This window comes from Akebia trifoliata, chromosome 7 (genome assembly GCF_017979445.1).
Source record: "Akebia trifoliata isolate Shusen 1 chromosome 7, ASM1797944v1, whole genome shotgun sequence".
Lineage (NCBI taxonomy): Eukaryota > Viridiplantae > Streptophyta > Magnoliopsida > Ranunculales > Lardizabalaceae > Akebia > Akebia trifoliata.
In genome coordinates this window covers 23,894,200-23,961,402 of record NC_141381.1, presented here as the reverse complement: position 1 = coordinate 23,961,402, position 67,203 = coordinate 23,894,200, and the positions used below count along the sequence as shown (strand labels likewise).

General features: G+C 36.7%; 1 protein-coding gene across 1 annotated transcript; it reads right to left on the bottom strand.

Annotated features, from left to right (window-relative positions):
- Positions 1 to 12,564: 12,564 nt before the first annotated feature.
- Positions 12,565 to 42,102, bottom strand: LOC147398467 (F-box/LRR protein). The gene is made up of 10 exons (XM_086447677.1): positions 41,830 to 42,102; positions 41,643 to 41,750; positions 41,461 to 41,553; positions 41,227 to 41,355; positions 41,011 to 41,115; positions 40,846 to 40,885; positions 39,580 to 39,777; positions 32,648 to 32,838; positions 20,242 to 20,357; positions 12,565 to 13,162 (listed from the first exon to the last, which is right to left on the bottom strand). Exons 1-10 carry the CDS (start codon positions 42,073 to 42,075, stop codon positions 12,703 to 12,705), a joined length of 1,686 nt encoding a protein of 561 aa, XP_086303803.1. The 5' UTR covers positions 42,076 to 42,102; the 3' UTR covers positions 12,565 to 12,702.
- Positions 42,103 to 67,203: the final 25,101 nt, after the last annotated feature.

Below are 67,203 nucleotides of genomic sequence, written 5' to 3'. Positions count from 1 at the left end.
TGCCCCTAAAACTTTCATGGGGATGATGAACAAGGTACTCCGCCCGTTCATCGGTACTTTCATTGTTTATTTTGATGACATACCTGTGTACACTTGAGCCGGGTGTTGGAGACTTTTGGCAAGGAAATACTTTATGCACAACTTAAAAATGTGTTTCTACTACCGACAAAGCACTCTTTTTGGGATGTGTGGTATCCAAAGATGGAATTTTATTAGATCATTCTAAAGTTGAAGTTGAGAAGATTTGGCACTCCATGTTCTATCTATGACATCTGAAACTTTCATGGCTTTGCATCCTTCAATCGGAGATTCATACCACACTTTAGCTCCATTTTAGCTCCCATTATGGAGTGCTTGAAGGGAAATGAAGGTCACATTTGAGAACCTTAAATTGAAATTGATTTCGGCCCCAATTTTAGTGTTTCCAGATTTTTTTATGCCTTTTGAGCTCCAATGTAATGCATCCAAATATGGTATTGGTTTTGTCCTAAATGAATAATCACACCCGGTTGCATATTTTACTGATAAATTTAGTGGTTCTCTCCTCAAATACAACACCTATAATGTGAAATTCTACTCCATCATTCAGGTTTTAAAGCATCGGCGTACCTACCATCTTAATAAAGAGTTTGTGTTATTTTTTTATCATGAGGCACTTAAATATATCAATGGGCAGCACAATCTCTCCCATCATCATGCCAAATTCTACATGACTACACTTATGTTATAAAGCATATTCTAGGTGCTTAGAATAGAGTTGCAAATGCTCTGAGTCTGTGTTCTATGGTTCTTTATAACATGCACAAAGAGGTATTGGGATTTGATGTCTTTAAGGATTTATATGCTACTGATCCCTATTTCATTTTTTTCATGAGTTGATTTCACATTCTTACTTTTGGCCTACTCACAAACGTGAAATGCAAAAAAAAATTGCAGAGATGTCATGATTGTCAAGTTGCTAAGGGTAAGTAAGCCAATGTCGGACACTATACTCCTTTGCCCATTCCATATTAGCATTGGATGGACATTAGCATGGATTTCATTCTTGGTTTATCTCGTACTTTATTGCTTGCAAGAAAGTATCTAATGGTTCTCATGTTGCTGAATTATTTTTTACAGTAGTGTACTGTCTACATAGATTTCCACAGAGCATTGTATCTAACAAAGACACACACTTCCTTGGGCATTTCTAGAGATCTTTATCAAAAATGGTTGGAACCAAATCTGATGGCCAAATGAAAGTAGTAAATTGTACATTGGAAGACAGGCTTCGTTTTCAGATTGGTGCTCATCCCAAGTCTTGTGACTCTTTACTCTTTAAAATTGAGTTTGCCTTCAACCACCTTGTTAATCGCAGCATAGGTTATTGTCCTTTTATGTAGTTTATGATTATGTTCCCAAGGATCCCCTTTTCTTAGCTTATCTGTTGGATATTCAAGAGGCGCATGCTAAAATTGAAGATTTTCTAAATCTTTTAAAGAAATTTATGCTCTTACTCAAGAAAAGATTTTGAAGAGTACTGAGAAATACAAATCCGATGAAGATATTTCAAGATATTTAGTTGACTTTGATGTTGGTGATCTTGTTTGGGTTATCCTAACTAAAGAAAAGTTGTCTTCGGGGGGAAAGCTTTCTTTCAAGAAGATTGAACCTTTAAAAATGTTTTAAAAAAATCAATGTTAATACCTACTAGCTCAAACTACCCACCATTCTACTTATTTTCAATGTTCTAATGTCAAGCACCTATTTCCATACTTTGGTCATTGTCCTTCTGATGATGTTGCTGTGAATTCTAGGGCGAATTCTTTCCCACCTAGGAAGGATGATGTAGATAATCTTGTCGACACTTATCTCAATGCTTTATGATCGAGTTAAAATGCGTCGAAGAAATCAACAACATTGACTTAATCAAAATTGAATCAACTCAATTTGACCAATTGAGTCAACTCAATCCAATCTTTTATTGATCCACAAGACCCAGTCCAACTTATCTCGAGACTCTTTCTTTTTTGGAATTTCGATTTTTAAGTTGCTTGACTAGTCCAAGTTATTTTCTATTTCAACTTTAGGAGTTTTTATTTTGTCTAGTTCCTAATTTTTTTTAGGTTATAATTACAAGTGCTTTTAGGTGTTCAAATTGAGTTTTAATATGATTAGAAGGTTAGTAATATGTTATAGATAGGTTAGAAAAAATTAGTATTTTAAAAGATTTTTAAGTTGTTATGAGTGAGTTATCTATATAAGTACTCCAATAAATAAATTCAATAGTTAGATTTTTTGAAGATTGATTAATAAAAGAAGAAAAGAACATTTCTCCCATTTCTTTGTTTTTTTGAGCATAGGAACCTAATATAAGTTCTTATTAGAGTTTGCGATTGATTTTCAGCAATCTCATACTATATTAAAGTTTTTAGTCTGTTTTGCTCAACATAAAGATTATTCATTACTCCTAGTTCTTAGGATTTCATCCTAGAATTTTATTTTTAACATAAACTATAGGTTTATGTGTTTTACCCTACATTACAAAATCTATAGCAAAGAATGTTCCAAGGGCTTTGACAATGTGTCTCTAATAGGGGTGTAATTTCATTCTTTTATAAATGATAGGAAAATGCCTAGAATTCCTCTTTTAGCAAGGTCTTGTCCATCAAGGTTTCCTATGAAATCTTTAATGAGTATTCTTTTCAATTTCTAACAGTTTAGAGTTTCCCAAATATTTACAACCAAAATATAGAAACCAATTAGATTGAAAACACTAAAGCTATGGATTCCGATTAGGCCACAACCAAACGTGATTTGACATTCTCCTACTTGGCTCACCATGCCAATTGTGCTATAGTGTATTTTATTTAAAAATTTGTGTCTTTTAAAATAACTCATTATTGAATTATATCAAAAACAATTTTACATGTGTACACGATTTTCAAAACATGTCAATAACCATAATTAGTTGGATGACGTAATACTGTAATTCAATTGAATCATAATGTGAGTCATGTCAGTCATATGCATCAGTGACATACTCTCTTCCATACACCACACCACCAACAATCTTTCCTAGTATAATCCAAATGTTGTCAAGACATTTTTTATAAATAAATGCAATTGTATTAAAAGTTATTGAGATGACCAACAATAAGTACAACAATACTTATGACATAAAAGACCCCAAAATAATACCCCAACTTGACTCACAACAATCTACATAACCAATCCCATCTCCCCGTAAATTCATTGAAGAAAACACTTTTAAACTCATCAAAGGCCTTAGCCAATAAAAAAATATATATTTTACAGACACTACGATTTCCCCCATCGTTGACTTTTTCCTTCAAAGACACTAATTTCTCTCTTTTCACAGACCCCAACACATTGCAAATGAAATGAGGGACCATAAAAACCTCTTTCCATAATACAAATGAGGATCCTCTTTCAAAAAGATCCTTAACCATGCTTGGGAAGCAACCCAACACCCTAAAGAGACCTAGAAAAAGTATCCAAATCTCCTTGACCACAACACAATGAAACAACATATGATTAGCATACTACTCATCTCTCATTCACGTGCAACTGAAGTTTGAACTTGTAAACCCCTTCCAAATGAGAACATCTAAAGTGAACATTCTAGGCGGTCTAAATAAAGCACCCAAATCTCCTTAGCTATGACATAATACAACAACAAATGATTAGCGGACTCCTCATATCTTATGCACATGCAATAGAAGTTTGGCCTTACAAACTCCAAATGAGAACATTTAAAGTGAGCATTCTATTCAAGGCGGCAATCCAAATAAAGAAGAAAATCTTCGACAGAATCTTCGGTCCCCAAATGGTTACTATTGTAAAAATTGAATCATCATCTAGTCTAGAGATCTATAGAAAGAGCTAATTAAAAACACCCAATTTTCAGTCCCTTTCCACAACCACTTATCGCTTGAATCTAGAAAGAACAGTGCATCAGCTAGTAGATTCATTAAAGACACCAACTCCTCCCCTTCTCAATCAAAGATCCTCCCAAAAATGTACTCTACTTCAGTTACCAATCTTGAATCATATACCTGGCCGAAATAAAGGCAAAACCTTCAAAATCCTTCACCAAACACCTTAATCATACATGTTCTGTTCTTCCAACCAAACTATTTCTGACCAAATTTCTTGCCACCAATATCCTTCATAACCTATTAGGATCCATACCAAATTTCCACAATCACTTCCTCATAAGGAAATTGTTCGTGTCTCTTAACCTATGAACACCAAGCCCACATTTGATCTTCGTAGAGCAAAGGAGTTTCCAATTGGCTAGGTGGAATTTCCCCTTGTCCTTTTCCTGTCACAAAAAGTTTCGAACAAATTTTCCAATTGCAATTCCACATTTTTGCAAACCAAACAAAGAAAGGAAATACATAGGTATACTTGAAAGTGTGTTATTTAGTAATGTCATCTTACCACCCGTAGACAAGTACTTCGCTTGCCAACAACACAACCTCTTTTTCACCTTCTCCACATTTGAATCCCACACAATCTTGTTATTGAAAAAAGGACCCAAAGGAACCCCAAGGTAAAAAGAGGGAAAGAAACCAAGCAGGCATTTGAGATTCATTGGTACTACCCCATATCTTGAACCTCCCCCACATGAAAAAGCTTGTTTTTTGGGGAGGTAATCGGTAAACCAAAAGTTGCTTCAAAGCAACATATCATCGCACTCAAAAAGCTAAGTTGACTAATAGTGGCGTCTACAAATATCAAAACAACACATGAAAATTTTAGGTACGAGACTAACAAACTTGATTGCACTGTTGAAAACCCCAACAACTCTCTACTCTCTACTCTGTCCATCCTATTTAGAAACTCAGTAACAATGATGGAGAGAAATGGAGACAACAAATCCCTCTATCTTAAACCCCCGTGAGCTTTTAAAAAAACCTTGAGGCCACCCATTCATAAAGATTGAGAAATTGGGCGATGAAATGCATTTCAATATCAATCTATTCCATATCTGATGGAAGCACATCCACCTAAGCAAATACTCCAAACATTTCCGGCTTGCATAATCATAAGATTTTTTTTAAGTCAGTCTTACACACAACCCTAGTCACCTTTGACTTCAATCTTGAATCAATACATTTATTAAGAGTTAGAACCCCATCAAGAGTTTGTCTTCCCTTAATAAAAGTCCCTTGCCCAAACCATTAATGTCGGGAAGGATCATCTCTAATCTAAATGCTAGTAACTTAAAAATGACTTTGTAGGTTGCTCCCACTAAGCTAATTGGTATCAAATCAAAAATCCCCTTCACTCCTGACTTCTTTGAAATTAAAGCAATAAACGAGCAATTCGAGCCATAATCCAAGAAAGCCTAGTTTCTCTATAGAAATCTTAAATGATTGCCATAAGATCACTTTTGATTGTCTTCTAGCATGCCTTTAAAAAAGTTATTAAGAACACGTTGGGCCAAAGAACTTTATCCCCGCTAATACTAGCCACCACCTTACAAACCTCCTCTTCAATGAACGGTCTCGCCAACGACCTACTCTCCTCCTCTAAAATCTTGTCAAACTATAAATTATCCAATTTGGGTCTAATTAGATGCTCTTCCTTGTATAGATTCTTGAAAAAACCCAACAACTTCTTTAGCTAGGTTCTCATCCCCCTATATCCACTTTCCATTAACTCACAACATTAATAATTGACTACTTCTTTTCTAACTATTGGTCTTGCAATGATAGAGTTTTATGTTATTGTCTCCTTATTTGAGTCACTTTACCTTGGATTTCTGATTCCAACATGCTTCTTCTATCACTAAAATCTTATATTCTTCAGTAAGCTTATTTCTCCTTGTTTTCTCCCTCTCTCTCTCTCTCTCTCTCTCTCTCTCTCTCTCTCTCTCTATATATATATATATATATATATATATATATATATATAAGGAGAATGTTAACGTCCAAGACCTTATGGGGACACTAACATTGTCCACCACATTTTTTCTAATAATACTATTAGTATTTTGTCTTTTAGTGAAAATGCCAATGGTATATTAGTTTTTTTACATCATAAATAATTAGCTTTTACATAATAAATGCTAAGGGCGTTTAGTCTTTAGATTTAAATGTCTTGCTTATAAGAAATACTTTACCAATCAAGGAAAATAAGCATTTATTAGGTAAAAGACCAACAACCCCTATCTTTTTCACTAAAAGACAACTGGGGTAAGGAGTATTATTAGGAAAAAAATGTGATGGGAAATGTTAACGTCCAATTAACCCTTTTGAGGTTAACACCATTGATTTTGGCTCAGAACAGATTTCCTAAATTGTCTAGCGTTCTAGACTGTAAGATCTTCCATTCGACTTTGTGGCTACTTGACAAATGATAAGTCATTATCAGGTATGCATTTATATAGGTTCTCTAATTTTTCATGGTTTCTATCACAAAAACTTTCTTCTCTTATGATTAGGAGAAAATGCAATTAGCAACTGGGCTTGATCAAATTGTCTAAAATCATACCATGGGAGAAAGCCATATTGTTCAGTCGAATAAGCCCCTTTCAGAATCTACCTAATCACAACCCTAGAAATCCTTGAGAATGAAACCCAAATATCTTAATGCTAATCACATAGGCTTCCTCACCCATGTCAACCATAATAAAGTTCTTGGTGAGATAATCCTTTGTTTCATGCAACAAACCAAGATCATTACTAGCTATCATCCACATACAAGACTAGCAAAATAAATTTGCCCTTTCAGATATATACAATAGTTAACAGTGTTTTCCTTAAATTAGAAATACATAATAGTATCATTGAAGTTTACATACCACTATCTTGAAGCTTTTTTAAGTCCATAAATAGATTCTTTAAGTCTGCAAGTTGAGTGTTTCTTTCCTTTTTTAGAAACTTTCATTTTGTTCCATGTAGATATATTCATCCACACTTCCAATTGAAATATCGTATAACTTTAAGTTGTAATGAACCACCAATGCAACGATGATCCTAAGTAAGTCATTCTTTAAAATAATATAGAAGAGCTTAGTGTAATGAATGCCTTCTTTATAAGTGATACCCTTGGCTACAAGACCAACTTTAAATCATTTAATATTGCTTTTTTTATCGTGTTTGGTCTTGAAGACCCATTTACAATTAACTTTTTTACATTAGTTGGAAATTTGACAAAATCTCAAACATCATTATATTGATTGATTTCAATTGCTTTTTCATGCCATAAATCCATTTGGTATAATCATCACTTTTCAAGGCTGTGGAAAAAAATTGGGTCCTTATTTATCCCAATATCAAAATCAGATTCCTATAAATACACTAGGTAATCATCTAAAATAATAGGTGATCTTATGCTCAGATATCTTCCTAAAACTAAAGGTCGTGGTGGTTCTACAACTTCATTGATGATGTCTTCTTGGAATTGTGAACCAATTTCATTCAATTGTTGCTCGTTCTCTTCAGGTTGTGGAACAATAATTTCTTGCAAGTTAAGAGGTGGTAAGATTTCCACTCTTATCTCTTCAAGAACTATCTTACATGGTTTTACACTCCCACTAATCTCGTCATTTTCTAAATATCTTGCATTTTTAGTCTCAACTATTCTCATATATTGATTAGGATGGTAATTATTTTTTCTGATAACCAATGAAGTACTCCAAAAAAATTTTAAGGCCCAATGCCTTTTCTTGTGGGTGGTAGATTCTCTTTTTTACTAGACAATATCAAATATAAAGATTTTTTAAACTTGGTTTCTACCAATCCAAACTCTAATGAAGTTGTAAGAATTTCCTTATTAGGAACTCTATTTAAAATGTATATGGCGATTTTTAACACCTCACCCTTCGATGAGTTAAGTACAATTGAATAGTTTATCATATTCTTGACCATGTCTATAAGTATACGACTGCACTTTTTAGCAACACCATTCTATTGAGACGTACCAAGCATTGTATATTGCGCACAGATGCCTAGCCTTTCTAAGAATTTGGTAAATGAGTCATGATCATAGTCTGACTCACCTACTCACCACATTTATCTGACCTTATTATTTTATCTTTTTAGTCAATATCTTTTCACCTTCGAATAAATATCTCAAGGATATCTATAGACTAAGACTTTTCATGAATAAGATAAACATAACCATACTAAGAAAATTCATCTATAAATGTAATGAAATATTTTTCTGCAATAAAGCATACATTAGGAAAAGGTCTAAAAATGTTAGTATGGACTATCTCAAGACGTTTTTCTTACTTCTTGTGATTTTTTTTCTTTGTGTGTTTGGTTTGTTTCTCTTTAATGAAATCAGTGCCCACAAAGAAATGTGTGAAATCCTACTTATCCAAAACTTTATCTTTTATTAATCTCTATATCTTTTTTCTGAAAATATGACCTAGGTGTTTATACCACAAAATGAAGGAATTTTCATTTTAACATACTACATTTTAAACCAACATTCAATTGCATGGTAACTAAAGATTTGGATATATTCATAATTTAAATTTATTTTATATAAACCATCATATAAAATTCTAAATCCAATAAAAACTAAATTTAAAAATAACCATAATTTTCCAAATTCAAATGGAAACAAATAACCAATACTATCTAGTTTAGATAATGAAAGTAAATTCTTAGACATGGAAGGAACATAGAAAGTATTTTCAAAGCCCATCTGATGACCAATCTCCAAAATCAAAGGATAGGTTTCCACGACTACCAGTTGCAACCAAGGTGCTTCCCCATGAAGACAGACTTCTCACTTTCCCTCGGCTTCCTACTTGAAAGGAATAATTGACAAAACTACAATAACCAGGTAACCATAAATTCACTATTTTCAATTCCAATAATTTATGGCTAATACTACAACAATCAAGCAACCATAATTTCAATATTAAGAACCCACTATAATTTATAAACTAATCAAAACTAAAATGGATGGGAATATCATAACACGTGCATAGTTGTTGGCCACAAGCACTATAACGAAAAAAACCAAAACAATTTTGGGTTTGAGAAACTCTTATCGATTTAAATTTTAAAACTGAAACTGATTTGGTTTAAAAAATCCCAAATCGAAAAAATCCAACTCGATTGCATTTAAAACCCTGAACCAATTGGAAACTTGAATCGAAAACCTAGACTTAAATTGGGTTTGGAAAACCCAAAATGAACTATTTAATTGAAAGCCAAAACCGGTATATTTTGGAAACCCAATGAATTTGTTCTTGGACTCTAGAATTTAAAACGATTTGATCTAAAACTTTAATCTAAACCAAAACCCCAAATCGATAGCCTTTGGAAAAAAAACTCCAAATTTAATTGAGATAATAAAAACTAAACCCATTGATTGCAATTGAAACCGAAATCAATTGGGCTTTGGGAAAACCAGATCGATCAATTCTTTAGAATAAGTTCAAAAAAAAAAAAAAAAAAAACACGATTGGGTTGGAAAACCCCAATCAATCTAACCCTTGAATCAAAACGATTTGAATTAAAACTATGATTGATCAAGATTAAAATCAATTAGTACGGCAAACCCAAATCGATCTGAACTTAATGGCTGGGTTTGTATAATCCAAACCGATTGTTTCTTTAGAAAAGGATCTAAAAGCTAATTGGATTTGTAAAACACCCAAATCAGACTGTTCTCTAAACCTTACATTCAAGACAAGTTGAATCTTTTTATCTTTAATAAACATTACAAGATTTAATCAAGAAAGGCTAATGAACTGAACTGATTTGGAAATATTGAAAAATCCAAACCAATTTGGTAACCTTAAAAAAATAATTTAATTTATTGATTAGTCATACAAGGAAACCTTGATCAAAAAACTTAAGCTTAATGATAATAACAAATAACCATTGATTTCCAAGATATACAGATTCTTTAACCTATGCTCTGATATTAGAAATTTTCCTATTTACAAATTCATTCAACACAAACATTTAATCCATCCAATGTTTTTCCATCGATTAGAATCAACGTATATCTCAAGAAATCTACAATAACCTATAGAATAAACCGCGTATTAAAAGTAAATTTAAGATTATTTGAAGGCACATCGAGATCAATAAACCGAACAAGAAAAAACCTATAGAATAATAAACTCCCCTTGTGCGAATCAGAATATTCTTCTTTCTTGAATACTAGACTCACCTTCTTTTCTCTCTATTCTAGGATTGGCTAGGGTTTACTATTCTTGATGGAATAATAGGAATGTCGTTCCATTATTTTATAGATGAGAAGAGATGACCTAGAATTCCACTTTTAAAAAGATTCCTATTTGTCAAGATTCCTATCCAGCATTGAATTATTGAACTCATTAAAAACAAGTTTACTTATAAAAATAAAAAGGTTTCCTATTAAATCTTTGACGAAGATTCTTTCCAAGTTCGAACAGTTTAGGGTTTCCCACTACAGTATAGAATACAATTAGATTTAAAACACAAACCATGGAAACTGATTTGGCAATGTGGTCTAACATTTCAACCTCCCTTAAAACCTTATCTTGTTCTTGAGATATAATGTTGAAGAAAATAAGTTGTTAAAAATGTTACCATATTGAACAATTATTCAAAAAATTGCCCATTAATTTGTCAATTTAATCAGCTAATGCCCCCTTAAACCCCGAGGGGGTTGGCTCAATGGCAATTTTGAACCGATAAGCGGTGAAAGTCTATAGCTTGTGAGTTTGATACCCAGTATGAGCAATAATTCCTTAGGGCCACACGCGAGGGCGCACCCTCACTTACCTGGTGTGTGTGATGTGTGGGCGTTGCACGTGCCCCAGGACTAGTTCTTGGACAAGACCATGGTCTATTGATTGGGCAAAGCCCAGATACAAGCTCGATCTCCTATCTACAGGGATACCCGGTTATCAAAAAAATAAAAACTAATGGCCCCTTAATTGGAGAACTATGTGAATTTTTTGAAAAATTAGGAGAATTCCATTACCATGCTACATATTCTCTGTTTTGGAGCAGTAGAATAGTCGTCACATGAGAGTCGAGACAGCAGGAGCACGAGTACCACCATGAGTTCTATGACATATGATACCCTAGAACTTAATTAATGATTGGGTTTTCATAGTACCAGTGATGCCTCCCATTTGCCACTGCACTGGGCAACTTAGTGAGGAGATGAACCATCATGATGGTCCATGAGGTAGTTATTGTTGAGGTCAAACTTTTGTGAATGGTTAGGTCTGTCCCCGTTGGCACCTAGGCAGACGAGACCTAAGCCAACAAATGCATGACCATACACACCACACCACACAGTAAAGAGACCTATGAACTTGACTTATTAGCTTCTACGACACGAGGGTTGAAGTTTGTTACGAAGGACCACCTTCACATGTAACTTCTTTAAGCCTCAACACAGATGACTCAACTTACTGGCTTGCGGATCTGCCTAATATAAGATGTGCACCTTGAAAACTAAACAAGGCTTATACTAAAATTCAATAAAAATGTATAAGATTTTATTCTCACACTAACCTTTACCTGTAATACACCAATTAATGATATTGAATGTAACATATTACGGTTGTGTTTGATTGCATGAAAAAACAAAATTTATAGATTTCAAAATCCGTGAAAAAATGACTAGGATGAAAAAATTGAATCCATTGTTTGATATTACTTTAAAAAAAAAATGATAAAAAAGATGAAGAAAAAGAAGATAAGACGTGATGGTGGAGGTGAGGGAGGAAGAAGAAGACGAGGAAGAAAAGGAGGGGGAGGGGACGATGTATTGACAACGGCAGAGGTGAGGGGTGATGAAGAAGAGGAAGAAGAGAGAGAAGGTAGCTTGTGACAAAAATGGTGACATCAACGACAAGATTGAGGTTGAGTGTGATGATGGCTATGATGGTGGTGGTGGAGAAGAAAGAGATGAGTTAGAATTTCAATTTAGGGATGGAAAATAGATGTGGATTTCATTTTTCCATCTATATGGTTTGGAAAGTGAAATTCAACTTTTGTTGAACTTTTGAATGTTGGTGGAAAATAATTTTTCATGAAAAAATGTAATCAAACAAATGAAAAATGTCATTTTCCATGAAAAATGATTTTCCACCCTATTTTCATGTGCAATCAAACAGACCCGTAAAGAAATATATATCTTACATCTTTTAATTTTCCATTTTTTGTGAGATTTTCTTTGAAGAAAGCTCAAAGAAATGCAAAGAACAAAAGGGGAAGAGCATAAAGGGAGGGAAGGAGAAAGAGAGCAGTGCAGATGAAGAAACCAGTGGTGTTCGAGCTCGAAGATGACAATCTCTCATCCGTGGTGGTAGCTGGCAATCACACTGAGATCTTCTGCACCTCCTCTCTAAAAATTTTGAGATATATAATTCCTATTCATCCAGATTGCTCATTTCAAGAAACATATAGAGCTAGAAAGAATAATCTAGATTTTTCATGGATCCTAATGCTGGTTTTCACAATCAGCTCGAGAATTGGATATTAAACACGAGAATCATACATGAATCATGGAGACGATTGTGCCCATTTTATGGATGCAAGGGTGGACTCTGTTCCTCCTCCAGACTTTCACAGCCCCTCGTGAAAAGAAAAGTAGATAAAAGGTTTATGCTAAATAAGTTCAATGAAATATCTACAGCCACAATATCCTTACATAATTGTGTTCAAGTGTTACAAGTAAATTTTGGAGTGGCAATAGAATCTTCCAAAACTAATGTTTTCAAAAGTTTGCCAAAGGTTTAGGAGTATACAACATCACAAGATACACAGCACTGTAGACATGCAGACAACAACTGATAGTGCTCTGTCCACCATCATCTCGCCTGATCGGGACCCACGAACTACGGCCAATTTCCCCACCACAGAACATTCCCCCTAATGGAACACCTGGAAAGTTCTCTAAGAATGCTGAACTGTCGACATTTTGTCGTTCAAAAAACGACTCACCACGGCCACAGCAAGAGAAGACAATCCCTCCACATACTTCCCTTTTATCACCATTTTCTGTACCATTGGCAAGATGGAAACATTTGGAATACCCGAACTGCTTCAAAGTTCTGAGATCCTCAAAGACATTGTTGCGTGAGACTAAAGCAGTCTCGGGATTGGGATGGTAGAAGCGGAAGGAGTCGCCAGTTTTCATTCCATCACCTTTGATGTATAGGTACTCTTCATCTCCCCTGTTGAAAACCAGAGAAAGACACTTGAGGGATCTCTGTATATATATCAAAGCAGCAGTATCATTCAGAAAATAAGGATTTCGAGGACTATTACCTTTGTGAGAAATTGGGATGCAACTTGGATTGGTTGTGTCAGGTTGGACACCAGCCCAAGCCGAACTCAAATTTGGAAGCACTCATGCCAGGCCAAACCCTAGATCAAGCCTGAGGTGCTTAAGCCCCGAGAGATCAGTGGAGCTACTCACCACTAAACCAGAGCCTGACTGTGTTGGTTTATCACGTTGCAGGCTTATGATTTGGATGGGTCACTCACCCTATGTTAGCCATATCATATGCTTTAAGAGATTGATTTGCCTCCCCAAATTTTACTTATTACACCCCCAATAAAAAATAAAGAAAATAAGTGAATGGTTGAAAATAAGTAAACATTGAATTAATTTCCTCCTATTTGCTAGAGAACACCAGTTTGGAGAATGAAGGATCCCCTGTCAAGCTCGGACATCTAACACCATTGTAGATCTCGATACTTGATTTTTTCAGATTAGCGGGGTGAGCAAAAGATAAAAGATAGGTTTATGGTTTCAGACAGAGGCGAAGCGTTTTGACTTCAACAGATGCTGGGTGAAGAACCATAAGGGGCTGGAGGTGAAGGAATCAAGCAAAAAATGGGAATCTCATCTCAGAATCTTAGAAGTAGAGAGTACGTGGTTATGTAAGGTTTTGGAGGAAGCAGGATTTCACGGCAAGGTCTTCAGAGATAAGTTTTCTTTGGAAGCGAGCACTCTCTGAGCATCTAAAGATGAAAATAGGGGAGGAAGATTTTTGAAAATCCAGAAATTTTTGGATAAGGCTAAAACCGGTTCGGTGGTCTTCCGGAGGGTAAGGGGGTGATAATGGATGGACGGAGGATCTCACCTTCGCCAGACTTAAGGAAGGCTTTCCACGTTGGAAAGTCCCAAGGCATTTGGATCTTTTCTACAAAGGATTCAAATTTCGAGAAGGGGTGGAAATTGAAGATTTGGATATTGGGGTAGAGGGGAAGACTTCGCTAGTAATTGGGAATCGAAAGGGGTGGGAGAATGTGTTGCTTGATGCCTCTTGCCCCGACGATGCCAAATCCCAAATCTCCATCACAGTCTTTCGGTCCAGTAGTTCAATCGGAGATGAGGACTGTGGGAGTACTCAGTTCTGACCAGGTAAAATCAGAACCATTTGGGGATAACATGCAGCATAAGATAACTTCTACTTCAAAATTCAAATCGCCCGCAGTACCATTTTGGACAGATAGCTGGATAATGATCTGGTTGAGATCGTGACAGGTATCCAAGGATCAAAGTCATTAGATGGTGGTTTCGATTATCGATAAACTCAATGAGTCGAGTCTACTCAATGAGTTAGGGTCCTTTCATTCACCAGGTATTGGGGACCATTCTTACAAGGGCCAAACACACCCAGCCCATAATTTACTGGGCTTTTCTTTTGAGGGCCCAGAAGGGCTTCTGTACAGGCCTGATGGGATGGGCTCATTTCAATCTATTATCGCTTTGGATGGGCTGAATAATCAGTAAGTGAATGGGAATCGTGTTATCCTTAGTGCAGGTTTGGATAATAACAGGGTTGTGTCGTCAGGGGGCCAAACCAAGTTTTCTCATGGGGGTACATCAGAAAGGGGGACTTTGGTACAGATTAGGCACGGGGACAAAAGGGATTGTTTGTGGGAATTACGAGTAGATTCAGAGAAAAGGTGTCCAGGACAGCCTGGAAAGATCTCTGTAAATGGAGTCGATCAGTGGGGAAAGTTGCAAGACCCTAATAGGTCCAGACATCCTATACCTTTGTTGGCAATATGGGATAGGTTACAATCTGATCTGTGAAGTTCTCCTGGTAAGAATCTTGATCCAAGGTCTCCTACCAATCTGAGTTGCAGGTTGTTTGGCCACGGTGAGTCTATGAAAGGAGCATTGCAACACCTCCCCTCGGCATCTCTTTCAGTATTCTCTTTCCCTACCACTGAGAAATCTTTTTTCTTCTTCCATAACAGATCCTCTTTGGCTTCTTTGTGTTCTTCGTGGAAACTCTCCTTGTTTGGCCGATTTTGCGGTGTCTTTGTTCCTGACAGGTCTCAATTTCCTTCAGCCCTGACTGATTCTCCTCAAGTCAGTGAGTTCTCTCAAGACAAGGATGGTATAGGGGAGATAGATAGAGAAGCCATTTTGTTATCTTCTGAATTTTTACTTGAGACACAGACTCCAGGAGCGATGAATGGTCCGAATCAGACAGGGGTAAAAGGAAGGTTATTGAGTTGATAATGACTTGAATGTCCCAAGCAGCAAACAAGTTGCAGAGTGGCAAATCCGGACAGAATTGGAGATAGTCAAGTGGATCATGAATGAGGCCTTGAAAGTAGCGGAATCATTTGGAATACTTCCAGAGACAGAGGAAGAGGAACCCTCCCTTATTCTAAGGGTGGCGATTGGGGACTTGAGAGAGAGAACCGCCCTGGTGGAAGAATTAAATCAGTTCAGCAGATAGTCTGGCTTGTGTGGGGTAGATTTGGACCCTGGAATGCCGAATAGCCAAGATATTACAAGGTTAATCAGACTAACGAGGTAGTTGTGATAGCAGCCTTAGAGACTACTAGAAGGATGGTAAGGTCTGGTATGACTTCGTAGGTGGTTTCCTCGGTTTAGGGTCAAGCTTTTGTTTCCGATGACGTTTAGACTTTTATCTTGGAATGTGAGAGGTTTGGGTGATAGGAATAAGAGGGAGCATGACAGTGAAGGCCATCATTAGATCCAAAAATTCAGTTTTAGTAACCATTCAGGAATCAAAGTTGATAGATTGTAATGATAATATGATCAAGGACCTTTGGGGGGGGGGGGGGGGGGTTATAGGTGGGGTGTTTCTCCCTTCGATAGGCTCTGCTGGGGGTATCATCTTGATGTGAAGAAAGGACTTACTTCAGGTTTCAAACAGTCTTGTGGGGGCATTCTCTGTTTCGGTCTTGTGCAGCTGTGTGAATGTTGATTTTCAATGGGTGTTTTTGGAAGTTTATAGTCCTACGAATAGTGGAGAAAGGGCCCAATTTTGAGAGGAGCTAGAAGATGTTGAGGGATATTGGGATGAGCCTTGGGCCCCTAGGTGGAGATTTTAATATCGTGAGATACAGCTACGAGAAGAATGGAGGGAAGAGAAATTCGAAAGGGATTAAGAACTTCAATGGCTTTGTTAATAGACATTCTTTAATGGAATTCCCTTTAGTGGGAAGAAGGTTTACGTGGTCTAATAATCAAGTGTCTCCTAGGATGTCTAGACTTGATAGATTCCTTGTTGATAGCTTCTGGGAAGAGAATTTTCAAAATGTGTTCCATTCAGGTTCGTCTAGCCCAGTTTCGAATCATATCCCTATTTTGTTGGAGTCAGGTCAACCTAAAACTAGACCTTAGCCTTTCAGATTCGAAAACATGTGGCTCATCTATCCTAATTTTTCGAAGTTGGTCAAAGTTTGGTGGGGAGAGCTCTTCTACCGGTAACCCAGGATGTGTGTTCAAGAATAAGCTTAAATTCTTGAAAGATAAGTTAAAGGTTTGGAATAAAGAGGTATTGGGAAAGGTGGAAGTGAAAAAAAAGGAGATTCTCGATAGAATTGAAATTCTAGATGTTAAAGAGGGGTCATATGAGGATTGAGGACAAAGTGAAGAGAACAGAATTGAAATCAGAATTCCAAAGGGTAGCGTTGATGGAGGAGATTAGTTGAAAACAAAATTCTATGATCAAATGGTTGAAAGAAGGGGATAATAATATGAAATTTTTTCATAAGATGGCTAATCTTCATAGAAGGAGCAACCATCTCCCTAATTTTTCAATCAACGAGACTCGGGTGGAAGGTGAGGAGGAGATTAAGGAAGGAATAGTAAATTACTAGAAGAAGCTTTATAGGGAAAAGGAGAATAGTAGACCCTGTCCTGATAATTTGGAGTTCAATTTGATATCCCAGGACAAAAAGTGATTGGAAAGACCTACTGAGGAAGTAGAGGTGAGATATTTCTTCCTTGAGTGGGGACAAGGCCCCTGGGCCAGATGGACATACCATGGCTTTTTTCAAACATTGCAGGGATACTGTCTCTAAGGATTTTATGGAGGTAATTAAAGAGTTGCAGGAGAGGAATTGCTTATACTACAGTTTGAACAATACTTTTGTAGCTCTGATTCCCAAAAGAGTAGGGGCAGATAATCTTGGGAACTCTAGGCCTATTAGCTTGGTGAGCTCGGTTTATAAGATCATTTCTAAGGTTCTAGCTTCGAGATTGAAGGAAGTTTTGAAAAATATCATTGACCTTGAACAAGGCACTTTTGTTAAGGGGAGACAAATTCTAGATAGAGTTTTGGTTACTAATGTCTTGACTCGAGGATCAAGAAGAATAAGACGAGAGTGGTGAGTAAAATAGATAAGCAAAAATCCTATAACCCCGTGAGTTGGGACTTCCTAGAGTACATGAAGGGTAGGATGGGTTTCAGTAGGAATTGGATTGGGTGAATTATGAAATGTATTACTTCAGTGTCCTTGTCCATCTTAATCAACAGTAGTCTTGCAGGTTTCTTTAGGGGTTCGAGGGACCTGAGACAGAGTTGTCCTTTGTCTCCATACTTTTTTCTTATTATGGCTAAGGCTTTGGGTAAAGTCTTTAAAAGAGATGTAGACATTGGTAAGTTGTCGGGTTTTAGGATGAACAATAAGGCCCTCTGATCTCTCATCTTCAATTTGCATATGATACTCTGGTGTTCTTGGATCATTCCAAAGAGCAAGTGAAAATTTTGCGAGTCCTATTAAGTTGTTTTTAGGCTATCTTCGGGTTACAAATTAATCTACAAAAAAGCAAGCTTCTAGGGGTGGGTGACGTTCCTAACGTACCCAGGTTAGCAGCTATCTTGGGGTGTTCTAGTAGTAGTCTTCCTTCTACGTATTTGGGCCTTCCTTTAGGAGCTCTGTATAATAGCAAAAGTATTAGGGATGGGATGATTGATAGGATGGAGAAGAAGTTATGCTTGTGGAAAGCTAAACATTTATCTAAGGGAAACTAAGTGACTTGGATTAAAAGTACCCTCTCCAACATCTGAATCTACTTTCTCTCCCTTTTTTCTATGCCTAAATCTATGGAAGTCCAAATCGAAAGACTCATGAAGAATTTTGATAAGAACGGACGGAGGAAATACCACCCAATGAATTGGAAATGGATTTGCACCCCTAAGAAAAATGGTGGCTGGGGGATTAAAGGATTAAGATTAACAAATATGACTCTCTTGGGTAAATGATTATGGAGGTTTGGGGAAGAGAGGGATACTTTATAAAGGAGAGTTATTTGCGCAAAATATGAGGAAAAGAGGTTCAGTTGGTACAGTAAGGAGGCTAAAGGCTCCTATGGTTGTAGTGTGTGGAAAGGGATCCTCAAGGTTGCCAAGCATTTCGAAAGTGTTATTAGTTTTAGAGTGGGTTATGGGGATAGGGTGAGGATTTGAGAAGATAGATGGTATGGTGATTCGGCTTTGTCAATTCAATACCCATTCTTGTACGTTCAAGGAACACTTTGATTCTGCAACGTTTGATTTGCAACGGGTTCACCATTTCTTGGGATTTGGGCCTCAGAAGAAACTTCAACGACTGGGAGATAACCCAAGTGCATCCCTTCTAAAGCTCTTAGATGACTTCCAACTCAAAGAAAACAATCAAGATAGAAGGGAGTGGGTCAAAGCTAAGGATAAGAGATCTACAATTCGGTCTTTTTACAATGCTCTTTTTCCCAGGTCAGATTCTTCTTACCCTGTCTCCCTCATTTGGTCAACTTTGGTTCCTCCAAAGGTTTCATTGTTTGTTTAACTTGCATCCTTATGCAGGATTTTTACCTTGGATAACCTGATTGTTCGTGGGTGGATTACTCCCAATTTCTACCCTCTTTGTATGGGAGAAGAGGAATCCATGGATAATTGTTCTTTCTCTAGTGGCATTTAGGCTTCTTGTTTTCACTCGTTTCACATGCATTGGGTTCTTCCTAATACCTTCTCGAGGATGCTTGAGAGGTGGTTTTATAATATCTTATCTCATAGAAAAAGATTTTTGTGAACCATTCTTCCTTCGGGCATTGCTTAGGGACTTTGGAAAAAGAGGAATAACAGGATATTCCATGGTAAGGAAGGTAACGAGCATACAATGTTTATGGAATTCCTTGGGTTATAGTTTATTTGGAAGGAGTTCTTCGATGTCTCCTTCAAGGACTTTGTCTTTAGATGGGATTTTCTGTGCTTTTTGTAACTTTTTTATCTTGTAGCTTTTGCGTTTTTTTGCTTATTTACTCTCTTGTTTGGGGGCCTCCTCAGCCTCCTTTGTATTCCCTTTTAATGAAATTGTATACTTATCACCAAAAAAAAAAATTAAGTAAACGTTGGGGTGCCAATAGAAGCCTTCTCATTTTATTTTTTTTCTAGATTTCTATTTTTGGTTTAGGATTTTATACGAGCCTAATCATAATTGTTAACTACTGAAATTGTTTGAACAAGTGTCATAATGTTTTGCAATGTTGAAATTATAATTTGAGCCAACCTTGGCAATGTCTGAAGAGAGTGTTTTAATCTTTCATTGGGGTGTCATAAATAATTTCAAAAAATTGGGGTGTAATAAATAAAAGTTTGGATGCTAATAGCACCTCTCTAATTTAATCATAGCTAACTTTGATACATTAACCATCCCATCTACTCAGTAACCTAAGCCAGTGAATCAGTCTTCCATGATAATCACAAAAACTTCAGGTACAAATCACCCAATGTATTAACCTTTTCACCTGATAATAACTGCATATGATTTTTCTGCTAATAAAGTTTAGCTCTAGCTTTAGCAGTAAAAATTATTTTGTCGGGACAGATTTTAGGTTATACCAATCTAAAAGGTGGCCCACCGATTGATTGGTCCAATGAGCTAGTGAGCCATGTTTGTGGTAAAGAGTATAAGTTGCAGAATGGACAACGCTCTTCATGAGAACAACATTAGATAATGCAGAAACAGAAGACATTTTTGGTTCACATCTTACCCTAAAACTTCATGAAACGCCAAGGATGAAACAAACTTTCCTTTCTCTGATCCAATTGAGTATTTTCTTCGTTTTGTAACCCCAACGTACAAATCACAGTAAATGTCATTTTCCAACTGCCACACAAAAGAGAATCATGATAACTGTCTAAAACAATACAATTGATCAAATAGTTATAGTTATCTGATTAAGAGGATACTTTAGCTAAATCTAGTATTTGGGGAAACTCAATGATTATCATCAGCTGGTTCCATTCAATGATTTATCTGAACTGGAAACAAAATTCTTGGAGAATTTCATTATGATTTATGACCGGGCAAAGTGAAGTACCTTCGGCAAATTTTACCATTCCAGACCTAAGCTTCCAAAAAAAATAAGAATTGTTTTATCCCTATTTCCCACATTTGCTTGCTTTTGGGAGGTTCGTAGGTAAAAAGACGACAATCTAAATGATTTATCTAACATTTTGAAAAAAAAAATCGGTGAACAATATTTACAATGGGGAAAATTTCTTTTCACCTTATCGTCGCAAGTCAATTATTAATTGTACAAAGTGAGAGTAGGAACACGATGGGAGTTTACTGCAAGCGGGGTGCTAAAAGGTTCCTACAATTACCGAGTCAATTAGGTTATAAAATCAATTACGCTCATTGAATTTTGTCTTTCATTTCAATTTTTAATTATTCAAACACTTGCATCAATATTTATGACCTTCGTAATATTTTGATAGTTGATATCATTCTTACACTCTCATTTTCTAGAATATCAGTCCATTTTTCAACATTTAGCAATGATTCTCCATATTTTTCTAAGGTAGTGATGAAATTTTACAGGACTTCTCCGTGTTGAATAATATTTCCTCAAATTGATTTCAAATTTAACTAAGTGAACTTTGAGGCAAAGTTGAAGTTTAATATCTTGGAATCAATGGAAATCAATCTTATTTGTTGCAGCTTATTTACAAGTAATATGCATTTTGAATTTGTTAGATATAACGGTATTTTATATATGTGCCATAAGGGCATATGTGTAATTTCATTTGTTTTCTAATTTTATATATATATATACCACTGTTCATATTGAGAGAATAAAGTTTGATTCTTCCAACTTTCTCCATTCTTTTCTTTTCTATTGTTGTCCTTGATGGTACTTCTCTACATCAAATCTTATTTATTGATCGTCCTATTTTTCATCTTCCTCCTCATGTTTTTGAGTCTGTCTATTTTATTTATCATTTGAGTCTTGGTCATGACAAGTTCTAATCCCAAGAGTTTGAAATGTATGTTTCTTGGATACTCTCGTACCTAAAAGGGCTACCGTTGTTACAGTCCCACATTACACAAACACTTTGTTTGTGTTGATGTTACATTTTTCAAGTCTATACCATACTTCTCTACTGAGTCATTTGTGATGCTACATTAGAGAGTATTCCTTTACATGTTCTTGTTCCTATTTCTGAACCTAGTCATGTTCCACAACTTTAAGTCTATCACAGGAAGACCACTACTGCACCACCAACACCAACTTCTTTGTCGCCTGAAAATCCATCTCCACCTCCTATATCAATACCTCATTCCACTTAGGTAATGGATGTTGCCTCATCTTCCAGTGAATTACCTATCGCTATTCACAAAGGTACCCATTCTTGTCTTACTAAACATCCTATATCTAATTTTGTTTCTTATGCTTCACTGTCTTCTTCAATGTCTTCTTTTATTTCCACTATCTCTTTTGTTTCTATTCCTAAGAATCTCCAAGATACCTTATCTCACTCAAGATAGAGGACAACTATGACACAAGAAGCTGATGGTAGGGAATAGAGTGGCAGTTCACAAGAAGTTGTTTGAATCCCATTAGAAGACATCGCCAACCAACATTGAGAAGGAAGTGTTCTGTAATGATCGAATTAAAAGTAGAGTGGAAGATCTTTGAGCTCAAGGAAGGATGGGTTCAACGCCAAAGAGGGCTAGAGATTAAGAAAAAGGGAAGAAGATTGGAGTCAACACTTCAGTTGTTGGAGGAGGAAGCGTTATGGGCTTCGAAACAATTCGAATTAGCAAGAACTTCTTCGAAAACCTTCAAGGTGAAGTACTCGAAGGGGGGTAGAATCTTTCTGATTCAAGGCGAACAAAATTGTTATGGCAGATTTCTGAGGTTCCAACAGTTTTCGGATAGAATTCGTTCGTGTGGGATAGTAGTCCCAGAGGGTGCAGGAGGTTATGGCTGGGGGGAGGTCAATAATGCTGTTAAAACTTGGTTTAACACAACCGGGAAGAGGAAGGTACCGTTGCAAGTGGGAGGGCTTGATAAGACGTGGGTGGAGGCCCTGAAAAAAGTCCCAGTTTCTTTGACAGAGACTCCAGCTAAGGCAGGGGAGAAGGTCAGTCATAACACTGTGGCCAAGCAAGCTCACAACAATGGTTCTGTGTTCGGCAAGTGAAGATCAGCTTTTATCTGTAACTCGAGCTCTTTGGAGGCCGATTGGGATGAGTTTTTGTCTACTGTGAAGTTAAGCCTGTCTCAGGCTTCAAAGATAAAGTTGTTAGCTTGGGAACCACATACTCGGATTTTGATGGTAGAGAATAGAGAAGAATTTCTCAGAGTGAATTTAAGGAGGATAGTTCTGGTGGGGAACGTCTCTTTCAACTTACGTCCTTGGTACGCGGATTGCTACATCCTAAAGCATGTATGGAATGAGAAGGGTACTTGGGTGAGCATCAGCAGTATCCCTTTCCATTTATGGATCAATCATGTATTCCATAAGGTTGGCAACCAGTTGGGTGGACTTTTAGAGGTGGACCCAACTACCTTATCGTGCACGAGACTTGATAAGGTGAACCTTAGGGTCGGATGTTCGCCTTGGAAGTTGCCACAAGGTTTGTTCCTCTGTTTCGATGGGTTTCGTTATAAGTTAGGGGTGGAGGTGATAGGCGTGGTTGATGGGGAAAAGGAGCCCTCAGAGGAGTTGAGAAAAGGTAGAGTTGGTGGGGCCTGCAGTGCTACGGAGATAGGCACCCAGATGGTCGATGTACTTGTACAATCAGGAGCAGATGAAGGTTGTTTGGAGAAGAAGATACCTGGTAGAAGTGATACAGTTCGGGCATTATCAAAATTTCGGGGAGGTGGCGTGAGAAATAAACAAAAATTCAAATTTAGTTCCTTTTCAGGATTACGGGTCAAACGAGATGTTACCTTGAAGCCAAGGCGTCGGCGTGAGCAGAATAATCGTACGTTGCAATTACTGAGGAAGGCAGCTACGAATCTAGACTTCACTAGATGGCTACATTTGTATGGGATAGTGGAGCCTAGATAGCCCAAGGTAGATGAGTTGGGGCCCAAGTGTTTAAAAGCCCAAGGGAGCATGACTTGGATTGAAGAGGACAGGGTAAGTTACATGGTAGAGACTGGGCAGGGCAGCGTCGATGGGAGAAAAAAAGGCTTCAAAAGCCCCAGGTCCAAAGATCGTTCCAGGGCCTACTAGGAGTTATAAAGGCCAGTCAGTGAGGGCCAAGAAACGTGTGGGCCCAATTGTTATAAAAAAGACATTCAAAGTGAGAAAAGTCTGTGGTAGATTAAGCCGATCTGATGAGGACGAGAGCAGAACCACCAAGAAGAAGGGGTCGATGAGTTTTCAGCCAGCTAATTCCTACCTTTCGGTCTTAGAAGAGAAGGACGAAGCCAAGACGTCGAAACTCGAAGAGTGGATGGGTTTCGAAGTTGATGACACACCGACGCCTGTGAGTAAGGTGTATGGGTATTCTGGGAAAGAGATTGAAGTAAAGGGGCATAAGCGCAACTGTGAAGGGGTTTTAGGAGTGTAAAAGCAAGTGGAGAGTTGTTGCGAGCCAGTTCATCTGGCAACGGCCAGGGAGCTCTCAGACATACCAGAGTGGTGTGTATGTAACAAGTCTTCATTCTCGAAATCCAAACATCGCGGTGGTATGGGAACACGTGGCAAGAGTTCTAATGGAGTTCTAGGCAGCCGATGGGATGAGACGCAGGTTCGTACAGTCAAGCTCCTGGCAAAAGCAGCGAAAAATCTAGAGAATTTGAAGTGGCTGAGAACGATTGGGGTGGTGGAGGGCAGTGATCCTAAAAGTTTAGAGGTTGGGCTTTTGGCTTCAGGATCCAATGGGAGAGGCTATGGGACAGGGCCGCAATCACAAGTAGACAAGATCCACATTTAAATAAGGATAACAGGCCCATGATAGAAAATGGTTATGTTGGGAATGAGCTAGGTGGGCCCAATAAGAAGTTTGGGCTGAAGTTTAATAAGACTGAGAATCGAGATAAAGAGATCAGAGACAGAGTTAGATCCAGGCCCAAAGAAGGTGAAAAGCAGGTGTTCAACCCTTCGTTATCAGCAGAATAAGATATTAAGGTTGCAGGGGCGTACGCTAAAGGGACAAATAACGTTAAGGTGACGAAGTTTTGCCAAGGACCTTTAGTAGTAGAGAGTCCATGTCTGCTGGGTGTAGTGCAGAGAGGTTTTGGGGAGGAGATCAGGGAGCTCGAGGAGTATCTATCAAAAAGAAGGTGTTTGGAGAGGATATCTTCGCCGGGCTTAGTTTCAGATGCAAGGGTTTCGGTCGTCTATCCTAGGCAGTACTTGGAGAAAACTCGGAAGTTGGAGAGGTATTTATATTTTCTCCACACCTTTTCCTCGCAAAGGATGGTGGTTTCGGGTGAGTGGAATGAGGATGGGGAATTCAAGGTCTGGTTGACAACCGACAAGTGGGATCAGGGTGTGAAGATAAAGGGTTTGCTCAGGTTCTCAGTCTTTCTTGGCGTTGGAGGGTCGTGTGGCTCAAGAATTTCTCTCTCAGGGCCTGGTTTGGGTGGTAACAGGGGGTCAGAGGGGCAGTGCAGTAGGATGGTTAGTAAGAGAGATCAAGTAAGGACTGTTCAAACAATTATGAGGCGAGGAGATCAGATAGGAGGGAAGGGAGTGATCTGTTATGATTCCGAAAATGACAGGGAAGTGTTGGAAGTTATGCAGAATTTAGAGAAGCCTTCGGCAAAATTGACAAAGTCGGGGCCGTTGAATATACAGGGGAAGAAGGGTGTGGATTATTAGAATAACCTGATGGAGCTAACTGAGTAGCTTTTGGCCAACATGTTAGAATCAGGTTTTAAAGTGGGTATGACAATCAGAAACGAAGGTAATGTGAAAAAATTATTGATCAATGTGGCCATAAGGACTAGTAAGGGAGTGGCTTTCTGTATGCAGAAGGTGGTGGGGCAGTGGCCTCTATCAGGGGGGTGTACCCTTGACAAGGAGAAGGTGGAAATGTCGCCAAAGGACCGATTTCAGTTTGAATTTTCAAGGTCAAAGGTTACTTGACTTTTGGTGCCTAACGATACTTTGGTAAGAAAAAGAAATAAAAGACTAAAGGGGATCATCCAACTCAAGAGATCGGTGGAGGAATTTCCACTCACAGCCACAAAAATGAAGAGAGCCGGAAGGCGCTTAGTTGGTCTTAATGTCGCTTAAAATTTTATCCTGGAATGCGAGAAGGCTAAATGCGACCACGAAAAAAGCAGCAATTAAAACGTTCTTACGTCAGCAGAAGCCCCATATGGTGGTATTGCAAGAATCAAAGCTAGATAAGGTGGTTAAGGAGATTTGGGGAATCCATTCTGTAGGGTGGTGTGAGCTTCCTTCTTGGGGGGCATCAGTTGGAATTATTTTGTTGTGGAACAGGAAGCTGATGGTGATGGAAGATAGTTTCATAAGGGCTTTCTCAATTTCAATTTTATGCAGGAGGATTGAAGAAGACGTTACTTGGATTTTTTCAAGGGTTTATGGCCCGACAATAGAGAGGAAACGGAGCTAGTTTTGGGAAGAACTAGATGATATCAGAGGTTGATGGGATAAACCTTGGGTTTTGGGGGGTGATTTCAACGCTATTCATTTTTCATATGAAAGGAGTAGGGGTTCGAGACTCACTCAAAGAATGCGCAAATTCTCGAAGTTCGTGGATCAAAATGAGTTGATTGATTTGCTGCTTGGAGGGGGGAGGTTTACGTGGTCTAATAATCAGGAAAATCCAATTCTCACAAGATTGGATCGCTTTCTTGTTTCGTCGGGTTGGGAAGAGCACTTTGGGAGGATCATCCAGGAAAAATGGCCAAACCCTATATTTGATCACAGCCCCTTCTCGCTGATGGCAGGGGAGTATAGGAATTAGAATACGCCTTTGAGATTCAAGAAAATGTTGTTAGATCATGAAGGCTTTGGGGAGTTGGTTCACACTTGGTGGAATGAACTTCTGTTTGAAGGGAGACCAGGGAAAATGTTGAGACTGAAGTTGAAGGCTATCAAAGAGAAGTTGAAAATATGGAACAAGGAGATTTTTGGCTCTGTGACTGCTTTGAAGAGTGTTGTGTTGCTGGAACTCAAAGAGCTAGAGGATAAGGAAGAGTATGGTTACTTGGGTGAAGGGGATCAGATACATCGAGTGAATCTTAAAGCTAAGTTTCAGAATCTAGGTGCTAGGGAAGAAATCTGCTGGAAACAAAAATAGAGAATTCAATGGTTGAAGGAAGGGGATAGAAATACTTTTTTCCATTGTATCGCGAATTTAAACAATCGGGTAAATTTCATTTCTAAGCTTAAAGTTAATGGATCGTGGAGGGTGGGCGAGGAAGAGGTTTGTGAGGGGGTGGTGCCGTTCTACAGGAATCTCTATTCAGAGGAGCACATGGTGAGGCCTACCTTAGACTCCCTTCGTTTCGACAGCATATCCCTCAATCAGTGTAGATGGCTTGAGAGACCTTTTGAGGTAGAGGAAGTGTGGGAAGTGGTTAATGGTCTGGATAGTGATAAGGCCCCAGGACCGGATGGTTTCTCTTTAGGCTTGGTTAAAGCATGCTGGGGAACAGTGAGAGACGATGTGATGACGACTATAGAGGATTTTTATAGGGAAGGATTCCTAGACTTGGGCTCGAATTGCACCTTCATTGCTTTGATCCCTAAGGTGTCGGGTACAGAAGACATAACGGATCTTAGACCAATTAGTTTGGTGAGTTCAGTTTATAAAATTATGTCGAAGGTTTTGGCATCTAAGCTGAAGGTAGTGCTTAGCAATGTCATTGGCCCAGCTCAAGGTGCGTTTGTGGCAGGGAGACAAATTATGGATGGGGTTCTTATAGCAAATGAATGTATTGACTCGCGTAGAAAAGCTAAAATCCTGGGTTTAGTTTGCAAAGTGGATTTAGAGAAAGCCTATGATCATGTGAACTAGAATCTGGTGCAGTATTTGCTAAGGAGAATGGGGTTTGGTGAAAGGTAGGTTGGATGGGTTATGAAGTGCATTTCTACCCCCACCTTCTCGATCTTGGCCAATGGTTCTCCTGCAAGTTATTTCAGAAGCTCTATGGGTCATTATCAAGGAGACCAGTTGTCCCCCTTTTTGTTTGTGATAGTTATGGAGGCGTTGGGTAGTTGTCCAAGGCGGTGGTAGAGGGAGAGCTTTTTGGTTTCTCTATCAAGGAGACAGGGAATGTTATATCTCACCTCCAGTTTGCGGATGATACCTTAATTTTCTTGGATTACTCACCCAGACAGTTGAGTTTTTTGAGTGGTCTGCTAGGATGCTTCGAGCAATTTCTGGAATTCCGGTCAATCTTCGTAAGAGTAAGCTGTTTGGAGTAGGTGATGAGGTTGGGGTGGAAGCAGCAACAGCTTTGCTTGGTTTTTAGATGGGAGTTTTGCCATCCACGTACTTGGGACTTCCTTTGAGTATGGGTTATAATAGCAAGGAAATTTGGGAGCCGGTTCTTGAAAGGTTGAGAAAAAAATTGAGTTCATGGAAAGCCAAATTTTTATTCAAGGGGGGGAAGATTACTTTCATTAAAAGTGGCTAGTATTCCTATTTATATTTTTTCTCTGTTTTCCTTGCCTAGAAACGTGGAAGCGCAGTTGGTTAGAATTTGCAAGGATTTCTTATGGCATGGTAAAGAGGGAGAAAGAAAACACTATTGGGTGAGTTGGAGGAATTTATGCTTGCCTAAAAGAAATGGGGGCCTAGGGTTCCGTAATTTTGGTCATATTAACTCGACTTTGTTGGGAAAATGGCTTTGGAGATTTGGGGAAGAGGAAGAAAGTCTTTGGAGGAAAGTTATTGTGGATAAATTTGGGGTGAATGATAATGGATGGGAGAGTGGTCCGGCTAAAAGGGAGGCGGGGTGTGTGGTGTGGAAAGGTGAGATTTTGGGAAGATTGGTGGTGTGGTAATAGTCCCCTTAAGGACCTTTACCCAGATCTTTTTGCCTTGTCATTGAAAAGGAACCAGGTCATTTCGTGCTTTAGAAGTTGGGATAATGGGGTGGCTAACTGGTATTTTGGGTTCAGAAGATCTTTTAATGATTGGGAAGGGGATAACCTTGTGAGATGTTAACTTCCATGTTGGAGGATAGTAGTATGGAGGTTTCCTCGGAATATCAAAGAGTGTGGGGAGGTTCGAGGGACGGGAAATTTACGGTGAAGTCTTTGTATGATTGTATTGTTCCTAGTTCAGTTATGTCTTTTCCTTGTATATTTGTTTGGGGTGGTAAGATTCCTCTGAAGATTTGGACTTTTCTTTTGATGGCAGCTTCAGGCAGACTTGCTACTATGGATCAATTGATCAGAAAATGTTTTATTTCGCCAAATCAGTGTTGTATGTGTAGATCTCAAACGGAAACAGTGGACCACTTACTCATTCATTGTCGTGTGACTCACTCGTTTGGTCGCACTTCTTATCTTTATTTGGGATTGTGGGTTGCTTTCCCAGATCTGTTAAGTCAATTCTGGAGTCTTGGCTGTCGTGGGGAGGAGCTTTCTTGTCTTCTAAACAGACTCTCTGGTTCCTAATTCCATCGCCAATTTGTTGGGGGATTTGGAAACATCGTAATCAATGTATTTTTTAGAGGAAAGAGGTTTCGAGGGAAGGATTAGTTCTGGTTGTTTTGGAACTCTTGTTTTCTCGGAGTAAACTCTATAAGGAGTTTAGGAGGATCTTCTTTGAAAATTTTGTTGTGAGATGGGGCAGGGTCTATTCATTGTCGTGAGAGTCTGTTGTTTTGTTTCTTTTGCTTGTTACTCTTGTTTCTTATTTCTTCTTCTTTGTTTTGGGTTGGTCCACTCGACCCCCCTCTTTTTCCCTTTTTCAATAAATTCTTCTTTATCGATCAAAAAAAAGATATAAGACAACTATGGTTGATGAGATGAATGCTCTACATCATAATGATATTTGATCTCTAATTTTTCTTCCTCCTAAGAAGCATGTTGTTGGTTGTTAGTGGGTCTACGTTGTTAAATTCCATCCTAATGGTACAGTTGATAAATTGAAAGTTTGATTAGTTGCTAAGGGATACACATAGACTTATGGAGTTGATTATACTGAGATTTTCTCTCCAGTTACGAAAATTACTTTAGTTCAAGTGTTTATTGCATTAGTTGCTATGTCTGATTGGCCCTTGTATCAATTAGATATTAAAAATGTCTTCCTACATGGTGATTTACATGAGAAAGTGTATATGGATCAACCACCTGGGTTCGTTGCTCAGGGGGAGACTGAAAGAGTGTAAGCTTCAGAAAGCACTTTATGGTTTGAAACAATCTCCACGGGCATTATTTGGTAAGTTCAATGATGCAGTTCTTGCATTTGGGACGATGTGGTGTCAGACAGATCATTCAGTTTTCCATTACAAAATTGAAACTAGGTATGTGTTGCTGATAGTATATGTTGATGACTTTGTTTTGACTGGTAGTGACGTTGATGGGATACAGAGGCTGAAATCTTATCTTCAACAACAATTTCATACTAAGGACTTGGGAAAATTGAAGTATTTTCTTAGAATTGAGGTGACTCGTTCAAGTCATGGTATTATTCTCTCTCAGAGGAAGTATGTGCTAGATTTGTTAAAAGAGACAAGGTTACTTGAGTCCAAACCAGTAAGTGCCCTCATGGACCAGAAGTTGAAACTTACAGCTAAACAGGAAGATGTGTTTGATGATCCCAGCAGGAGGTTAGTTGGAAAGTTAAATTACCTTACCATTACAAGCCCAGACATCTCACATGTTAGTATTGTGAGTCAGTTTATAAAACCACCTAGGATGCCACACTGGGTAGCTATTCAGCGTATTATAAGGTACCTAAAGGGATCTCCAGAACGTGGTTTGTAGCTCAAGCCTAATGGTCATACTAGGATTGAGGGATATACAGATGCAGATTGGGCTGGTTCTCCCTCAAACAGAAAGTCTACCATAGGTTATTATACCTTCATAAGAGGTAATCTTGTATCTTGGAAAAGCAAGAAACAAACAGTGGTGGCCAGATCAAGTGTAGCAGTTGAATATAGAGTCATGCCTCATACTTCTTGTGAACTTATTTGGTAGAGACATTTTCTCTAGGAGATTGGTTTCACGGTAGAGATACCTATGAGTCTTTTATGTGATAACCAAGCAACCATGCATATAACTTCCAATCTGGTGTTTCAAGAGCGGACAAAACATATCGAGGTGGACTATCATTTTGCCAATGAGTCTTTAATGTGATAATCAGGCAGCCATGCATATAGCTTCCAATCCAGTGTTTCATGAGCGCGGACGAAGCATATCGTGGTGGACTGTCATTTTATTCGTGAGAAGTTTCTGAGTGAAGAAATTGCTACAACGTATGTCAAGTCTAAAGATCAACTTATTAATCTGTTTACTAAGTCGTTGGGTAGTGATAAAGTTACTTTTCTGTCTAACAAGCTGAGATTATATGATATATATTCTCTAGCTTAAGGGGGAGTGTTAAATATATCGGTATTTTATATATGTGTTATATATATACCACGGTTCATAGTGAAAGAGTCAAGTTCAACTCATCCCACTTTCTCTATTCTTTTCTTCTCTAAATCCTAGTCTAATCTTCTACAGAATTAATACCCTATATCATGATTAAGGGATAGATATCAAAACTAGGATAGTCTGGCACAAAGCTTGAGTCAGATCCCAACAACCCCAAGCCAATATGAATGATCCCAGAGGTCAGGCCGAGTCTAAGTTTATGTTGAGTTAGTCTAAATTAAGCCGACTCTAAATTTAGGTTGAGTCGGTCTTAACCAAGTTGAGTCCAATTTCGAACGTTTTGGCTAAACAACATATCCTTACTCCTGATTTGACCTAAGTTAGACTAAGTCAAGGCCGAGCCAGCACGAACCCAAGCAAATCTCAAGTCACCGGCTGATTGGGTTAGTGGGATACCGACGTGAGTCAGATATGGAGATCTAGCTTTTGAAGCCCTCGATCAATCTCCCTCTCATGTCTCTATCTCAGTCTCACTCAAACCAAGCGAGAAACTAGTTTGCCAAAACTTGAAGCCCTCTGTCAATCTCGCTCTCACGTCTCACACAGTCTCACTCGAACCAGGCAAGAAACCAGTTTGCCATGTCTAAGTAAGAGCCCTCCCTCCCTCCCTCTCATGCAAATATGAAGGCAAAACGATTAATAGTTAGATCCAGAGAGAACGGGTCAAGTACAATTAGACCGAAGTAACCAACCGGATCCTCGCTGAGATCCGATCTGATGGTGACCCTGATGACCCAATCAAACCAAGATCAACCCAAACATCACCTACAGATTAGGTCCCAAGATCTCAAATTGGAACGAAGAACTGGTTCGATTCCCAGCTTGATTTCCCTAATTATGTTAATGGGAAACCTAGAATTCCTCTTGTAACTGGATCTCCACCAAACCCATGTGATTTTAAAGAGACTTCATTGGAAAATACAGATCTTTTATCCTAGTTATTGATGGATTTCTGTGGATTTTCTGATTCAAAATGGTTTTTTTTTAAGGTTTAAAAGTGATTTCATTTCTGACCTTTTAATTTTCTATACCAAACAGACTTCTAATTTTTGAAAAGTAACTTTTCCTAAAGTAACTTTCTTCCCGATTACCTTCTACTTTGTATCCAAACATGCTCTAAACAATCCCTTAACCCATGTTGTTGTGCTTGATTGACCAAGTTCAACATTGATCATTGAAGTTTCAAGTCAAGGAACTTTACAAGGAAAGAAATAGATGTTTTTTAAGACTCCTAATAAAACTCTATTGAAGATTCCTGAAAGCATCAAGTCAAAAATCATAAGATGCAATATCACTTCAAAAATGAGTTTATAATCATAAGATACATAGTTTTGTTATTCAACTCTTTACAAGCTTTTATGGTCTAAAATTTCCATTTCAACGTTACTTCTTTTTATTTTTATGTTTCTTGTTTTTCTTTCAAATAAAGCATTTGATTTCAAGTTAGAAGGTTGCTTAACATTATGTCATATTTTTTGTAACGATGAGGTCCTGAGTCCAACCAGTTTTAACCACAAAAAGATATACTAACAAAAGTTCTCACTTGGAAAAATATCAACAAACCTCATTATCAATATCCTGTAGAATTCTTTGACCGTCAAGCTTCTCTCGAGACCCTTCTCTTCTTGCAGTAAGCCAAGTAGAACTTTCAGATTCTTTACTTGTGGCCACCCTAACTGAAACCCCCTTGTATGTGGGACCTACAGGTGATACGCCTGTTGACAAAGCAAGGCCAAATTGAACTTCCCCTATACCTGTTCAATTGAGAGCAAACAGTGAAGATGTAACCAACAAACAAATTTGTGACCTTAGATAAAGAAAATAACTGCTTGATGTCCAAGGAAATCAACAATAAACATGAGTAAAAATATTATCATTGAGTACTTGACAGCTAAGAACATACAAAAATGAAAAAAAGTAACTTATGCCTTACGAAATGGACCAAATATAATGTACACTATATATAATATATTTAAGTCTCATGACTCTCACGATATATCTTGCTATAAATTGGTTCAAGAATCATAAAATATGGATTTGAGTGACATAATTAATCTATGCCTTTTACCAAATATTGGAGTCCCAGTGATATGAATTGCAGTCATCCATTAACTATCTTGAACTTGTGATTCCCCTTTGGGTTCCATGTCCTTAAACCAATAGCTATGGAATGGAATTTTCTCTCTATCGGTTAATACACCCAAACTAGCTTGATGCGAATTTTATCTCTAGATTGAGTGATTAAGCCACTAATGATTGATATGGATTTTTTTAATATGACTCACCTGTGATTCAACTTACCAACCATCGATCCAAATGTTGTTACCTATCAGAATGTATCATCTATACGTATCGTTATCAGCCAAGACTAATATGAAACATTGAATGTTTTGGGAATGTATCTGAATGTGTTGATCGAGACAGTACTGGCTTTTCTCTTGACCGAAACATTGCCTCCAGTCGAGATTTTAAACCTTGCTACCAATGCACATTTTAGATTAATGTAGAAGCAGTCCTACGTGTGTTTTGGGGAAAAGGCACCGCACTGGGCCTCATCTGATGGACAATCTTCTGAGCAAGATTTTCCACATTGAAACTGTCTGAGGTATGATGCGGACAATTACCCTTAAAGATAACTACAAAGCTCCAGACATTTCAATTTATTTATTTTACAAGAATCTAGAACAGATTTGAATCTAAGAAAAACATAAAGTTTCATTTTCAACATAAGGATTCAAACACATAGCAGTGGCTCTCTTACTAAACTAATAAGTTCACTGATATTCCCTTCATAAAAAAAATGATAAGGAATGAGAGAGAGAGAGAGGGGGAGAGAGAGAGACTACATGGTCAAATAGCCTTAGTGAGAGACAATTGATGATGATGATGGACGGTTGTCTTATCATGAAGAATGAGGGAAGAACAAAGAACATACCAGGTGCTATTGTGAGAGGAAGAACACTATTAAAAAATTAGGGCTGGTGTGTTTATAACCCCTTTTATACTTGAAGATTTAGGAGTCATTCAATTCAAGAAAGGGGCACTCTATTTTTCACCTACCGTTTCCCGTAAGTGAACCTACTTAATAAGTGTACCTCTGAAAATTAAAAGAGTTTATCAGTTTAATAAGTACACTTTTTTATTAAATCTACCAACCAATATGAAGTTCTCTTTCACGAGTTGAACTTCACATCCTAGTGAGATCAAAGACGAGCAAAACCTACATCGAAACCATCTTGTGATCCGGCCTTTGCAAGACATCATCAAATGTAAGTCCCTTCTCATTTCTTCCTCTCTAATTTTTTACTGTATTTGTAATGGTAAATAATGAGAACAAAAAAAGGGTAGAAAATCTTAGAAATTTAAGGGCAGATATTAAAAATTGGTCTGGTTTTAGTTAAAAATGTAATGTACATCATTTGATAGTTTGGAAAGTTCACAGCACATTTTTATAGAGTAATTATAACACAGACGTCAATTAGATTGGTTAAAAAAATCAACATTTTGGTCTGTCCATGTCGATAGTCAGGGTCAGCATATATTCAGCCATGTCGACAGGATATTATTGACATGACCTAATATATGCCAAAACTTGTGTCGCAAGGTAATTGTCAACATGATTGAGGCCAATTCGGTTGCTTCCGGTCTACATGACTCAATATATGTCAACAAGAGTCTATCGACATGAGCAAACTAGGGGAAAAATTAGTTAAATTGAAATTGACTCTTATTTGTTTCATTCTTTTTAATCTTATTTGTTTCAACTTTTTTGTAAAAATTAAAAAATGCCTAAGTGCTCACAGCAGATTCAAAAGGCACCTTCTAGTGATACTAGTTTGTTATCTTCACGAACCCAGAGTGTTCCTCCAACTTCAAAAAGGAGGAGACATAGTACACAACAAGATGTTATTCCTCAAATAGTTGAAGAAGAAGAAGTTCACGAACAAAAAAAATCAAATAGAAGAAGAAGAGCAACAAGAACAAAAACAAGAAGGACAAGAAGAAGAACAAGATGGATTTCCCAAAGGTCCACAAGACCCCTCAATATTAGATGGTTTTAAAACGCATGTTGCATTCTCTATTTGGGTAAATGAGGTAAACACTACAACTTTCTAGTTTTATTTCTTTTAAAAATTATAATTCAAATCAAACTACTGAATTTCATGGGTTGTGGGAACATATTCCTCTAAGATGCTTCAACCACACTTCGAATATCAATCAATGGGATTTTAGTACACAAAATCGTAGATTCAAATCTATATTGAAGAACTCGAGTTTACACAATCTTGTGAAATATGTATGGGACATCAGAGTTCATGGGCCTAACCTATTTGGACGATCTTTTAGTTTTAGAATTTTATTTTATTTTAGTTATTGGGCTTTAGTTATGGAAGTATTTTACATTTTGTTTAATCCTATGTGTTAAAAAAGTTTATTATTAGGTTATTTAAAAAACATTATTTAAATATTGGTACTATTAACTTCACTTTTATCTAAACCTTATTTTGAGGAATCAAAGCTAAATGAACCAAGTTGAATTTTGTGTCATTTGAAAGGTTATTCAATCACCTATCTAAAGAGTCCAAGATTTTGCTATTCCAATGAGCTTTGAGAGAGTTATAGCCTAAATATTGATAGGGTATCAGTTTTACACAGGATTGGCTTCTCAAGGTCAAAAGGGTCAATGTTTAGGTTATGTTAAGGTTAGGGTTTTGAACCAGCCAAGAAATTAATCACTTCCACCACGTCTCCCCAGAGATACTCAGGACCCACAGTTTCACACAAAATGGCCCACCTCCAAACCCAAAATCTTCGGGGGCCCCCAAACTTCCTGCGCTCCATATATCAGTTGTTCTCCCCCCATGCTTGACAACTCATTTAAAATCCCTCTATTATGGTTTCCACAAGAAAATCCCTTCTCAACTTCTCTACCCCCAAGCAGAGCCTCTAGAAGGTTTTTCCACTCCATACTCTCCTTGCCTTATGGGATCATCAAGGAAAAAGACTACATATTCCCCATTTACTCTAAGATCTTAATGTACCTACCAAAATCATTCTGATAACTACAGGCAAACTTGCAATTTCCTTGAACCACTGATTTACTCCACACATCCTTTTTCCCAACGCGTCCTAAAGAACTTCACCAGCCATAAGTATTCCTCCTCATAGATTAGCAGCTTCGCAACACCCCTCTCCAACAGCGTCAATCATGCTTGTTCTTTAGCCAACATCAATGCACCTCAACATCTTTTGGTCCACTTGCACCAACTTAGCTCTCCCCACAATGGGAACTACAACAGCCTTGAAGGGCCTTGAACAAATTCTTCACCATTGTTCTAGTTTCTTCCTCATTGTTCTATAGTTTTGTTACACATCTAATATATAAAACAATTTGTATATTCTATCTTTTTTCTTCTTCCATTATGTTATCTTTATGTTTAAGAGAGTAATAGGTGCTCATATAAGCATGATATCTAAAATAGTTTTTGGATTATATTCATCCAATTTGTATTTGTTAATTTTCTTAATTTTTGTATGGACATGTCCTCGTACATTTTCAAAAGTTGTTGTGTCAAACACATGTCAACACGTTGAAAATTGCCACACGTGCCTCATGTTTAGGTGACACCAATTGGGGCTATCCCCATAGTCCCTTAAATTGCTCATTTTTTATTTTGTCTTTCCTGAATTTTTCACTCATCCATTTAAACATTTTCATCTTTGTCACACTCATTCTATGAAAAAGTTGTTTCTTGACTCGCCAACATTCAGCATCATGACCCATGACTTGTCTTATTGTTGTCTTGTAAAAAAGTTCTTTTAGTTTGGTGATAAGTAAATATCATCCAAATAATGCTCCGAAAGCACTCCTTTACTTTAGCAAAAACTAAGTAGTTGTTTGGCTAGGCTTCACTAGGTGCTTCTGGCTCCTACAAAGAGCAAGCCAAAAGTACTAATACCAACATTTGGATGAACACCACCAAAAATAAGTAAGGCCCTGTGTTGATAAACATCTCCGAGCAAGAGCCCAACCTCTCCGCACAAGAGAAGGTTTTTGGAACTTCTCACCAAAGAGTAAAAACCTCTCCGCGCAAGAGTAAAAACGTCAGAGAGCTCTATCCAAACGTTTGCTAGCTCCCCGCAGGAGAAAAAGTCGTCAAGCAGCTCTATCCAAATGCAGTGCAACTTTTTAGGGGAGTCAAATTCTATACTTTTGATAGAAAACCACTTTCGATGCTTCTCAAAATGCAACTTGTGCGGAGTACTTCAATACCGTCAATTAAAGAGTCTTTGGACAAGTATGCCCTTCAACAAATTACCCCAAAAGTCCATGATTATCCCCTTCTCTTTCGTTTGGTTCTTGTGTAACCCTAACTCCACATTAAAGAACTTGTGAAATTCATGAACAACCCAATGAATTGGTGAATAACTTGATCAGATCTGCTTCCCATAACAAACTTTGAAGTGCTTCTTCGTCTACAAGTGCTCTGATCTGGTGAAGAGTTCCTCGTTTGCAACCCTAACGAACTTGTGAAGTGTCCCTTTGTGCCCAACAATCTAGTGAAGATTTCCTTCATTTGCAACCCTAACAGCCTTGTGAAGAGATCCTTCGTCTCCAACCACAATCTAAAGCTTCCAACTTGTCGGTCTGTCAAGGTAAGTGGAAATCTTTGTTTTTTTTTTTTTTTTTTTTTTTTTTTTTTTTTTGTCTTCTCTACAATTTCTACTTCAATCCCTTGTCAAACTTGCAACTATTGTTTGTTTGCTATGTGATGTATGGACCAATCGATAGTTCTAGCTTTTCCACCATGGCGATTAGACTTTGGTCAGCCCTTTTTCCCCCTCCTATCTCATCTCTCAACAACTCATAATTATGAATCCATGTTTCAAATTCAAAGATTGCACAACCATGGATTGGCCGTTTCTTTCAAAGAACTTAGACCTCAAAAAAAATTCTAAATTGATTTATTAATCACCCTTATTCTTTAACTTTTGCTCAATATGGCAACAACACTCGCACAAACCTTCTACAATTCCAACACTCCAGAAGACATCTCTCCAAATAAACGTGAAGGACGCATGAAGGATCAACACCCAGATCTCCTTCTCAAACAACAAATCTCCAAAACACCCTTACTTTACAAAACTCATTCAAAGAGCATAAAAAGGCTTGGGTTTTGCTTCTGTTTTTTGTAATTTGGAACTTGTGATATTCATATAATTTTTTTTGGTGCAATTGTTCTCCATCCAAATTATATTTATGTTTATATTGCAGGCCTAATAACCATTGATGTCATGTTGTGTTGGTGAAATTTGATGATGAATTTAGTTCAATTGAAAGCATACTTTTTGGTACGGCCATTTACCCATGAATCATGAAAAGACCAAGATTTACCTTCATCTTTGTGATTATGTACAATTCGTGTACTAATGCACTTTCCTTGCTGGATATTTTTACATTTATTCCTTGACATTTTAGTGTGAATTCCTCAATGTTACTTATAACAAATCTTAAAACTTTATAAGAAATACATTCTATTTATTATGTAGCTTACCTAATTATTTATATTTAGGTCCATATTAATATTTTTTTTATTTCAAGATGTCATCTCAATCAAACATGGAGAGGGGCAAACAGGTTGCAACATCAAGCAATAAGGCCAAAGCACATTGGACCGCTAATTTATACAAGGTTTTTATTGATCTATGTGTTGAAGCAGTCACGCAAGGTCGTAAGAATGGGTCAAGCCTAGACAAATTAGGATGGCATTTCGTTCGAACTGAATTTTTGGGTAGAACAGAATTCATTTCGATCATGGACCAAAACTAAATTTGATTGGAAGCTTCGGTCTAATCTAAAGAGTGTAACTAGAATTGGCTGGAATGAATACACCATGAGTAATGAATGGTGGAATGAAAACAGTAACTTTTACTTTTGAGGGCATAATTAGTTGAGTTATAATTTTAAAAACAGTAACTTGTACTTATAAGTAATTCTGGTCATTTTACTTCTCAGAAACCGGCATCCAAACGCACAGTACTTATCCAACTCCTTCAAATAGTACTTCTGGCTCTTGCATCCAAACGGGCCCTAAATCTACGATCATAAATCATGACTAATCGGAGTTGCATTGTAGGAGTATTTCTTGGTCATCAATCTTAACTAGTATACCATCCCAGCCAACGGAATATTTTTATTGATGAAGCACTTCATTCATTCTATCTTAATCCTAAAATCAAAAAATTTTAATTCTCTAGTTCACTTCTATATATCAACAATATGCCTTTTGCAAATAGCATATACCAAAAGATCTCTCCTTAGATATGAGCAATTCATCCATCCATAATCCACCAGTACAAAGGTATAATTGACAACTTGACATAACAATCATTTACCAAATCTTAGGGCAAGTAGTGCAAGCCCGAGATACACCAAGAAGAATTTTATGTTTTTATAATCAATTGAACTTTAAAGCATTCAAAAAATGATGTACCATGATGTTTGCTTCTGTCTGAGGCAAATACAAGAGCAACAGCATCAAGTTTGACAGTTTGATATGTTTGATCTTTGGTATTCTGGCACTGAGAAAATTGTTGGTTCCCACAAAAAGTTGTAGAATCACCTCCACTGTTGTATAAGAAGCATCCACATTCATCACCAATGATGACAGTTTCCCCAGACAGACCATAATCTGCACGTGTGGAAGATTCAAACTACAATCTATAACACAGGAAATTCCAGAACAAATGCACAAGAAAAAATGGAGGAACTTGAGACAAAATTACTGTGATCACTAGATAGAGTTGTGATCTACTCAAAATAAACCCTTCTCCATGCATCCCCCAAAAACATGAAACCTGGCAGTGTATGGAATAAATCCAACATCACACAAAACAGCTAAATAATAGTACTGGCAACCACTCTATACTACTATATTCAGATATGCAAGAGAACATTCATCCACCATAAAAGGTAGTTAATATGAAGAACAAACCAAATAAGTTTTCTGGTATTTTTGACTCCATGTCAACATGTCTTTAAGCAAGAAAGAATAAACTATCAAAATGAATACAAACACATAGAACAAATTGGTCTTGATTTTCTAGAGAAAATGGACCAGAAAAAAGGTAAAGAGGAGAGAATTTTCATGGCCGAATTGACCCACCCAGATCTGGCCGAGTTGACTCAACTACCTGAGTCAATTCAGTTTGACCAGCCTGGTTCGGGTTGACCAGGTTAGGTTTACACTCGACCCAATTTTGATTTCAGTCCTATGTATTTAGTTATTTCAGTTTTAAGTAATTTGAAAGTTGTTTAGTTCGTTTCCATTTCAACTTTAAGAAGTTTCTAGTTTTGCCTAACGTTGTTTTTATTATTTAGGCTATAATTAGAAGTGCTTATAAGCGTCCGAATTGAAATATAGGACGTTTAGAAATTTGGTACTATGCTATAAATAGATCAAAAAAATTAATTTTTAGTATTTTAGAAGGTTCCTAAGTTGGTATGATAGAGAGTACCTATATAAGGAACTTCAAAAACGAATTTTAAAACAATTCTATTCTCTTTTGCATATTTTATTTCTCTCTTAATTACTTTTCAGCTCTTTGCTTTATCTTCTTCTATTTTTTTTTTTATCAATACTGATTCAAATAATTCTGCTACGTTATATAGATTCACAGATCACATCCATAACCTATTAGCTTCGTTTCTTGTTAACAGAAGTTGAACAAAAGAACAAGATAAGCTCGACAATACTCACTCATCTTGTCAAGTACGGGCTTCATATCAGAGTATTGATCCTGAAATGATATCCACTCCATCGTGTTAAAAATTGGCACAAAAAAATTACAAATGAAAGAACCCAACGTATAGACAACAAACAAATCAAAATCAAATACAACCCATTCAAAGATTTCAAACTCACCGCAAACATTATAATCCCAAGCGGGGAGCTGCAACTAGATACAGAGGCTGTGTAATCTTTAATATGAATCACGAACTTGTCAATCAAAGACATTTGAGGAGGTCCCTGAGATCAGTAAGAGATCATATTCAATTTCCAATTACATGTAATAAAATTCATGAAGCAGAACGAGAAGTTGTCACAAAGTTTTGAAATTTAATATAGGTTCACTCCTACCTCGCTTGATTGCATCAATGGGATTGTATGGACTTTCAATCCTGGAACAAACCCGACGATCAGAACTATTCCACGATCCACATTTGTCGATGAATTGTAAAATTCTTCATTATCATCTCCCCACTTAACCTACAATTTTTTTTAAAGAAAAAGATATAATATTTTCAGCTTAATCTTAGCCACCAAATTAGATTTTTGAAGAACAACAAAACAAAGTGATACAGAGTTGCAGACCTCTCTGAATTCATCAGTAACAGCGTGGCTACCGATGATACCACGAGCTTCAGAAGTGATAATTGGAATTCCAGGGCCCAATTTCTGCATAATCTGCATATAGTGATCAAAGGAAATGAAGATTAATGGGGGAAAAAAAAAGTGATAAACAATTAAGAGAGAATTTAGTGGAGAATTCATACAAGGTGGTGAGTCCTCTTCAAACCAAACTGCCTGCCCACGCATGCGATGGCAAAATGTGGTCGAATCGGTTGGGAGAGAACCTTATCGAGAGCCTCTTGTACGGCAACCTGAAATCAGAAGATCAAATGAGAAATGAAGCATAGAGAGATGGATGATTTAGAGCTAGGGTTTTGATTGTTGGGGTACCTCTAGAAGAGGGTTAAGAGAGAGAGCGGAGACGAGCTTAGGGCGAGAGAGGATTTGGTTGCAGAGACGATTCCAGGAGCGGCTAACACACGCAGCGGATGCGTAGGATAAGGCAGGAAGCCTGGAGAGGATGTCTTGAAGGAGGTCTTCTCCAATTAAAGCGAACCCTACTCCCTTCTTCTCTCTTTCTTCTCTCATGGCTTCCTTTTGTGGTGACTCTTCTTCCATCTTCGTTAACTGCAGCATATCAATCGAGACTCGAGAGTCTCCCCAACGATTAAGATTTAATAGATACTGTCGACGATAAATTTTAACAAATCTACCTCGAGATTCGTAAAATAAAATGATAATTGATTTTATTTATTTTAATAAAAACGAGAGAATAAATCTCATTATTTTCTTCTGATTAACAATTAAGTACAAAATAGTGACATATATAGCTTTTCTTCTCTTCGGACTTCGCATTTTATCTATGAAGAAAATTAATTTGATGGTGATTTTGTTTGTATTTGATCTTTTGTAAAGACTTTTATAGATTTTCTTCTCTCCAAACTTCATGTTTTATTGATTGAGAAGAATTTTATAACTTCCGAAGAAGGGCTTGATGTTTGATCTTCTCTTTAAGTAAAATCCAAATCTTTGAAGAATTTTGTTTTATCTCTAAAGAAAGGCTTGAGAACTTCTTCTTCTCTAGAATGAGAGTTTTTGTCTTTTGAGAAAAAATGATCCAGATCCTCCCTCAATAAGAGAGATTTTGGTATTTATAGACTTAGGGTAAAATGTTATTTTCAAATATACCTCTTATGTAACCGGATTTTACATAATCAGTTTAATGGTATTTGGTTATTGATCCAACCCATTTTAATAAACTTTGAATTTAACTATAGGCTAACCCGTTTGTTGGGTGTATGAGCCCAATATTAATTGTGGATCACTTAGATTTGTTGGATCATGGGTTTTATATGTGAAAACCCAAAACCTGACTTATATGAGGCAAGTTTTCAGTTAATGGACTCAATTTGGATGCAAGACCCATTTATAACTTTAGGGATTTTTATTTATAAAATTTGTAAAGACTTCATCAAAATTTAGATGCCTAAAAATGCCCCCCTCAATGATGCATTATTGGATGCGTAGCTGGCAGTGATGCGTTCTTGATCACCTTGACCAGTACATGATATGCTTTGGTGAAGGTGGACATTTTGTTAGTGCTTCCACATTATTATTATTATTATTTTATGGAAAAACTAATAGAATTAAATATACAGCATAAAGTAAAAAAAAAAAGATTTGTAAAATTGACTTCTTTGAACTAGGCTTTATTTACTCAACACATTGTCACAGAGCACGTCTTTTACGGGTACGGTTTTGGGCCCCCAACCAATCCTTTACGGGGCATGGACATAACCTCGTTTATTGCAACACGTGTAACTTTTGGATCCCACACACTTTTTCTTCTATCTTCTTGGTTAAAAGTCCTTTCCTTTTATCGATTTTTTTACTTTGTCCCATTATTATTGCTCTTTTTTAATCTCATGAACTATTGTTACTCTTTCCAATTGAGTTGAACCACGAAATGGTTTTTAATTCTCGTTATCGTGGACCAGAGGTGTGTCATTCTCAATAAACCTTATCTTGATCAAACCACAACTCAAAATTTTGATCAAAGGATAGGACACGTGGTGGTGAAACAGTTGTAGTCAATTGAAAACCGAGAATTGATGAAGCATAGAATACTTTTCTCGTGTTTGAATTTGCACAATGTGGACTCAAAAACATCAGCCTCTTTGAACGAGTCATCCAATCGCCAAAAGCGGCCACGTATCTTAAGACCCTTCGCTCGTGCTTACTCGTACCTGCCACCATGTATTGAAATATTTCCGATATATTTTTTTCTTTGTTTCTTTACTTCTAGAAACCTCACTTGTTTTCTCATGGCGCATTCTTCAATTCTCGAGAAAATCTCGATTTTCTCGAGATATGGAGACCTTATTTCCAGCTTTACCATCTAATCATTGTTCAAGATGGTGATCTGTCGAAAATAATTAAGGTTCATGTTCACGTCTCAAACAACAAAAGCGATTTAAAAAGGACTCTTCTCCTACGCAGTTGTTGTAGTCCAATTGAATAAATTTTTTTTTTTTTTTTTAATTCGATGAAGCTCTTTCGATTCTACTAGAACACCCACATACGGTTTAAGAAGAACTCTTCTTCTACGTAGTTGTTGTAGTCCAATAAAAAAATATTATTAATGAAGCTCTTTCAATTCTTCTCAAATACTAACAGTCGAGTTCAAGAAAGAGTCTTCCTCTACGCAATTGTTGTAGTCCGAATTTTTTTCTATTAATGAAGCTATTTCAGTTCTTCTCAAAGACTAACAGTTGAGTTCAAGAAGGACTCCTCTCCTATAAACAGAGCACACAGCTGTTATTATTGATGATTGATTCTTGAAAGGGAATTGCAGTAACACAGCAATTCTTGGGTTGATACATGCCTGCTAGTACTCTATTTTCCTGTTCCCTCTCTTTCTTCTTCTTTTCTAAATTTTGTTTTACCAAAACAAGGGTTGTGACCTCTATATTAGGAATTAAGGCTATTGATGTCGAGTTTATTACTCTTTAAAATAGAACCTTCAAGTTGGTCACAACAACAACGAGATCCTCCTCCAATGTGATGCCCCCAAAACACTAACACAACACCCCATGTCAGATCTCAAAGCACTATGTGGTGCCTCGACATTTTGGCATGGTTTCTTCTCTTTATATTAGCATTCCAATGTATTCAAATACTTAATAAAATAATATACATAATATCATGTATATACATATAAAAATAAAACTACAGTGGAAGTTTATATACATCTAACAACGTAAAGTAGATTAGAGTATGGAATAAGTAAATAATATACATGATTCTACAAAAAGTCATTTCTTTAACAAAATCCTAACGCTTAACCAAAATCTATAATACGACCTGGACGAACTTACATCGCTAATGGGTATAGCCCTAGTGCTCACCAAGTAAAGGACTCTGGTCGTCTATCTAACCCACCAGATAATTCTTACTAGCACTCTACATCGACTTCATCAAGTACAAAACCTGAAACTAAAACAATGGAGAAAGAAAGGGTAAGTAACAATGATTATCCAATAGGTAAATAAACAATTCTGACTAATAACCTCTCCTAGCATGAACAAGTAAGCATTCTCATTCATTTTAATACATGCATATTTTTACAAGATAAACTACGATTAATTGTTACATATAGTCAGGGATGAGCAACTAAATAGTTAAAATTCATATTACATCAATTAGCATTACTTATACTATAATATTTCTTTTTATACAATTCTAATTGATAAACTTGAAACAGTAAACATGTTTTTTATTTTAGAATTCAAAATAATGCAACTAATAATAATACACAATGGTAGAGTAATGGAATTAGAGAGTTGGGATTCTACGACTAAATCGTTTTCAGTCGGGACATGGTATTCCAATACTGTATTGATGTAAGTTCTTGATTTTGTAATCGGTCGATGCATTACCATACTTGTGGAATCATTTATCCGATTCAGACTAGTTGTTTGACGTGACCGTAAGCAATGGGTCTATTTTTGACGTGTTAAGACGTTTGACTAATATAAGCTATTAGTGATCACTGAGTAGCCATATTCATTTATGCCTATTAGGCATGCATATGATTCCCATTCCACATCCTCACTTGTGAACGATCACATTTACATTACAAGTTTACTAAAAAAAGATAAAAATAAATAAACCTGGATTCTAGTTGTAACTCTACTCTCATAAGCATCCCATACCATGTATAAGTTTGATTGTCCCTACCGTACATCCTAGAATAATATATCACTCCGGAAACAAATAAAAAATTGACATTACAGAGTTGACAATAGATATCCAATTTCATACCATGCAATTATGGCCAATCAGCCTAAATTAAATAACAATACACAACGTTTTGCGCTAACATAATCGTAAATAAACATGTAAGTCATCTTGTGACAACAGAAAATAATTAACCCTGGATATCCATTCATCAACTCACACATAACACAACAATGTAAAATACAGATATCACCTTTTGGGTGTGATTCTGACATTTTACAGTTTCATCCATTTTTTTCATTTTCCAATATTTGCATTTTTTTGACTTTTCGAACAAAATTTTTTTTCGACATTTATCAATTCACTATAAATTCATTGAATATTAAATCATTTTTCAACTTTAAAAATTCATTTTTATCATTTAAATTTAAAATTTTCAAAAATTAGATCAAAACGGGGTTCAATCAGTGGCACATAACTAAACTAATAGAAATAATTTGGTAAAATATCTCACCCACATATAATTTGTTATAAAACACAATTAAACACATCAAACACATATATTTCGTATGAATTTGAAATAATAACAAAAATTCTACGTTTTAAAATAAAATCGAAAGATTTATAAAAATCCTAGATGCATTTTTGAAATCTACGATTATTAGTAAGAATCATAAGCCCCTACCACTCTTTGTGTGTTAGTATTGAAGAATGTACACGAAAATTGAGGTAATTTAGAATTTGATACAACTGGTTTTTTAAACGGATCCGATGGTTTCGAAGATCTTAGCGACGACGTCATTTTTTCCCTCTTATGGTTGAGGACAGTTTGGACTCTAAGTAGATGAAATCGCAGGTTGAAAGGTCGAAACCCCCGTGCATGGTACGACTAATTTTTAATGAAAAATGAAGAAAGAGAGATAGAAATAGAGAAAAAAAAAAGTTAACTAGATTTGTAGAATTCGACATCGCGGACGATTTTCCTTTTTCGTCGAGTGTCAACGAAGTCTCGTTCATAATGAAATCGGAATTTAAGTCATTGAAAAAAAATATATATATATTTTTTTTAAACATGTATGCTGGTTTTGACGGGTTGGAAAGACTATGAAATAAATAAAAAAACTTTAAGACTTCTTTATATAAAAATATTGGGATGCACACAGTATTTTTAGAGTTATTTTCGTTTTTGACGATAATCAACTTTTCAGGCTTCGAAATTGACGAGTGAATACTCTATTTTTTTCTAATTTATCATTGCGGACCTAATGGTGTGATTGGATTCTACCAATTCTCTCTCTAATAAAAATTTATTTTTTTAGTCCCGTTTGACCCAAAAATCGAGAATTTTATAACTTTTTCGTTCAAACTCGAATTTGAGCATGCTTACTGATCGATTGTAAGTCTTGTTGTGTAAATGCAGAGATAGAGATGTAAAATAATACTTTGGGTAAATCGAATTCATTCCACAGGGACAATGAAGATTCAAATATTCATTCGGATTAAAACCATAACAAAGTTTTGAAACAGATTAATTTAAAAACAAACCAAATTTGTTGCACAAATGAGATGAAAATCAATTTGTAAATTGAAATCTAAATAGAAAATAGAGATTGCAAATATAAGAAAAAAGCTTAGAGAATTCAAGTCTACCATTGCAATTCATCCAAAATGCTATTTAATTCTAAATATGACTCAATCCACGTAGCAAGTCATTGCTCGTGGATCGGAAGATGATTCGATGTAACCATTGATTGGAACCAAAGGTGTCCATAAAGATCTCTGATCTAGGTAAGATTATCCGACTTATACTTCCATTTGTCACAGAGCATGAGTGTTCTTGAGCTTATCTAAGTAATACTCATCAAAGTTGAAATAGAAGTGTAAGTTAGATGATCTTATCATGAAGAGTTTCACAGAATTAACATGTAAAATAGAAATAATGAATTGAAACAGCATTAATAGAGTGAACTTACTCCGACATTATTGACTTCTCTAATGAGAGTTTAGCCGATCATCGCAAGGATTATAATTGCAGAAAATAATAAAAGAAAGGAGAAGATGGGTGAAGAAGAATATGCACTTTAATCCTTCTTTAATAACTCCCAAAAGAACTACATAAAGTATTAATGGATCATTCTTGATGTTCTCACTTCCTCAAGAACTCTCATAAAAGAAAATTACAGAGAATTAAAGAAAGAAAAATAAAAAAAATACAGAAGAAGAGAGCCCCTTTCTCTGAAATCAACCTTCCAATTGATAACATTTGTATTTGGGTAATCGGGTCGATTTGGCGGATGATTTGATTCGAATGATCCAATTAGTTACAACCACCGAAGCAATTGGAAGCTTCTGTGCGAATCTCGAGGATATATTCCTCGAGATGTTCGCGGTGTGGTCTTGCCTAGGCACGGTGACATGGCACCCAAATCAGTTGGCTTTGGGCAGGTTGCTTCCTCTTTGCTCGCATGTTGTAACAATAGATGTTATCTTTTTTGTTGGTTTCCGAATGTGCCCTTTTCACCTGAAATTGGTAACACATTATTGTTAGCTACATTAATTTGGGATTTAATATAATTTATTATTATTTTTAAGGAACTAGTATTCAAACTTTGATAATCTTTGTGAAATTAAGGTCCCAAAGTAAAATTATTGGGACCTTATCATACCCCCAAACCTCAATTTTGCTAGTCCCGAGCAAAACTTAAACCTAAACAACTCCTCTTTCGTGAGGTTCACGACTGCATTTAGCTTATACAGTAAGCCCTTGAACCCCTAGGTTACTTCCAAGTGGATGAGTTTGACTCATGAGGGTTTGCAGTGAATATACCCACAAAATTCTAACATTTTAAAAAGATAACAACTTCAAAATTATTGCATATAATGCCATCACACCAATTTTCAAAGATCCAGTCAAAGGTCTATTTGAGCAAAAATTCTTTTTATTCCTCATTTTAAAAATATCTTGAGTGTGTGCACAAATTTTTCTGATTGTAACAAAGATTTTTTGGAATAAGGTTTCCCTTCTTAACTGCTAAAATGGTTGGGTCTGCCTAACTTCTAACTCGAAACTGAGCCTCCTGTCTGGGATTGTGAGAAGTATGGATGTTCACTTTAATACCTCTAAGGGACTTTATCTGTGATATTCCAGTGTACTCACATTTTTACCATTGATGGCTTTCACCCTACTGAATTATTTGGTCTCATTGGACTCTTTTCACAATTTGCACTTTTTCAGTTCTAACCTTCACATCTTTCTGCTTTTCTTTTCAACCTTTTTCATGCTTTATCATTTTTTTGATATTCTTTTTCAAAAAGCAGGTAGCCCTTTTCAAGGTACCCAGTCTAATCCTATGGTTGTTGTCTCAAAAATATCAACTACAGTTTTGTTTTTCTTCTATTCAGCCAACCAAAGAACAAGGAGGTCAAAGTTCAGTATTTTTCAAGTTTTCCTTCTCATTCGAGACAGCGAAGAAGAAAACTCTTAATCCAAAATAACTTTTTCACTACAATCAGAAGTGGTGTGAATTTTATTTTTCAAAATATCTTATTTTTGAGGAATAAAAATTTATAAACAAATTGGACATGAGCCTGGCTTTAAAAATTCGTATGATGACAGTACATATAAAAATTTTGATGAAGGTATTTTAAAAATGTATTGAAACTATCATACAAAAATTGAAATGTGTTATCCCACACCCCTAAACCTAAATGTAGCACTGTCCTCAATGATTAAAGAGTATAAGTTTAGGGTTCACCTGAAAATGGAATTCATTTCATCGCAAAAGTTGTGAGTACAATCAAAAGTAGTGTTCCGTTCAAGATATTAAAGCTAAAAGCACACCACATAGAGTTTAAGTACAGCAAACCAAACAAACTGAAATTAATAAAACACACCACTACACACAATCCTACTTTAAAACACACCATCACACATCACTACACACACTCCTACAAGCAAATAGTTTACTCGGAATCAGAACTAGGTGGAGCTCTCGCTCGAGCACGTGCACGCTTCTCCTTGTTATAAGCCAATAACTGACGCTGCTGCTCAATGATGATTTGCTGATCATCCTTAATGGTCTTCTAGCCTTCTTGAATTTATTTGTAGTGAGAGTTGACCTTTTTCAAGCCTTTGAAAATTTTGGAGAAAACCGTACGGTGGCCTTTTTGAGGCACTTGAGCGAGCCAAGCATCATCATCAAAATCTGGACTTGGAGTACGAGTATCCTCCTTTGCCTGCTTTTCAAATTCTTCTCCTGCCCTTCCATACCCACGTGGACTTTCATGTTCGTGCTCCTGCATTAATTCTGGCTTCCACATACCGTGAACACAGGTTTTTAAAGCTCGTCCGTCCACAAATTCTTTGATACGGATAAGGCGCCCTTGAGGTGCTAACTCAACAAGAGAAATTCCTAAACGGTGTTGGAGGATGCGGCATACTAAGTGAGGGAGGATTAAGGAGCGGTGTTTGTTAGACAAGGCATCGATAAGAGATTCCAAAAGTAGATGGTTCATACAAAACGCGGGATCTCTTGTTTGGATGGCATGAAGGAAATACACGTGTTTGTTGTACAACAAAGTAGTGTTTTGAGTACCGAGTACATTGTTAGCAAGCCATCGCCAAGCGACATATTGGTCATCAAATAAACTACTTGACTTAAGGGCACCATCTTCGATCTGAATGCTAGTGGCCGGAAGGCCTAAACATGTAAAATAATAATCAAAAGTGTAGAGTGGCATACACGTACCCGACTCAAATTGAGAAATTCCAAGAATGACTTCAATGTCGGATCCGTCAATGGTAAATTCGATACCATTAAACTTGACGGTGATGGATGGAATTGAAGGAGAGACAGAGATGAGGGAACGGTAGAAGATCCGAACGGCCTCCTCGTTAAATTGTGCATTGCCTTTATAAAGGAGAGGGCCCCATCCACACCAAACAATTTCATCACCGAACCAAGTTCCGGGGACACCTTCGTAGACATGGGCTATATCCACTTCGGGAAAAATGGTGTGTGATCGCCGAGCCATCAAAAAAATGATACCAAAACAACGAGGGAGTCGAAAGGAATTAACTCAAAAAAATTAAGACCGATCGACCTCTAGATGACCGTGGCGCGATCTTAGCTAGCCACGGTGCGGTGACGTGACGGCGAAGTACACTCAAACTTCGGCGACGCGATGGATTTTCGATGGTGATCGTTTTGGTATTTTTAAAATTTTTTGTGGATTTTTATATTGGATTTGGTGGAAGAAAAATGAAGTAAAGAAGAAAAATGAAAATGGTGGCTAGAGTGATGGAGAAGAAGAGAAAGAGATGGAGAGAGAAAAATATGGTAGGATTTAAGAAGTGTCCAAAAATTTTCTAGGAAAATAAATTTTTGAAAAAAAAATATTTTTTTCTAGGAAACTGTCTTGCAAGTGATAACATGTTAAATTTACTAGGAAAATAAATTTTCCTTCATAGAAAATCCTTGGAAAATAAATTTTCTAGGAAAATTTTAGAAAGAAAATATTTTTTTCGAGAAAATTTCTTGCAAGAAAGTTTAAACATTTTACACATTTTAAACCCTTCAAAAGTTAGAAAAATGGATGGAAAGTAGATGAGAAGAATGCGTAGAGAATTTACAGAATATTTACAGAAATCAAGTGTTGCCTCCCGTCGTAACGCTAAGTTTAATGTCTTCAGCTAAACATGGAACTAAAGCTAATCCTGGTATACAGGATTACTCAAAAATGAATCTTTTTCTGATGAATGAGGGAGAGTCTGAAATGACTTCAGCCTTTGGCCATTGACTTGGAAAATATTTCCATTGGCTGGATTAAGCACCTCGATGTTTCCATGAGGGTGAATATTGTGGATCAAAAATGGTCCAGTCCAACGGGACTTTAACTTCCCTGGAAATAAATGAAGGCGAGAGTTATAAAAGAGCACTATTTGCCCTACGTGGAAAGATTTTCTCTGAATGTGCCTATCATGTCAGATTCTCGTTCGATCTTTGTATAGCTTTGCGCTATTGTAAGCATCATTCCTTAATTCTTCCAACTCAGTGAGTTGAAGTTTTCTAAGCTCGCCGGCCTTCGCTAGATCAAAATTTAAATGTTTGATTGCCCAATAAGCTTGATGCTCGAGTTCGACTGGCAAATGACAGGCTCTATCGAAGATTAACCGATAAGGGGACATTCCTATAAGAGTTTTGAACGCTGTTCTGTAGGCCCACAAGGCATCAGATAATCGTAAGGATCAATCTTTACGAGTCGGATTGATGGTTTTTTCAAGAATGGTTTTGATCTCATGATTAGAAATTTCGACATGCCCACTGGTTTGTGGGTGATACGGAGTAGCTATCTTATGAGTGATTGAATATTTGTGCATCAAACTTTCGAAAACTCGGTTACAGAAATGTTTCCCTCCATCACTAATGATAGCTCGATGAGTTCCAAATCGGGCAAACATGGTGTTCTTAAGGAATTGAACAACAACCTTATGATCGTTGGTTCGACAAGCTATGGCTTCAACCCATTTTGACACGTAGTCGACTGCGACTAATATGTATTGGAATCTGTGTGAAATGGGGAAGGGACCCATGAAGTCAATGCCCCAAACATCGAAGATTTCGATGATCAAAATTGGTTGTTGGGGCATCTCATTTCTTCGGCTGATTTTTTCTAGACGTTGACACCTATCACATGATTTAGCGAAAAGATGAGTGTCACGAAAGATTGTAGGCCAATAAAAATCACACTGTAAGATTTTAGCTGTTGTTTTTTTCCTCCAAAATGCCCAACACAAGCGTGATTGTAGCAGAACTCGAGAATCCCATTATGTTCTCTCTCATCGACATACTGACGAATTATCTGGTCTGACAATATTTGAATAAATACGGATCATCCCAGAAGAACCATTTGGCTTAGGCAAGGAAGCGCAGGCAATTTTGTTTACTCCAAGAGGTGGAAGTTTGACCTGTCACCAGATAGTTGACAATGTTAGCGTACCAAAGTGTGTCAGAATTAGAAACTGCCATGATTTGCTCATCAGGAAAATTTTCAGAAATTGGGAGAGAGTCAAAGAGAGTTTCAACTACTAGCCTAGATAAGTGGTCTGCAACCACATTCTCGCATCCCTTTTTGTCTTGAATTTTGAGATCAAACTTTTGAAGAAGAATGATCCATCGTATCAACCTCGCTTTTGCATCCTTCTTGGTAAGAAGATATTTCAGCGCTGCATGGTCAGTGAAAATAACTACTTTGGACCCTATAAGATAGGAACATAATTTATCTAAGGCAAAACTACTGCTAGTAGTTCCTTTTCCGTGGTGGAATAATTGAGTTGGGCATCATTTAACGTCTTGTTGGCATACTGGATGGCATGGGGGAGTTTTTCAACTTGCTGTTCCAATACAACACCTATAGCGTAATCGGATGCATCACACATCACCTCAAATGGGATATCCCAATTGGGTGGTTGGATAATAGGTGCTGAGGTCAACTCAGTTTTCAGCTTCTCAAAGGTTGATAAGCAGGCTTTAGAAAACTCGAAAAAAATGTATTTGGCTAACAGATCACACAGAGGTTTTGAAAATTTTCCAAAGTCTTTGATGAACATTTTGTAAAATCCTGCATGCCCTAGGAATGAACGAACTTCTTTCACATTTCTAGGTCGAGGCAAATTTGCTATAAGATCAACCTTGGCTTTATCTACCTCAATTCCTTTATTGGAAATGATATGTCCTAGAACTATCCCAGAGGTAACCATGAAGTGACATTCTCCCAATTTAGCACGAAGTGCTTCTCTCGACATCTTTTCAAGACTAACTTCAAATGTTCCAAGTAGTTGTCAAAACTCGACCCAAATACAGAAAAATCATCCATGAAGACTTCAAAAAAGTCTTCGACCATATCAGAAAATATACTCAACATGCACCTTTGAAAGGTGGTAGGAGCATTGCATAGCCCAAAAGGCATGCGTCAATGGAGAAGGTCCCAAATGGACAGGTAAACGTTATTTTTTCTTAGTCTTCAGGGGCAATTGGGATCTGATTGTATCCCGAATATCTGTCAAGAAAATAATAATAAGCATGACCGGCTAAACGTTCGAGCATCTGATCGATGAATGGGAGAGGGAAGTGATCCTTACGTGTCATCGTATTCAGTTTTCGGTAGTCTATACAAACTCTTCATCCGATTTGGACTCGAGTAGATATAAGTTCATTATCCTGATTGGTCACAACTGTGACACCCGACTTTTTAGGGACAACCTGAACTGGACTAACCCATTTACTATCCGAGATGGGGTATATAATACCCGCATCTAAAAGTTTGATGACTTCTTTTCGGACTACTGCTTGTAATACCGGATTGAGTCGTCTCTGTGATTCTCTCGATGGTTTAAAATTTTCCTCAAGATGAATTTGTTGCATGACCATAGAAGGACTGATGCCTTTAATATCAGCTATGATCCACCCAATAGCTTCTCGATTTTCGTGCAAAATGTCAAGTAATCGATTTTCTTGTGATTTTTCCAGAGTAGGGGAGATAATGACAGGGAAGGTTTCAACATTACCCAAAAATGCGTATTTCAACGTATCAGGCAATTGCTTTAACTCAAGCTTTGGAATTTCTTCAACTATTGGGGAAGACGAGAGAATGGAAAGACTTTGAATTTTTGGCTGTCAATCCATCATCGGGACGGATTCAAAAAGAGAGTTCACTTTCCTGATGGATTTCTCAGTATCGAACTCAAGGCCGAATTGGTCAAAATACTCTTCTAGCGGATCCTTGTTCTCCGCTTCTTCAAACGTGCTACTGACCAGGGTGTTGATCATATTGACTTCTTCCAAATCATCCATGGCAGTAGATTGAAACTTATTTTGGAAGACGTTCATTTTGACCTTCATGTCCCCAAATGTTAGGGTCATGATACCATTACGACACTTGATGACTGCATCGGAAGTGGCTAAGAAAGGTCTTCCTAAGATGACTAGAACATGATAATTTAGGTTAATGATAGGTTCAGTGTCAAGAACTACGAAGTCGACAGGAAAGTAGAAATCATTCACCTTAATGATCACATCCTCCACTATTTCCTTGGGAATCTTCACCGATCTATCTACTAGACTTAGAGTGATATCCGTAGGTTTAAGTTCACCTAAACCTAATTGCTGGTAGACTGAAAATGGAAGAAGATTCACACTAGCCCCAAGATCTAAAGACATTTCTCAATTATTGTATCTCCGATGTGCATCAAAATTGTAGGACAGCCTGGGTCCTTGAATTTTGGAATAATTGTGTGTTGAATCAGACAAGAAGACTGGGCTGTCATCACAGCCTCTCTTGGCATAGGAATTTTTCGTTTAACTGTGGTAAGATCTTTGAGAAATTTAGTATACGAAGGAATTTGATGAATTGTGTCAATGAAAGGAATATTGATTTGAACGTTTTTGAACACTTCTAAAATTCCTTCCAATTGTTTTCCCTTTTTATTATCTATGAGTCTATGAGAAAACGGGACTTTGGGAATGATCACTCGACTTTCGAGAGGAGGAAGTGTTTCCTTAAACTGGACTTCTTTTTCTGTGGAAGGTATACTAAAGGTTATTCCTTTGGTTAGAACCTCCTCAGGCATTTCAACTTTATTGTCCACCAATTTACCAGATTGTAAGGTGTGGACGGCTTGAACAGAATTAGAGGGACCTGCCTGACTATTGATTTCATACTGTCCTCTTGGAACAGTTTCTGCTGGATTAGGCACAGTTTGACTGGGAAACTGGCCTTTGTTTTTTTCTCCTATAGATGAAGCTAACTGACCCATCTAAACCTCTAAATTTTTAATTGCCTGTGCAGTGACCTGGTTGGTCTGAAACTGGCTCTGGGTAGTTTGGATTTGTTGTTGTATGAGTTGTTGTTGTTGCTTTAATATCTCAGCCATCATTGATTCCAATGCTGAGTTTGTTTGAGCAACAGGAGGAGAGTAATTAGCCATAGGGTCGACAATGATCGCTCGTTGATCATAATTTTGAGGTGAGAATAGGATGGTTGCGGAACCAAAGATAGTTTCGTACTGGCATGAGTTTGATAATTGAAAATTTTTCTAAAACCTTGGAGGACTTCCTGATTGGATAGGTTTACTTTGTCGATATGAAAAATTGGGGTGAAACCTATTATCGGGATGGTACGTCTGACTATAGGAGTTAGGAGTGGGTTTCCTATACGTGCTATAATTTCCAACAACATTGGCTTGCTCGGACTGCGAAGTAGTCAAGGTGGGATAATTTTCCGTAGAATGATTGAAATTTTTACACAGCTGACATGATAAAAATGTCTCTGTGGCGACTTGTAGAATTGGAGTGGCTTCTTGGAAGTTGGATTTGACATTGAAAACGTCAAACTTCTTATTGAGACTTTGTAAGCTACTCACAAGACTATTCATGACATTCTTGAGTTCAGGATTAGACTTAACCTCATACATGCCCCGCTTCTTGGCTCCTAAATCTCCTCTATCGAAATCCCCTATGTTTGTGCTCCAATTTCAAGTATTCTCAGTCAATTCGACAAAGAATTCATAAGCTTGATTGGAAGTCTGATTCATAAATTTACCCTGATGCATAGACTCAAGAAGAATACGATGGGCTGTTGGGAGACCTCGATAAAAGAAATTAACTAATTGGGCTTTGTCTATCCCATGATGCGGACACTTGACAAGAAGGTCATTGAACCTTTCCCAAGTCTGGGAGAATTCTTCATCCGATCTTCCCTTGAAGTTCCGAATGGCATTTTTGAATTGTTCTTCTTTGCCATAGGGAAGAATTTGGCTATGAACTTTCTTGACAACTCATCCCATGTAGTAATAGAGTTGGAGGACAAGGAATTTAATCAAGCCGCAGAATGGTCTTCGAGAGAGTGTGGAAATAACCTAAGTTTGACATTCTCATCGTCGAGGTGACCATTTTTGAATGTCTGGCATAAGGTCAAGAATTTATTGAGGTGATTGTACGGTTGTTCACTTTCGAAATCGTGGAATTTGGGTAACATATTGATGGTGGCTGCCCGAATTTCAAATTGTACCACATTTGCGGCAGGTAAAACTATACATGATGAAGGGTTGGCAGTAATAAGTGCGAACAACTCATTGAGAGTTCGTTGATCCTCATGGTTGTGATGAGGTGGAAGTGGATGTGGATCCATTTCCAGGACTGGTGGAGTGAGAACGGTGTTACTTTCTCGTCTAACCTTAGGTAGTGGGTGAGACCTTGTGATCTCCGGATAAAAAACAATTGGATTTTTCTGCGATCTCCTACCTAACATACACTACCAAATTGCACACAATAAGAGGGAGAAATTCACACGTGAAAACTGGGTGCATATTACTAGACAGCTCCTAACTGGTTCAAAGGATTAATCAAAGCCTCCAACCAAAATCTTTGAAATCGGAACAGCCAGTTTAATCTCCAGAGGAGAGGTGGCGCACAATGCTGAGCAAGGGCACTCTTAGATCACCTCTCATCTAGAATAGACGTGTATTTATCCCATGAATTCACATAGAACTAGAGGGCAAGATTGCGCTTAGGCATTGTTCACGATCAAAAAGTGCAGTTGGTGCAACTTTTGATTAGCTTTGCTTAATGAGCTCGATGGAACCTAAAGTCCAGTCTAATTAATTTTAATTAATTAATTGGCTGTGAATTTCATTTTCCTAGAAGGGCAAGATATCGGTAATGAAATCTGATTCTTATCTTATGGTGCCATCCTCGTAAGGGTGCCCTTATTACTATGTGCGATCCAATGTGTATAGATTAGTCACTCAAAAGCAATACAGAAACTCACTAGCGAGTGATGCGTGAGTATTTCGAAATTTTACCTCCTGTTCTAGACGGGGGATGATCGAGTTGAGTCGACTCGGGCCACCAACACCAAATTTGGTGTATGAACCCGAGGGGCTGAGATAGTTTCATCCCATTATCGTTCGTCCCTAATTTTATTACAATCTAAGCCCTCTCAGATACAATTAAATTTTAATACAAATTCAAATTCCTAATACAAGTTGTTTTCTAAATAAAAAAAAATGAACAGAGAATTAAAAATTGTTGATCTTCTTGGTAAGGGAACCAATTCAGTGGATACAAATTTCACGTGTTGTCTTCCGTCAATTTACGTTAACTTCCGTCAAGTCCTTCACCTGAAAATAACAAAATTATTCAAATCAGAATACTAAGAAAAAAACCAATATGATCATTACAATGTTCATGACGTCAAAAGCTTGTTCAACAAAAATCAATAAAAAATATTGTCACATCACCGTGGAGCACTAGGACGCAACCGTAGAGCAGTGATATTTTGATAAAAATTGATTTTTTAAATTAGAAATGGTTTCTGATATCTTGAAGATTGTATTGGAAATTTTTTCAAATTTTTTTTTATCGTTTGGCTTCTGTTTTAAGCAAAACAAGTTTCAGTTCTGTTTCGGAAACTGTTTCGGATTCTTTCCGATTTGGAAAATGAATCAACTCGCTATCCTCGGCAGCGGCACCATTTTGATCGATTGTAAGTCTTGTTGTGTAAATGCAGAGATAGATATGTAAAATAAGACTTTGGGTAAGTCGAATTCGTTTCACAGGGATAATGAAGATTCAAAGATTCATTCGGATTAAAACCATAACAGAGTTTTGAAATAGATTGATTTAAAAACAAACCAGATTTGTTGCACAAATGAAATGAAAATCAACTTGTAAATTGAAATCTAAACAGAAAATAGAGATTAAAAATATAAGAAAGAAGCTTAGAGAATTCAAGTCTACCATTGCAATTCATCCAAAATGCTATTTAATTCTAAATATGACTCAATCCATGTAGCAAGTCATTGCTCGTGGATCGGAAGATGATTCGATGTAATCATTGATTGGAACCCAAATGTGTCCATGAAGATCTCTGATCTAGGCAAGATTATCCGACTTATACTTCCATTTGTCACAGAGCATGAGTGTTCTTGAGCTTATCTAAGTAATATTCATCAAAGTTGAAATAGAAGTGTAAGTTAGATGATTTTATCATGAAGAGTTTCACAGAATTAACATGTAAAATAGAAATAACGAATTGAAACAGCATTAATAGAGTGAACTTGCTCCGGCATTCTTGACTTCTCTAATGAGATTTTTGCCAATCATCGCAAGGATTATAATTGCAGAAAATAATAAAAGAAAAGAGAAGATGGGTGAAGAAGAATATGCACTTTAATCCTTCTTTAATAACTCCCAAAAGAACTACATAAAGTATTAATGGATCATTCTTGATGTTCTCACTTCTTCAAGAACTCTCACAAAAGAAAATTACAGAGAATTAAAGAAAGAAAAACCAAAAAAATACAGAAGAAAAGAGCCCCTTTATCTGAAATCAACCTTCCAATTTATAACATTCGTATTCGGGTAATCGGGTCGATTTGGCGGATGATTTGATTCGAATGATCCAATTAGTTACAGCCACCGAAGCAATTGGAAGCTTCTGTGCGAATCTCGAGGACAAATTCCTCGAGATGACCGTGACGTGGTCTTGCCTAGCCGCGACGCAGTGACGTGGCACCAAAATCAGCTGGCTTTTGGCTAGTTGCTTCATCTTTGCTCGCATGTTGTAATAGTAATTGTTATCTCTTTTGTTGGTTTCCGAATGTGCCCTTTTCACCTGAAATTGGTAACACATCATTGTTAGCTATATTAATTTGGGATTTAATATAATTTATTATTATTTTTAAGGAACTAGTATTCAAACTTTGATAATCTTTGTGGAATTAAGGTCCCAAAGTGAAATTATTGGGACCTTATCACTTACAAGCTCAAATATACTTTTAGGCATTTTTGAATCTAATCGTGAAATCGGATTTCATTAAAAATGATCAAAATAAAATTTGAAGGTTTTACCATAATTCTTACATTTATAATTTTCTCAAAATTCTACTATTTAATTTTTCTCGAGATACGAATTAAAAATTAGAGGTATTACATATAATCTCACACGAAACCTTAATTACCCCTCTCATTGATCTTAGATTTCATGGTTTCAACATCGATTTGTCGATTTTTCTTCTTTTTTCTCCTTCACCTGTAACAAAGACAATCTATTTTGATATGAGTTCTTTGACTCTAGAATTCGAATATGGCGTCATTGATGGATGCAGATATCTATAAACCCTTGAATTTCAATTTCGCAAAAATTATTGGTTACAACATATCCAAAGAAGTCACAGTCATTCACACAGTAAATGGGAACATTAGAGATTTGGTTTTGCGATCTGATTTCTTCGATTTCCCTCTTACTCTCCTTCATCCATTGATGGATGCAGAGATATGTAAACCTTTTGGGCCAACCGAGGGTTTTGTTAGAGATTCTATCAACACACTGAATTTTACTTGTAACAAACAAAAAGATTTTTTTTACGTAACAAAAAGAACTGCCCAAAATTTTGAATTTTAATCATGTTCTCCACTTAGGACTTGCTCATGATTCTTCCACCTCAATGGTATCCCAAAATATGATCATAAGATGTGGTAACATAAATCACAAAATTTTCAGACTTTTGAAAAAAACATTATCCTTCAGCATTGGACCTTAATTTCAGATTTGGGAGTTTAATAACATTCCATCATGAATACATAGTAATCTCTATGGACCCATGACCCCAGTAAGGTTTGAACTCTTGTTAGAGTAGTTAAATTTTACTTTTATTTTGGCATCTTTTTCTTTACAGACCCTCATTTTTTTTTCCTTTTTGTTTGTTTTTACTTAAAAGAAAAATAGTAATACTTATGCCTTTTAAAAGACGATGGTGGGTCTTCTTTCCTTAGCAAATTGCTTAATTGAATTTCTATTATTTCTTTTTTTTTTTTATTATAGGATAAACACATCTCTTAAGCTCAAGGACGAGTTTGTACGTACCAAATTTTCGAAAGGCAACTTTAGATTTCGAGCACATCTTTATTCACAAACTCTTAGAATTCTTCTAGGTACCTCATATTTTCAATATTGGATTTTTTTTTTCTTTTTTTTTTCGGTATGTTCTTTTGTGGCATCCATTATTTCATTAAAATACCAAGATGGCCTTTGATGCAACATTCAACTAGTATTTTTTTATTTAGATCATCAGATTCTTTTCATGACGTTGCTCAGTATAGTATATAACATACACTAGTGCAGTAACTTTAATCTTGGCAACTAGCAACTTTAATTTTCATTATCGCCTCTCGACAATTATACAAAAAAAGTAATTTTTTTCGTGAACTTGAATATCTTGGTACATTCCTTTTTATGCATGATGACTTGTAACAGGAAGCGTAGATCAAGATATTACGAAGCTATGCCTGTTAGTGACTATATTTGTTAATCATACTCAAGGGTGAATAATGTTAATTTGTTGGAAATATCTCATGATGAGAAATATGCACACGTCGGTTGGCTAGTCTTCAAAGTAGTTGTTTATTAGTAGTATTCCGGTATAGACAACGTCAAATGGTTAGAAGTGTCACATAACGAAAGACATGTACATGCTGATTATCCAGTCTCCAAAGTAGTTGTTTATCAATGGTTCTCTAGGGTGGATAATGCCAACTGGCTAGAAGAATCATGTGATGAAGGATTTGCCCATGTTAATTGACCAATCTCCAAAACAGTCATTTATCAGTTGTGCTTGAGGGCGAACAACACCAACTGGCTAGAGACATTGTGTGATGAAATGCATGTATACGTCAGTTGGTCAGTCTCTAAAGTAGTTGTTTATCAATTGTGCTCGAGAACGGACAATGTTACTGGCTAGAAACACCACCTAACGAAAGACATGTACAAGTCGGTTGGTTAGTCTCCATGTGATGAAGGATTTGTACATACCAGTTAACCAGTTTCCAAAGTAATTGTTTATCAGTGGTGCTCGGGGCCCAGACAACGCCAACTGGCTAGAGGAACCACATAATAAAGGATTTGCATATGTCGGTTGGCTAGTCTCCAAAGGGTTGAAGATTGCGAGGTGCATCATACTTTGTTTGCCATGTAAAAATCTTCTCGAAAAAAAATAATAAAGTAGTCGCGTATTGATGATTTGCAAAAGGTTGTTACGGAGCCTATATTGAAATTTCATTTCAAAATAATGTTGCCGACTTTAACGACTACTCAAACAGAACATGCCAACATTCTTGGGGTAGATGTAGATTAGACTGCTCATAGATCAAGTTTTGCATGTTCTTTAAAGCTTGTTGTTCTGACTAAGCCTAATTAAATGGGTGCGATTCTAGGTAGGCAAAAAATTGAAGCTGAAAATGATGTGTATCCTAGGAGAGGCAATTTTAAACCCTTATTTCTATTGAAAGATTTCATACTTCTTATATATATAAATTTTTTTATGATTTAATTGTTCTCGTAGGATCATCAATTGATGTACACTCCTTTGCCGATTTGTTTGACCTGAAGGATTTTGTGGACATCCCTACTTTCTCAGGTATGGAAAATGTTTGGAACATTAATCATCTTAAAAAATGAGTTTTGAACTTGACTAGTATTGAAGGCCTCTCGAAGAGTAATGGAGACGAGGTTTCTTTATGTCGTCGCCAAAGTTCAAGTGGTATTCCATCAACCTCAACAACAAATAAAAATCTTGTCACATCGACATTATTTACTTTCAATAAGTAGGTTGATTCATCCATGATTACCCCAAAGTTGCATGGGATACTCATTATTTTTACCCAAACTCGACAAGCTTCCTTATATGATAGTGACATCGACTTATGTATACAATAAACACTTCATAGAACTCATGATGAATTCCTTCGATCCAAGGTTGAGTTGATGCTTAATATTTGTTTTTCCAACCTTAGAGAATGTCAATCTCTTCATATGCCTGCAATCTTTTCTTTTCTCAAAGACTCTTTTAGAATTGATTTTGTGCCTTTTGTAAATTTATTTGAGTCACTTTTACTTGGAGTGGAGGCGTATCTTTTAAGATGAAAGAGAGCTTCATCTTTGTTAGCAGACAATAAGGATCTTCAATTATCTATAATAGATCAGGAAACTCAATTAAAATGTCAGTCAGTGGATATTTTACGCATACAACTGATTGAAGCTAAGAAGAAAAGAGTTGAATTGACTAAAAGAGAAACTGAGTTAGAAACGAAATTGAATCAGATCATAGAAATGCTATCACAAGTCATTACTTTTGAAGAGTTTCTTAGTATCCAAGTTTGAAAAGAATGGGAGGCTCTACTCACTATTAAGACTGAGTGCACTCGCATCTCTAATGTTTTAATCATTGACGATGATGAAGTAATTGCTTGCGAAGCAGAGAGAGAGTCTTTGAAGAAAAAGTTCTTGGCCCTTAGTTCTTTATATTAAGTTTATCTTTTTCCCTTTTTTATCATTGTATAGGACTTAAGAAATTATGACATTATTTATTTCATTTGCAATTAATAAAATTCCATTTTTTTCCTTATACAAGTATATATATATATTTGTTGATGTGGTTGAACCTAAAGTAACTTTACAGGCTACTTACGTATCCAAAATGGGATCAAACCATAGCATAGTTCAGATGGATAATGCTTTAAATTTTGATTAAGTCGTCCTCTTAGATTTTGAATTCAACTTTGGGCTTCCCACTTCTTTTTTTATTTATATTTTTGTGGATGAGGTAAACATAACCTTATTTTCTTGAGATGATGTTTCTTCTTTAATTTAGATTTTTGAGGTGTGTTTGGTTTTAGATCTTCATGTGTAGCGATACTTTGCTCCATATCATGGACTCATGCAGCTAGTTCCTCGAAGGTGTGGGGCTTGATCACTTTTAAGAAGTACAAAAGTCCACAATGCATCCCATGGATGGACATCTCGATGGCGGATAAATGAGAAAGACGATCTATGCAGTTAAGAGATAAACTCCTCCAACGTTCGATGTACTCAATCACTAGCTCATCATTTATTTGTTTGACGATGGCAAGTTCAATTATGTTTACTGCTCTTGTAGTACTATAAAAGCAGGTGAGGAACTTTCTTTTGAGTTGGTCCTAACTATCTATTAAATTGGGTTCTAAGTTGATGTACCAATCGAACGCATTACCATGGAGAGAACAAACAAATTGTTTCACCACGAAGTCGTCATACGTACCAGCATTGTTACAGGTTTCAATGAAGTAGGCAATGTGCTGCTTTAGATTGTTTTTTCCTTCAAATTGTTGAAATTTTGACAATTAATATTCTGTCGGAAGACGCATTTGCTCAATGCGTTAAGTGTAAGGTTTGGAGTAAACCAATAAGGATTGTGGCATGCCCCTATACTAAGCGCTAATGGTATCAGTGATCATTGCTTGTAGTTATTGAACAGAAAACGAGGCAATAGATCCCTATGGTCACATAACATTTCACGAGACAGAAAGATCTCCTCCTTGCCTATCTTCACAATGAGTCATGTACATTTCAGGGGTAAAACCTGATGGATGTGAAGGTTTAGCATTTGATTCATTCATTTTATTCATCTACTCAAAATGACTGATTAGGGTAGCAATTTGGATGTCATTTTCTTCCATTATTTTTGTCAACCTATTGATAGTGCTTGCCATCTATGCAACTTGTTCTTCTATTGTTATCGCTTCAATTGTCATAACTGCTGTGATAGAGGTGTGAGTTTGTGATGGGGAAGTAATTGATAAATATCCAAACGATCCCTTGCTTGACTTTGAATCGGATTTAGAATCCGATGAGTCATCTTCTACAACATCTGCCCACAATGTCTTCGTCTTGGAATGACGCTAAAAAAACTCAACTAGTTTGGAACTACCAGTTTTCGTCATTGTTCGTGTTATAGGATGATCACGACTGATAAACTGCGTAGATTCAATGTTAGAGAAAATGATCTTCTTATATTTCTCAATAGCGGCAGATGCGATAGCGTTGACGTTGCAAGATGTCATTGATGCTTTGTCTCTAAAAAAGGGCTTGAGAGCTTCTTCTTCTCTAAAGAGAGAGCTTCTGTTTTCTGAGAGAAAGTTATCTACACCCCCCCCCCCCTCAATGAGAGAGGCTTTGGTATTTATAGACTTAGGGTAAAATATTATTTTCAAATATACCCCTTATCTAACCAGATTTTGCATAATCAGTTTAAATGGCATTTGGTTATTGATCTAACCCATTTTAATGGACTTTGAATTTAACCATGGGCTAACCCATTTGTTGGGTGTATGAGCCCAATACTTATTGTGGGTCGCTTAGATTTGTTGGATCATGGGTTTTATCGACGAAAACCCAAAACCCTACTTGTAGGAGGCACGTTTCCAGTTAATGGACTCAATTTGGATGCGAGGCCCATTTATAACTTTGAGAATTTTTATTTATAAAATTTGTAAAGGCTTCTTCAAAATTTCGGTGCCTACAGAAACATCAGTCAAGAAGGCGCGTGAGGCCACATCAATCGTACATGTAATAATAGTGATTGGAATAATCCGACACCATTTTAAAGAGCGAAATAGGATCTAGTAAATTGAGAGACTTCTCTCAAGATGCCTACAAGAACATCTCCAATGCTCATTCTAAATTTGTCTCTGGTAATTTTATTTTTTGAGATAATAAAGTGTAAAAATGTCATATTTGACACATACCTCTCTAATGCTTTATCTATAAAAAAAAATAAAAAATCTTTGGTATATTTCGGATGATATGTTTGGATGGCAATTTGGTCATAAAATAATTCAAAAGACATTTTTATAACTTAAAAATTATTTTTGCAAATTATGAGATATGCTAAAATCAATGTCAAATATAAGATCGATTTTAACATATATTATATTTGAGACGTGCATTTTTGAGAGGCTATTTCAAAATTTGGAATTTACATCCCAATTTGAAGGACCATTGGGGATGCTCTAATAGGGTGAAAATTTCAAGTATAGTGACGGGCTCATGGTTTCAAATCTTGTCCAAATTCAGCGAAATCTCATTCGAGACGATTTACATTGTGTCTCAGTCTTAACACCATCTCACGAGATGACTTGAAAGAATTTTGAAAATATCACTCGAGTTAGTAAAAATCATTCAAGTCAACTAGTTAATTACAATTTAAAAAAAAGGATTTAAATATTTACTATCTAAATATAATATGATTTTATGACTAAACATCTTCTTATCTACCTTCTTTTATTAAAAAAAATTATATATATCTGAATAAAGAATGCTAAATCAAATTAAATGATTTATTTCATACGAGACGAGTTAACTCATCCATGAAAGAAATGAGATGTCAAATTGAAATCTGAAACCTTGTCCGAGAACCAAGGGTTCAATTATAATAGAGAAAGATTATCTAGTATGACCTCAAGAAAACAGAGTAATTCACTTATCCGCTTGTATGAATTGACAAAGATAATTGACCTGACCTTTGATATTGATACTATTATACTAGAATACCAAATCAAATAGATAATATAAAGGCAGCATACAGACTATGATATTGATGTATGCCTTCATCACAAGGGTATGGGGTGGCAGTATCAAGGAGCTGACACATGCCTACTCAACCACGTGTCATCTCCCAAGAATGTAATCTTGTTAGAAAAAATCATGATACACTCAGTTATGAAAAAACTCTCTAGGGGAGGGGATATTCATTTCAAGGCAAAAAGGTATGTAATTTCTCCCTAAAACTCTACCAAAATTTTCACTGACTTTAGTAAGTCCCCAACAACAAAGCAATGGAGAATTTGATCCAAATTCCAATTTCAATTCTGGTCCAAGTCATAGAGATTCACATAGACTAAAGGCAAGACTACATTTTAAACCCCATAATTTCATAACCATCAAGTGTGGGGATAATTATTTTTTTTATGGGTCCAAAAAGTAGTAGATTTTGGTGGAAGTTCTGAATCAAGTTGCATGGAGTTTTTCTTTCTTTCTTTCTTTGCATTGAAGGGATTTTCAAGTAAAAATTGTATTGAGTTGTGGTCCCTTGATTTTAGAGGGAAAAGTTTGAAAGTTTTAGTTCCAATAAGTAGCATAAGAACTATCAATGGTTTAGATTGTCAATATCTTAAGTATATACATAATCATGAAGACAAGTACTAGTCATATGATTAATCCATATGGCATCGAAGGGAAGATTTAGAAGGCGAAAATGGAAGATCTCCTGCTTTACCAAGCTCTCATAAATAGGTGATGGAGTAAAACCTAAATTATCTTACGAATCATTGAAATGGATTAGAGTTTACATCTAAATAATTGATATTATCATTATATCATTCGTCAAAATGAATCACAATGGCCATTGAAAAATTCAAGTAAGGTAAAAGAGATGAGAAAGGGTGAGTTGAGGGAGCATTTACAAAGAAATCCCCCTACTTCAGGGGCCAAGAACCATTCCTTCTTACTTGAAGATTTATTTTTTATTTCAACTGGGAGCAATTTTTAGTGAAAAATCATGGAAAAACCAATGGCTTGTTCTTTGGGTTGGGTGTGCTTTCAATATATAGAGTTCCCCATTTAGTTATCAATTCATGGAACAATCATTTTGCA

Excerpts from the sequence above, each read along its gene's own strand:
- LOC147398467 (XM_086447677.1), bottom strand. The coding sequence starts at position 42,075 with ATGCTGCAGTTAACGAAGATGGAAGAAGAGTCACCACAAAAGGAAGCC. Across the intron at positions 39,778-40,845 it reads GCCCGTACTTGACAAGATGA|ATTATGGTCTGTCTGGGGAA; the intron begins GTGAGTATTGTC and ends CCACACGTGCAG. Across the intron at positions 13,163-20,241 it reads GCGTTTCATGAAGTTTTAGG|GGGAGATGAAGAGTACCTAT; the intron begins GTAAGATGTGAA and ends GGTTTTCAACAG.